The 72,089-nt window shown below is 37.2% G+C and overlaps 4 protein-coding genes across 6 annotated transcripts; all 4 read left to right on the plus strand.

Annotated features, from left to right (window-relative positions):
* Positions 1-15,819: 15,819 nt before the first annotated feature.
* Positions 15,820-19,435, plus strand: LOC113288913 (peptidyl-prolyl cis-trans isomerase CYP21-1-like). Its single transcript, XM_026538066.1, has 7 exons — positions 15,820-16,128; positions 16,631-16,709; positions 17,354-17,401; positions 17,981-18,004; positions 18,259-18,441; positions 18,714-18,789; positions 19,018-19,435. The coding sequence occupies exons 1-7, from the start codon at positions 16,027-16,029 to the stop codon at positions 19,178-19,180; spliced, it is 675 nt and encodes a 224-aa protein (XP_026393851.1). The 5' UTR covers positions 15,820-16,026; the 3' UTR covers positions 19,181-19,435.
* Positions 19,436-19,581: 146 nt separating this feature from the next.
* LOC113288914 (bifunctional protein FolD 4, chloroplastic-like) lies at positions 19,582-23,010 on the plus strand. 2 transcript variants are annotated; one of them, XR_003330767.1, is made up of 7 exons: positions 19,582-20,002; positions 20,127-20,458; positions 20,800-21,036; positions 21,151-21,318; positions 21,943-22,179; positions 22,488-22,566; positions 22,692-23,010. XR_003330767.1 is itself a non-coding variant. In XM_026538067.1 (5 exons), the coding sequence occupies exons 1-5, from the start codon at positions 19,822-19,824 to the stop codon at positions 22,111-22,113; spliced, it is 1,089 nt and encodes a 362-aa protein (XP_026393852.1). In that variant the 5' UTR covers positions 19,582-19,821; the 3' UTR covers positions 22,114-22,371. The 2 variants fall into 2 exon arrangements, 1 of the variants encoding a protein (XP_026393852.1); XM_026538067.1 differs by lacking the exons at positions 22,488-22,566; positions 22,692-23,010 and having other exon boundaries at positions 21,943-22,371.
* A 4,740-nt stretch (positions 23,011-27,750) lies between these two features.
* LOC113288916 (splicing factor 3B subunit 2-like) lies at positions 27,751-33,035 on the plus strand. 2 transcript variants are annotated; one of them, XM_026538068.1, is made up of 18 exons: positions 27,751-28,146; positions 28,299-28,415; positions 28,532-28,660; positions 28,756-28,818; positions 28,939-29,046; positions 29,534-29,611; positions 29,891-29,983; positions 30,139-30,225; positions 30,307-30,408; positions 30,508-30,627; positions 30,726-30,788; positions 30,982-31,127; positions 31,209-31,290; positions 31,372-31,430; positions 31,532-31,580; positions 32,313-32,413; positions 32,514-32,583; positions 32,673-33,035. In XM_026538068.1, the coding sequence occupies exons 1-18, from the start codon at positions 27,955-27,957 to the stop codon at positions 32,742-32,744; spliced, it is 1,731 nt and encodes a 576-aa protein (XP_026393853.1). In that variant the 5' UTR covers positions 27,751-27,954; the 3' UTR covers positions 32,745-33,035. The 2 variants fall into 2 exon arrangements, with proteins under 2 accessions (XP_026393853.1, XP_026393854.1); XM_026538069.1 differs by having other exon boundaries at positions 32,337-32,413.
* Positions 33,036-33,772: 737 nt separating this feature from the next.
* On the plus strand, positions 33,773-35,108 carry LOC113286063 (thiosulfate sulfurtransferase 18-like). The gene is made up of 6 exons (XM_026534780.1): positions 33,773-33,968; positions 34,119-34,205; positions 34,294-34,373; positions 34,470-34,540; positions 34,647-34,700; positions 34,816-35,108. Exons 1-6 carry the CDS (start codon positions 33,952-33,954, stop codon positions 34,900-34,902), a joined length of 396 nt encoding a protein of 131 aa, XP_026390565.1. The 5' UTR covers positions 33,773-33,951; the 3' UTR covers positions 34,903-35,108.
* Positions 35,109-72,089: the final 36,981 nt, after the last annotated feature.

Below are 72,089 nucleotides of genomic sequence, written 5' to 3' on the forward strand. Positions count from 1 at the left end.
GTTGCTCGAGTACCTCTGACATGTGCAGTACACGTTTCCACCTAACACAATCCCGTAAATATCCTCTTAACCTCTGTTTTGTCCAATCCACGTACTGCTTCATATTTTCTCGATTCTAAGGGACTTACCAGTCCTGTTTGATCCTAACAGGTTTATCCCAATGAATTGCGGTACTTGAATCTCACCTAATCTCTTCACAGGTCCAAACAAAGTTTCCCGTAGAAGAATAAACCCGAAACTCATATTTTCTTCAAATCCTGCATTCCAGCCAAACTTCAACGTTTCAGACACCTATACCAACCCTGTAAGGCACATTCGAACAAACCCATTTAGTTTCAGCAATTGAATCTCAGTGGAACACATCCAGTTCTTCAACCCTAATTCCGGCAGGTGACAACAATAATTTTTCCCGATAAACTAGTCAATTGTAGGCGAATCAAAAACCAACATCATCCCTGTTTAGCTTAAATTAATAACCCCAATCGACTTCAGGGCTTTAATCTCATTAAAATTGGTCCAAATCACGAACCCTAATTCTGCCAGAGTGAACCTTGATTTTTCCCGCCAAAAACAGATTTCAAAAGGTATGAGATGAAGGTGCCCCTTAACAGATATGGGGTGCGAATAGCAGTTTCCGCCCTGGGGTGCAAATAGTAAAGAAGGTGACCCTTATAAATTGAGGTGTCCTTTAGTAATTAAGGTGCCCCTTATCCAAAACTGAGAGTACGAATAACACGTGTCCTCCGAGTGCAAATAACATTGTTTGAGCTAATTCTCCACAAGAGCTTGTTCTTCCAAAAACAACTAAAATAAGTTTATTAGTGATTAAATGAGTCCCAGCTAATGTATTTGTGGGCGAAAATGCGCCGCACTTTCGTGCTCATCAAATTCCGCGACACTTACATTTTACTAGTCCTCGAGCAAAACAGAAAATTGACCCGCTACACAGCTGGTCATATAATAAGAGAGAAAGAGACCCGCTACATAACTGGTCATTTTATATATATATTAGACCCGCTACACAGCTGGTCATATAATGCAAAAAAAAAAAGAAAAGACCCGCTACACAGCTGGTCATAACTCTAACAATCAAATTATTATTTATTTATTTATTCATTTTATATTTTTCATATATATATTATTTTTTTAGACCCGCTACACAGCTGGTCATAACATGCAAGAAAAAAGAACAGACTCGCTACACAGCTGGTCATGATTTGCAAGGAATTTACTGAAAAAATAAAGTAAAAAGTTAACCTCTCCCCTACACTTAAACATTACATTGTCCTCAATGTAATTGAGTCATCCAACGCAAATATTAAGATGGGAAATGCAAAAAGTAAACGAAAATATAAAAATAAAAATACATCTACTTGAATGTACAAAAAGGATCCCCATAAACTAACAACCTGAAAATTTGGGGATCAACCCAAAATACAACATTTACAACTGACAGCTTCACACTTATGTTATCACGATGCGGAGAAACTGAAACTATCATAAACAAACACTTACCTCCAAACCAAGTTTTTACAACACAAGGAAGTGTGTAAAGAACATAATATAGGGATATTATTGGGACTGGGAAATTTTCAATTGGCTCATGCACGATATCAGGAATAGGTAAGTCCCCTGGGTACTTAGATGCAAAGTAATCCAACAACACTTTAGAAGCACACAATTCTACCCCTAAATTAGGCAACTTTTGGAAGTATAGGGGTCTAGAAACAACCTCTAAGTTGGGTGAATTATCTTGTGGGATGGATTCATCTATGGAATTAGGCAAATCATCCACACAATCATCCACAGGGTCATCTATATGTTCTGTTTGGAACAGAGAGTCACTACAAGATTCATCATCATCAGCATATAATCTTTGACATTCAAGAACTCTCAATCTTTGTTCCAAACTAGGCGGTGTGTGTTTGTAATACTTCTCATATATTGTTAAAGGTGATTCTTCACTTACCACATGTGGAGTATAAACTCCATATTGTTTCCTACGCTTATATTCAGCAAGCGTCATCTCAGATGAGGTTTCCTGATAATTTGACTTTCTACGCTTATATTCCGCCAGCGTCATCTTAGGTGACATCTCCTAAGAAGAAGTCATCATCCTCAAAAAGTCCCTGAAAACAAATAAAAAAAGAAACGCATAAAAAGGAAAAAATAAAATCTAAAATGAAATGAAAATACTGTACAAAATAAAAATATCCGCATCGGCGGCGCCAAAAATTGATCGGATTTTATATAGTGGTAAATGGAGTTGTCGTTCACTCGGACTTGGATTGATTTTAAGAATTATCAAACTAAAATAAAAGAAAAATATATACAAAATATTGTCACAAGATGAAGTGAGTTACTGGGACTAGGATTTCGTCGAATTCATAACATAGGGTTCGATTTATTTATTCTCAACAATTAAAGCTCAATAAATAAAATTAACATGGACTCTGATTTTTCCAAGGTAGATTCTCAAAAGATTAGTTGTAAATCCTAAGCATGATGTATCAAAACAATTAAGATAAGCATACCTCATCAAATTAAATGACAACCAATTAATTCAAATCATATTTCAATTAAAATGAATGCAAAAGTCTTAAAAGAATTAAATAATTTTACCCATGTATGAAATTCGTCTTCCTCCGTCGTCCCAATATTGGGGATTAGCTCTCATGATGAAAACACACTCAAACTTTATTTTTATTGCTCAAATGGTGTTTACAAAGAAGAGAAAAGGAGAAAAATTAAACGCAACTATTTTGCTCTTCCAAAACTACCGATACCTCTCTAAGACATCCCAGCAGGCTATTTATACCTTGCAGAAAGAAATCTCTCGTGTTAATTACAAAGTATTCTCCATTATTTTTCCACGGTTTTATTTCCTCTTATTTCTTTGATTTTTATTCTCACGAATCTTCTGGTATTGATTTCACGACATATTCTCCTTTCTACATACTCCAAATTGTTGCTCGAGTACCTCTGACATGTGCAGTACACGTTTCCACCTAACACAATACCGTAAATATCCTCTTAACCTCTATTTTGCCCAATCCACGTACTGCTTCATATTTTCTCGATTCTAAGGGACTTACCAGTCCTGTTTGATCCTAACAGGCTTAGCCCAATGAATTGCGGTACTTGAATCTCACCCAATCTCTTCACAGGTCCAAACAAAGTTTCCCGGAGAAGAATAAACCCGAGACTCATATTTTCTTCAAATCCTGCATTCCAGCCAAACTTCAACGATTCGGACACTTATACCAACCCTGTAAGGCACATTCGAACAAACCCATTAAGTTTCAACAATTGAATCTCAGTGGAACACATCCAGTTCTTCAACCCTAATTCCGGCAGGTCACAGCAACAATTTTTCCTGATAAACCAGTCAATTGTAGGCGAATCAAAAACCAATATCATCCCTGTTTAGCTTAAATTAATAACCCCAATCGATTTCAGGGATTTAATCTCATTAAAACTGGTCCAAATCACGAACCCTAATTCTGCCAAAGTGAACCTTGATTTTTCCCGCCAAAAACAGATTTCAAAAGGTAGGAGATGAAGGTGACCCTTAACAGATATGGGGGTGTGAATAGCAGTTGCCGCCCTGGGGTGCAAATAGTAAAGAAGGTGCCCCTTATAAATTGAGGTGTCCCTTAGTAATTGAGGTGCCCCTTATCCAAAACTGAGAGTACGAATAACACGTGTCCTCCGAGTGCAAATATCATTTTTCGAGCTGATTCTCCACAAGAGCTTATTCTTCCAAAAACAACTAAAATAAGTTTATTAGTGATTAAATGAGTCCCAGCTAATGTATTTATGGGTGAAAATGCGCCGCACTTTCGTGTTCATCATTCCCATACGTCTTGTCTTTGAAATTGATTTAACTCTTCATGCATTGCATTCACCCAAAAGGGATCGCTAAGAGCTTCATCAATATTTCTTGGTTCTACTTGTGAAAGATAACAACCAAAATTAAAAATATTTTGAAGTTGTCCTCTTGTCTTAGCTGTAAAATCTCTTCCTCCAATAATATTGTTGGGGATCATGATTCCTTTGAACCCAGAGGTGTCGTGGAGGGACACGTTATTGTTCGACATGAGTAGCCTGATCAATGATCTTCTCCTCGTCACTAGAAATATCAGGATCAGTAACGGTTGGGATAACTTCTACTGAATCTGGGATTTCTTTGACTTTCTCAATTGTCTCAGTTAAAGGCAATTCAGCAGGAGGATTATCACGATGAAAATTACTAATATCATCAATGATAACATTAGCAGATTCCATTATGACCTGGGTTCTAAGACTAAACACTCGAAAACCACGGCTGTCAGAAGCATAGCCAAGAAAGATAACTTCATCACTTTTGGTATCAAATTTCCCTCTCTTTTCTCGATCTTTCATAATGTAGCACTTGCTTCCGAACACTCTAAGATAGTGTAGGTTGGTTTTTCTACCGTACCACAACTCATAAGGAGTGTTTAGGGTTTTAGACCGTAGGTAGACACGGTTGATCAAATAGAAAGATGTGAAGGAAACTTCTCCCCAAAACCTTAAAGGTAAGTTTTTATTATGGAGCATTACCCTGGCCATTTCCTGAATGTTCCTATTTTTTTTTTCAGCAACTCCATTAGCTTGAGGAGTGATGGGTGGTGAATATTGTTGAATGATCCCCAGTTCGTCAAAAAATTCAAACACCTTAGTGTCGTTGAATTCAGTTCCACGGTCGCTTCTAATTTTCTTTATTTTGCGACCTTGTTCGTTCTGGATTATCTTAACAATAATCTTGAATTTATCAAGGGTTTCATTCTTATGAGATAGGAATGCAACCCAAGTGAACCTGGTGTAATCATCTACCATAACGAAAGCGTACTTATTACCAGCAACCGTGGGTGGTTGAATTGGTCCGAAGAGATCCATATGAATTAAATCAAGTGGAGCTTTAGTGAGAATGTCTCGAGATGATTTGTGGTGAACTTTCGTTTGTTTACCCTTTTGACAGGCACCACATACACCATCAATCTTTGCATTGATTTTGGGAATGCCTCTAACAAGTTCTTTGTTAATGATATTAGTTAGAAGACGATAATTGATATGACCAAAATGCTCATTCCAAAGATGTGTAGATTCCACCTTAGTCAAATTGCAATAGTTACTGAACTGAGTATCGAGAAGATAACAGTTGTTTTTACCACGAGTACCCTGAAAAATTAGTTTCCCAGTTTTGTCTACAATGTCACATCCATTTGCATTGAAGACAATTCTGTGTCCTTTGTCGCAAATTTGACTAATATAAAGAAGATTTGCAGTCATACCTTTTACGTATACTACATCATGGATTTCAGGTACGCCGGGTAGTTTGATCGTCCCCTTCTTTCTTATGTAGCAACAACTCCCATCTCCAAATGTCACGGGACCTCCTTCATAGTCACTAGAAGAAACAAACCATGTGAGATCACCTGTCATATGTCTGCTACGCCCACTGTAAAGAAACCATTGAAAGGGTGATGTTGATTTTAAAGCAAAAGCTCCCAGACTATCAGTTTCTTGTTTAGTATTTCTTGTTAGTTTTGTACATCCTTTTATAGAAGCCACCAGTTGTTTAGTTCTCTTATGAAGATTACTTGCAACTTTCAGGCTCTTTTGGAAGGACGTACAAGAATGTTGAAAGTGATTGGAGAAATCACAAAAAAAACATGGGCCAACACCTTTATGCTCGTCTGAGCAGCTTTGAGTCATATCAGTTTTCACAACACACAAACGTTGTTTATCATCTGACATCTGACTCTTTGTCATAGAAGAACAACTAGAGTTATTCAGATCTATCAAAGAAATTTTGACAGACTTCAAATCCTTAAGTACTGCTATTTTTGCAACAAGATCAGTATTGATCCGGATTTGTTCATCCAACTTTTTCTGGAGAATAACCAGTTTATTAGAACTTCTTATACGATTGGTTTTTAATACTGGTGGAGCGTTTCTCGAGACTTTACTGTCCATATAGTCAGATCGCTACAAACACAGACTTATCAGGTCTTTAAACGTGTTTGCCTGCTCTGATACCAATTGAAAAAGTGGGGGTCTAACAACCACACCCAATATTTCGCTTAGCAATCTGTATGGACAAAATCCAATATACTTTTAAGAGAATCAACTAGATAGTCAGACTCAATCATGATAAAAAGTATATCGAGGAGTTAATATCTCAACCTCATGATTTGATACTCAAGAAAATAGAAATCAGCAAGTCTAAATAAAACCAAGAGAGATAAACTTGGATGGTACCAAAGACCAATATCCAAAGATCAATCAATTTCCAATCAACAACCAAAGGTTGGTTTCACAATTGATCGATACAACGCACAACCTGCGATATTTCAATTATATAACAAAATATAATGCGGAATAGAAATAATACAGACACCAGAATTTTGTTAACGAGGAAACCGCAAATGCAGAAAAACCCCGGGACCTAGTCCAGATTGAACACACATTGTATTAAGCCGCTACAGACACTAGCCTGCTACAAACTAACTTCGGTCTAGACTGTAGTTGAATCCCAATAAATCTCACACTGATCCAAGGTACAGTTGCGCTTCTTACGTCTCTGATCCCATCAGGATACTACGCACTTGATTCCCTTAGATGATCTCACCCACAACTAAGAGTTGCTACGACCCAAAGTCGAAGACTTTAATAAACAAATTTGTATCACATAGAAAAGTCTATGGTAATAGATAAATCTGTATCCCACATAAATACCTATGCGTTTTGTTCCGTCTTTTGATAAATCAAGGTGAACAGGAACCAATTGATAACCCAGACTTATATTCCCGAAGAAAATCCTAGTATTATCAATCACCTCACAATAATCTTAATCGACGCGGCGAAAGAAGATATTGTGGAATCACAAACGATGAGACGAAGATGTTTGTGACTACTTTTATATCTTGCCTATCGGTGATATTAATCTCAAGCCAATCGTTATGATTGTACTCAACGCGATAGAATCAGCAAGATCAGATCACACAACTACAAGAAAGTAGTATCGGTCTGGCTTCACAATCCCAATGAAGTCTTCAAGTCGTTAACTTACAGGGTCTCGAGAAGAAACCTAAGGTTAAAGGAGAATCGACTCTAGATATGCAACTAGTATCACACAGGAAGTGTGGGGATTAGGTTTCCCAGTTGCTAGAGTTCTCCCTTATATAGTCTTCCAAATCAAGGTTTGCAATCAATGTTAGCTTAGTAAGAAAGCATTCAATATTCACCGTTAAATGAAAACCTTTTTAGATTCAAGCTAATATCTTTCAACCGTTGGATCGAAAACTTAGCTTGTTACATACAAATGAAATGCACAATTTATGTTTGTGTAACCGTTGCCAAATATGTACATTTGTTGGTTCAACAGTAGTTAACCAAATGGTCAGCCATATGAGCAGTTTCATATCAACCTTATTCTTCTTCACCATAACTAGTTCAAATGAATCAAATGAACTAGTTAGAGAGTTGTTCAATTCTATAAATCCTACAGAAGTATATAAGACACAATCGAAGCAAAAAACGATTTGATTCACTCGAATCGATTCATGAACTTTATAGACATGGTTTGCAAACTTGCATTCCTTAGTTAATATAAATATAATTTCACGAATAATAATTTTTAGATATAACCAACTCAAGTAGGCAGACTTAGTTCGCGGACTTAAGTTCTCGGAAGGAGTTCACAAACTCCAGCAGATTTTCTCGGGATGAGAACCTCTGCCAGTTCGCAGACTGGGTTCGCGGACTGAGCTCACAGCTCTTGTTCTGGTTTTCCTGATCAACAAAGTACGCATACTTTGGTTCAAGCAATAAGGACTTATACATATATGTGTTTCCACACAATGCTTATATCCAACAATGTTTGTATAATCTAAACTCTCATTTCAATCATTGAAACATTCTTAGAGGACGTTATTATATAGTTGTTATTCACAAACTATTTTTCGTCAAAGCCATTTTCAAAGTGATTGAAACATAATCATGACTTTATTTACTAGGTAAATGTGAACTTGGCCAAAGAAAAAGCTTACCAACACATATTTCGAGAAATAGAAATGCGAGATAAACTCGGCTCGAAATAACAAATGTATAAAGTCTATATAGTAAAACGACTTTTGTCTCAAGATAGGAGATAGAGTAGATAGAATTTTGAGTGATAGATAAGTTCAAGTCTCCACATACTTTTTAGTCGATGAAGATCCACCAGTTCCTTGAGTAGTCCTTCGTCTTGTATGATGATTTCCATGGAGTTCTTGAGCTCAACTACACTTTCTATCCTAGTTCGAGACATTATCTAGGGTAGACTAGAAATCAAGACTTATAGTTTTGATCACTAACATTGAAAAACATGCTTGAGATAGCAACGCATGCGAGTTTGACCGAGCAATGCTCTAACACTTGCATATGTGAAATCCAAGTCCGGGAACCATGGTATGCATACCCGTATGCGTACTGATTGGTTTAGTGGAGGACTGGGAACTAAGTACACGTACTGGTGTGAGGTTCAAGTTCTGGGACTTTACTGAGTTTGGTGGTATGCGTACTATTTGTATATTGGCGAACCCAAACTTAGTCCGGACACTAAGGTATGCGTACCCTTTTGCATACTTGAGTGAGTTATGTTCTAAAATCGGTTTGTTCATGAACTAATACATTTACATAATAAGGAATGCAACCTTTTGCAAACCATGGCTATAATATTCATGACTTTATTCGAGTGAATCAAAATCGATTTTGCTTCAATTGTGTCTTGTATACTTATATGAGCATATAAAAAATTGAGCAACTCTAGAACTAGTTTCATTTGAGTCATTTGAACTAGTGATGGTTAAGATGAATACGGTTGATATGAAAGTGTTCATATGGATAACTTCGGTTAACTATTGTTGAGCCAACAAAGGTGTACACGTGTAGGTACGGTTACTCATATCTAAATGAAGTCACTTTTCATTTGTGTGTAACAAGCTAACTTCGATCTAACGTTTGAAAGATATTATCTTGAGTCTAATCAGGTTTTCATCTAACGGTGAATATTGAATGCTTTGTTACCAAGGTAATATTGATTGAAAACCCTGATTTGAATTATATATAAAGGAGAACTCTAGAAACTGGGAAACCTAATCCCCACACCTCTTGTGTGATACTAGTTGTGACTAGAGTCGATTCTCCTTTAACCTTAGGTTTTTTCAAAACCTTGTAGGTTAACGTCTTGAATACTTCATTGGGATTGTGAATCCAGACCCAACTATTTTCTCTGTAGTTGCATATTCTGATCTTGCTGTTTTGTATCGTGATTGAGTATTATCTTCTCTAAGATTTTCTCGAGTTATAATCTCCGATAGGCAAGATAAAAAGTAGTAAACATCTTCGTCTCATCGTTTGTGATTCCACAATATCTTGTTTCACTACCATACGATTAAGATTATCATGAGGTGATTGATATTTCTAGGTTATTCTTCGGGAATATAAGCCCGGTATATCAATTGGTTCATGTTCACCTTGATTTATCAAAATACGGAACAAAACTCATAGGTATATCTGTGGGAGACAGATTTAATCCACTAAGTAAGGTTACCTTAAACTGTTGTGCAGACAAAAACTAGCATCCAACTTAATCTCCTATGTTTATCTGTTAATGCAGTAGGCATGTGTATTTTCCCTTCCCCGGTCGATTAGCAGATTAAATCCATTTGTCAAATACTCACCAATTCTAAGGTGGGTAACTGCAATAGATAGCTATGTAAAAGTTATGTTCAATGTACTGATCATGGCTTTATTTACCAAGGTTTATAAGCGAAAATGTTATTTGACTAGCTAGTTAACAGCTGAATAACAACGTTTGATGATGTGTTTGCCTATGTGTTAAGAAATACACTTATTTACTTTGCCACCTCAGTATGATTTTCTTTTTCTACTTTACATTATCTCTTTACTGAAAGAAAACACCGATGAATATTAGATCCACCGCCCGAGATAGACAAACAAAAAATGTTTTGAGCATCGTCGATTCGTCTACCTTCTTCCTCTATTTCTTACTGTTACAAACTGAAGATCAATGTTTTACATTTAATGTTTAATTTATGAAAAATGAGACTATGGGATTAATATTAGATTATCTATGTTAATTAACATGGTATTAGAAGGAGCAAAAAGCAAGCTATAGTTCTTTCATCTTTCTATCCTCCGTCTAAAATTTTCATTTCCATTATTGTTCATTATGCTATCAATGACAACCAAGATTTTTTTTTTAAGCATGTGTATAGCACAACCAAGTATATAGCACTACAATTTATTCCTCTTTGATTTACAATCATATTAACAAACATATTTAAAAGAAACATAAAAGAAACAATTTTATTAAGTTTTGATAAGAATGAAAACCCTATTGGGATTCAACTGTTGATTTAGAGTTTTTTAATGAAATTGGATATGTTGATTTAGAATTTTAGAAACCATGAAAATGTGATCTCTTTCCACTTTATTAAAAATTGCTTCAAAAAAGAAAAATGCTTGGCGATGACGATAAGAGAAACAAAATACTTAAGAAAGATCTCATATTTTCTTTTATTTATCTCAATAAACATCGATTTTATCGATAGTGAGGTGGCACAGGTGAAAATTAGAACTTGTCACACATCAACGCCATATCATCAAGTTTCATTATTCAGCCGGTCATGTAGCAAGATTGGGTTATAAGATACACGATTGTATTTTAGATGTAAGTTTAACTTATTAAATATAATAGTTTTAGTTATTTTATTTTTGATTTAATAATTATCCTAAGTTGAGTGTGATAGTTTTAGGATTTTAGCTATTTCGAACTTATATTGGGTAATTATTTGAGCTTAAATATAACCGTTAATCTAAATATAATTGTTTGCTTCAAATTAAGCCAAAAATTATTCATCAAATAAAATTTATATTATATTTACAAAACTATAAAGCAAAATAACAATTGAAATGATAGAAGTCAAACTAAACTTCACATAGTTCATGACAAGTGCATTTATATGATTTGAGTGTCCAATTAATATTCATACTTTTTAATTTTATTGTAAATATTTTTTTCTTTTGCTTAGTTATGTTAAATCATCCAAAAGAAGCTACGGAGTGTTATGATGAACGAGGAAGTGAACACGGATCAAAGAACATGTGGAATTCATTCAAATTCACAATTATTTAACTATATTTTGTAAAGAACAAACAGAGAAGATATAACTAAGCACCTTTGGAATATAAAAGGAGCACGAGCCGATACGCAGGGTCGTCAAAACCAGGATCGTCAAAATCGGGGCAAATTGATATTTTTTTCAGTTAAATGTTGTTTATTTTAACTACACGTTGTGAAAAAGCGGGGGTCTAACAACCACACCCAATATTTCGTTTAGGGGATCTGTATGGACTAACTCCAATATACTTCCAAGAGAATCAACTAGACAGTTAGACTCAATCAAGGAAAATACATCCAAGAGTTATATCTTTCTTTCTCAATGTAATCAGCAAATCAAACAGATAGAAATCCGCGAGCCTGATTATTATGAGAAATAACTTGAACGGTACCAAAGACCAATGTTCAAGTACCAATCAATTTATATCAACAACCAAAGGTTGGATTATCTAATTGGTTGAACCACGCACAACCTGTGATATTTCAATTATATAAAATATATAATGCGGAAAAGAAATAACACAGACACTAGAAATTTTGTTAACGAGAAAACCGCAAATGCATAAAAACCCCGGGACCTAGTCCATATTTGAACACCACACTGTATTAAGCCGCTACAGACTCTAGCCTACTATAAGTTAACTTCGGACTGAATGTAGTTGAGCCCTAACCAATCTCACACTGATTAAGATACAGTCGCGTTACTTACGCCTCTGAATCCCAACATGACTCTACGCACTTGATTCCCTTAGATGATCTCACCCACAACTAAGAGTTGCTACGACCCAAAGTCGAAGACTTGATAAACAAATCAGTCTCACACCGAAAAGTCTATTGAATAAATAAATTTGTCTCCCACAGAAATACCTACGAGTTTTTGTTCCTTCTTTTGATAAATCAAGGTAAACGGGAACCAATTGATACACCGAACTTATATTCCCGAAGAACAAACTAGTAATATCAATCACCTCACAATGATCTTAATTGTATGGAAGCGGAACAAGATATTGTGGAATCACAAACGATGAGACGAAGATGTTTGTGACTACTTTTTATCTTACCTATCGTAGATTGAATCTCGAGCAAATATTAGAGAATATAATACTCAATATGATAGAACAAAGTAAGATCAGAACACGCAACTACAGAGAAATTGTTGGGTATGGCTTCAGAATCCCAATGAAGTCTTTAAGTCGTTAACCTATAATGGTTTTAGAAAAACCTAGGTTAAAGGAAAATCGACTCTAGTCGCAACTAGTATCACATAAGAGGTGTGGGGATTAGGTTTCCCAGTTTCTAGAGTTCTCCCTTATATAGTCTTCAAATCATGGTTTGCAATCAATGTTACCTTGGTAACGAAGCATTCAATATTCATCGTTAGATGAAAACTTGATTAGATTCAAGCTAATATCTTTCAACTGTTAGATCGAACTTAGTTTGTTATACACAAATGAAATGTGCTTTTATTTAGACATGGGTAACCGTATTTAAACGTGTCCACTTAGTTGGCTCAAAAATAATAAACCGAAGTTATCCATATGAACACTTTCATATCAACTTTGTTCATATTAATCATAACTTGTTGAAATGACTCAAATGAAACTAGTTATAGAGTTGTTCAATTGTTTATGTTCTCATAGAAGTATACAAGACACAATTGAAGCAAAATCGATTTTGATTCACTCGAATCAATTCATGAACATTACATCCATGGTTTGCAAAAGATTGCTTTCCTTATTATATAAATGTATTTGTTCATGAACAAAATGATTTTAGAACTTAACCCACTCAAGTATGCAAACGAGTATACATACCTAAGTAGCCGGACTTGGTCTGGGTTCGCCGGTATGCAAACGGGTACGCATATTGTCGTTCACGGCCAAACTCAATTGAATTCCCGGACTTGAATTGATAAGCCGGTACGCATACGGGTATGCATACTAAGTTCCCGGACTTCAACTATCAAACCAGTAGGCATACGTGTATGCATACTATGGTTCTAGGACATGGAATAACTTGCAACAGTTAGCATACAAGTATGCATACTGTGCTATATCCAATAAATGGTTAATAGTTCTAAACTCTATGTTAATCATTGAAACATATTCTTAGAAGACGGGAATAACTGTCTCACACAAATGATTAGCTTCAAATCAATTTTCAAGTGATTAATATATCAATACGAAACATTCCGAGTCTACATCAAATGACTGTCTCACACAAATCATGTAAGATGTTACCAGGCGATTTTTACATGATCATCTTTTGACTTTCGTCAAGAATAAAAGATGAAATTGGTTAAAGCGAAAGCTTACCAACACATATTTCGAGAAATATGCAAGCGATTTAAACTCAGCTCGAAATATCAAATGTGTATAATATAAAGTCTATATATCTATACGAATTTTGTCTCAATAGGATATAGAATAGAGATAGACTTATGAGTGATAGATGAGTTCAAGTCTCCACATACCTTTTATTGATGAAATTACACAAGCTCCCCTTATTAGTTCTTCGTCTTCAATCGATGAACGTTGTGAAGTCTAAAGATCAACTACACATTTTATCTTAATCCGAGACATATCTATAAGTAGACTAGAAATCAAGACTTATAGTTTTGACAACTAAACTTGACAAACAAGCTTGAGATAACAAGGGTTGTGAGTTCGGCCGAGCAGTGCTCTAACACGTTGTTCATTTTAATTAGATGTAATGCGGTGATATTATTTAAATTAATTGATAAGTTAAAGAAAATTGCATTAAAAGTAATTTTAACTAAACCATTACATTTAAATTACAAATTGGCTGCATCTAACTAATCAAGGCAGAATCACCTTGTTCTTCTTCCAAGGCATCAAAAGCATCGACATCGTCTTCCTCACTTTCACACTGGCCAGGTTGTGGGTATGGTTATTCATCTAGTTGTTTTTCCGCCTTCTACACTTTACTAATCCATATATAAAGTTGTATTGAATTCATCATTGAAATGTTCATAGAGAGTAGCTTGTTCCTGTTAAAATCCCTATGATGTTGCTCTCGTGAAAGACGACTTTTTCGAAGTGGCCTTATTGCCAAGCGCCGGTCCTGCTTCTATCTTGTTCTACCCGGGTTGTGGGTATTATTGTTCACCAGTTGTTGTTCCGCCTTATCCACTTTCCAATTCCATATAGCAAGTTGTCGTGAATTTATCATTGAATTGTTCATGGAGAGTAGCTTGTTCCTGTTAAAATCCTTGTGATGTTGTTCTCGTGAAAGACGACTTTTTTGAAGTGGCCTTATTGCCGAGCCCCAGACCCTTCTTCTATCTTGTTCTACCTTCTGCTCGATTTCCTTGAATTTATAATAATTAAACTCGCCTGAACCTCCTTCTGCTGCTCTAATTGGATCGCATCTCTCACTGCTTTTCCAGCTTTCTGAACCGCTTTCCTTCTTTTCTTGACGTTGGTGTTAACGTCTAGATTGGATTTGTGTTGTCCCTGACTACTCGGAGAGCCAACATATGGAGATCCATTTGCAGGTGCACCATTCTGAAAATCCTGCGAGATTGGACGACATGGTGACATTGCTGGCATTTGATTACCTTCTAACAAGTATGTATTTTACTTGTTAAGCACTTTCAGAATGTTGTAACAATATTCGTGTTGGGAATCATATTTGTGGGATCTTTGCCACTTTACCCGAAGCCTTCATTCCACACCCACTTCACCTTCACCACTTCTTTTGGGGCGCCACATTTTCATGATCAAAGCTACGCATTTACTATCGTCTCTGCTAATTTGATGAAAACGATGAGACAAACCGTCAGGATCACGACCATTGATGTTACTGTTTTTTTCACGAAATCGTTGAAAAATCTTTCCGTAAAACATATTCTTTTTCTTGCTGGCAACCATTGATTTGATCTACAAATTCGTACATAATTCGTACAAATTGATTCATCTTCATCCATCGTATACTTGACACCACAAACTCTACTTGATCTTTGTTGTGTCTGTTGTTCCGATTGTTGTGTTTGTTGTTGAGATTGCTGTAAGGGGATGTCATATTTGTTAGAGAAAGGGATTATTGGAATTTTTCCTGATAGATTGAGATGGTATAAGTAATTGTGCGTGAAAAACAAAGAAAAATGAGTATTGATATGGTATGAAATTGAGAAATTTAGAGGTAGAGGTGTAGAAGGTGTGGAACTGTGGATTTTAAGTTTGAAATCAGCTGAATTTATAGCGAAAAGAGTAAGAGCCGTTGGATAATTAAATTAAGATATAGCCGTTGGCGGGTTTTGTAAGACCGCTGGCGGATTATCTCCGATTGCGCGATTTTGGTAGACTTGTTAGCGAATTTACTCCGTACACAAATATTAAATTTAAACTCGGGATTTTAATTGGTCCGCAATCAATAAAATTGGCCATATGTTCACTCGTTTTTCATAATTGTTGAGTCAATAGAAGGAGCAAAATGAACAAATCTCTTGTCTCTGTTCACGTCATAGGAATTGCCACCCTAAGGTTAAATCCTATTAGGCTATTAGGGCATATTCCCCCGATGGGCTATGGTCCTCCAAAGTCCAATGTTGTCTTTCAACAGCTAAATAACTCCGGAACCGTGGAACACGAGTCTTTCTCGTCTACAGCGTCTCTCTTTCAGACCCGAGACTCGAGAGAAAAACAGAGGAGAGAGACTGAGAGAGATCTCACCTTCTCAGTAGAAAATTAGAGAGAGAAATAGAGAGAAATGCCATGAATGAATGATGAGAGAAAAGAGTGAATCGGAAATTTAGATAGAACGGAGAAAGAAAAGATAATTAGAGAATAAAAATGATGCGTCGGGATATTTCACATTATTTGCAACCTAGATTTCTTCTTATATTCCTTGTTGCAATCGTTCTTAGTTTTCTCGCATTTCCAAATTTTCGACGGGTAAGTTTACTCTTCTATTATCTTTCTCAGTTTATGCTTAATTTTTTTTTCTCAGTTTCTTGCTTTTAACGTTCCTGAGATTTCTTTAATTCGATTAGTAGATTGCACATTCTTATAGTAAGCAAGCAAGTAAGCAACTATGCACTCTGATCTGTCCTTGATCTATGTTATAACGTAATACTATCTAGTGATATACCCTAACTGCACTCTTAGATACAATTAGTAGTAAAAGAGACCATCTATGGGTTCCAAGTAGAGTGAGAGACGTTTGTGGAATCTTCAATGGATCCAAGTAGGGTTCAATCAATAATGACTAATCTTGAGAACCTATGAAATCGATAATTTTAGGTCAAATTGTTTATCATGTTGTTATTAATGAGAAGCAGGCAATGCCATTAGAATATTCAGTTTGTTTCAATCTTTACTGCTCAAAGAGGAAATGTACATTCTTATTTCATTAATAATTAGCTAATGACACTAGTACTCTCGAATTGGTGTTTAGGAAGAAGATAAGGCAGAAGAGGTGCACGAAATTACTCACAGGGTGTTCTTGGATGTTGATATTGGCGAACAACGTATAGGTAACAGCTTTTCGTATGTGAAAAAGATTACGTTGAAAATGCTGTTTATTTAACTTATTTTGGATTACTTGCGGTTCTTGAAAAACCGACAAATGTGTTGCTTTACAACATGCTCTAAGTTGCTCAGAAGTATATGTGTGGTCCATCTATTGCTCTTTCTACTATAGATTGCCAAGGACAAGTCCGAGTCAGTAATTGTGGTATCTTAAAGTTAACAGTGAATCATGTCTCCATGACATACTAATATACAACAGTTCTAACTTCATAACCGAGCTTTGGTTTCAGTAGAAAATTGTTTTCGCTGTATTATGGATCTTTCGTAGAAAGATAGACAATTATTCTTTCTTTTAAGGGTGAAAAGAGCAATCCGTTTCTTCTGTATGAATCAATATTATTACTTTCCAAGTCCTTCCCAATACCTCTCCCAAGCAGAATCCCTAATTGACGGGTTACCTTTCTAATATTCACATGCTTGCGTTTTGGGTTTTATGTATTTGTTTAGTACCAGTCTCTGATGTCTGTAGTGTTTCGGTAACCCAGTAAACAATATTTGTTACTTAAAAATGAAATATTATGTTTAAGTTTGTAGTGTTATGTAATTAACTTTTATGTGCCTCTGAGAACTGTTTTTACACTGTCTGCAGGTAGATTGGTAATTGGGCTGTATGGTCAGGTTGTCCCTAAAACAGTTGGTATGTCCTTCACCTCTCATCTATTTCTCTTGATCCTAATGTGATCCCTTTCTATGTTGCCTTATAGTTGCACCGGTGAAATCATAGTTTATCAATCTCATTGGTTAAGCTTTTTTAGCAGATTTTGCCGTTTGAAATCAAATATAATAGGAAAGTAAATTTTATGATGTATAAATCTTAATTAAATTTTACGGCTATTCAACAACTACATGTTAGAATGGTCTATATTATGAAATTTGATGACCTTGAATTGTTATATTGGAGTAAAGTTCTCTTTGGCAAATATGTTCGTCTAATTATCTGATCATGAGGCCAAATTTTTCAATGGAGAACCAAATCATTATTTCTTCAATCAATCTGAGTTGTAAAAATTTAAGCAGATTCCCAGAACAAGTTGTTACTTGTTACTCATAATATTTTCTACCAGTGATGTTCTCTAATTTAGATTTCTTTCATGTGTTCCTTGTTTCATTTGCTTGATATATCTATCGGTAAATGGAATGTTCAAACAATGATCTATTCAGCACGTCATACTTTGTACATGATTGCCTGATGCCTAGTTATATCTGTTTTTTGCAGAAAATTTCAGGGCTCTTTGCACAGGTGCGTCGAGCTTCCTGATCTCTTTAGCAATTAACTGATCACTTGTGAGAAGCACATTTTATATTTTCGTCATTTACATCTTATCCCAGCATCATTGGTAATAACGTCAGGTCTGACTTCATATTCAACTCTACATAGAGCTGTGTATCATCTCTCCTGGCATGTGTTTCTGGATATGTTAAACATATAACTGTAGACCCAACACCAAACTTCTGCAAGAGTCTGGTTATGATCAAATTTTATTTCAAGTGCAGGAGAAATGGGCAAGGGTGCTAATGGAAAAGAACTCCACTATAAGGGAGTACCATTTCATCGAATAATTTCTGGGTTCGTAGTACAAGGTGGTGACATAGCTCATGGGGATGGGAAAGGAGCTGAATCAATATATGGTGGTACCTTCCCTGATGAGAATTTCAAGGTCAAACATTCACATGCAGGTAGGTCCTTGGCTTGGCATCTTCAATGAGAACAACCTAAAAAACCAAAACATCCCGAGTTTCTTATCCTTCCTTCGTATTATTAAGTTATGTAGCGCGAGGTTACTTGAGTTTCTATTAAGAAAAATACGCTAAATAATTGTGAGCTAAATTACATGTGTTTGGTTGATTGCATTTTATAATTCTTTTTCTGGTTCCTATGAGAATGCATTCAGTTGAATGTTCCCTGAAGTGATGCAGATTTCTGAATTGTAGGCTGGTGGTGGTTGTAGGTATTGTTTCCATGGTGAACTCTGGACCTGATTCCAATGGCTCGCAATTCTTCATAACGACAGTCAAGGCCAGCTGGTAAGGCGCACCGAAGGCATGAGTCATTTCATTAATAGATTAGCAAGGCCTGTCCAATCAAATCCACTGTATGCACCTGAAAGATTCTGGCGCTTACATGCATATATTGAAATTCAATTGGCGCATCAATAGATGTTTATTTTCATATTCTTCTATTCTCATCTTTGCTTTGGCTACGCTTAACTACTAGATAGCTGAAACATAATGTTTTTGCTTGTATTATTAAAGGCTGGATGGGGAGCATGTTGCATTTGGTAAAGTTATTCAAGGGATGGACACAGTATACGCAATAGAGGGTGGAGCTGGGACTTATAACGGGAAACCCAGGAAGAAGGTTGTTATTGCGGACTCGGGAGAGATACCTATGAGCAAGTGGGATGAAGAAACATGAAGAAGTCCGACTCTTCAACAAGTACTGTGTCACAAATGGATTTGGCTGTTGATGGCATTAGTGTTTATTTCGATCCGGCATGTGTTTCTAGAAGATCCACTCTGCCTTGTTTTTGCCAACTGCTCATTTGGAGCGTTTAATTTGTGCACTAGGACGCTAACAATGTTACAAATACAGATACTCTCACAGTAGTAGTCTTGTAGATGAAAATTTTCATTTTTGCATCTGCCTAATGAAAGTTTACTTATTTGTATAAACTGCAAGAATATAAAAACAAGAGGGTCTGTAATCCAACCTACTCTAGGGTCAACAAAACAACATCCACCTTGCCCACCAGGCCACCGCCATCACCGCCATCCAGAACCAGATAATAATTTGGCCGGAAACTACTCAGTTCTGATGACTTCCGGTGACAGGATATATTTGTAATTGGCGGCCTTCTCATAAAGTTTCCCTAGATTCTCAGAAGCTGTGCAACCTTTATTTGGCGGGATTTAATCGCGTTCACTTTATTACATTCTGCATACACTGCACTATTCTACTCCCTCTAAAACCCTAAAATCGTGCCTTCTTTTTCTCTTTCTCTTTCTCACTTCCAACAACCACCATAAACCCTAACCTAGGACATCTTCAATCGAGCAATGGCCTCAGCAATTTTCTCAGATTGTTCTTCATCCGCAACAGCTCGTGTTTTCACATTCAATAAAATCCGAACTGGTATTTTTCATTTAAGACAATCATCAGCTATTGTTTCTTGCAGACCTCGAAATCCCAGCTTTGGTGTTCTCAGTACGCAGCGGCGAAGTTCTTACTCCACTGCTGGTATGTGTAAAACCTCTAAACTATGCCATTCATAATCTGATTTTTATATTAGGGCATTTTATTTCAATACCTTCTCACCCAAATGCTCAAAGATCGATTGTATTTGGTTAATCTTTTGTTTCAGTGGCTATGTCACTGAATACTGAAACTTCTGTGAAAGTAATTGATGGAAAGGCGGTTGCGAAGCAAATCAAAGATGAAATCAAAATTGAAGTATTGAAGATGAAGGATGCAATTGGTGTTGTACCAGGGTTAGCTGTTATTCTAGTTGGAGATAGGAAAGATTCTGCAACGTATGTGCGAAATAAGAAGAAGGCTTGTGAAGCAGTTGGGATTACATCTTATGAAATTTGCTTGCCTGAGGATTCTACAGAAGAAGATGTTCTTAAGCATATTGCTGATTATAATGAGAATTCCAAAGTTCATGGTATCCTCATTCAGCTGCCTCTACCTCGTGTAAGTATGCTTTCGTAAAAATTATTATAATATACCAAATGAACATATTGTGTTGCTCGTAACTGTATCAGATACAAAAATGTCGTATTACTGCTTGGTTTAGTACTTGCATTTGAATTTTGATGTCCCTTTGTTATGTAGATTCTGAGTCTTAATCTTTACCTTGCAAAGTTTGATTTTGAGAGTTAGATGATAGGAAGTGTTTGTGTTCAAATGTGATGCAACCTTGGACTGTTAAGATACTTGCTGCTAGTTACTCTCTAGTTGTTCTTATGATGAATTTTGGTATTAGTAAGTTATGCGGTAAAGGGATCTTATGAGCTTTACGATCTTTGTGTCAGCATATGGATGAAGCGAGAATCTTGAACGCCGTTAGTATTGATAAAGATGTCGACGGATTTCATCCACTAAACATCGGGCTTCTTGCCAAGCGAGATCGGGAGCCTTTTTTTGTTTCATGTACCCCCAAAGGATGCATAGAGTTGTTGCACAGATATGGCATCACAATCAAGGGGAAGAGAGCAGTTATAATTGGTCGTAGTAACATTGTTGGACTTCCCGTGTCACTACTGCTACAGGTACTTCTTTTGCTTTGTTATTTGGCATACATGTCAAACTATATAACTTGATTTAGTTCGTTAAATTTGATTTTAGTTGGTTATTCTTCGCATACTGATGTCTGATGTTTGTAGAGGGAAGATGCTACCATCACTATTGTGCACTCTAGAACCGAGAACCCTGAGGAGATCGTGAGACAAGCAGATATCATCGTCTCTGCGGCTGGAAAAGCGAATATGGTGAGAGGTAGCTGGATTAAGCCAGGGGCTGTTATCATTGATGTCGGCATCAACCCAATAGATGTAAGTAGGATCTGTCCAATGTTTGTGCTAACTATTTTTACTGCTAACAGACTGGATTTTATATTTTTTGAAGAAAAGGTCATTCTATATTGATTTATTATTTTTGTTTTGTTGGTCCACAATATTGACAATACCAGCAAAAAAAGAAAAAAAAAAGATTAAATTTCAAATACATGTAGGCATACTGTAATCAAGATATGTTAGCTTTTTTTTTTTCGTCTGACCCCAAAAAGCATTTCAAAGAAGATAGTTGGACTAACTTAACTCGGGGTAAATTGATGAGCAAATTGATGCTGTCTAATGCTCGTATCAGGATGAAAATGAGGGTTTTGAAGAATGAATTTTTTTCGTTTTTATTTGAGTACTTTAGGTAGTTTCTTTGGAGTTGATGGTTGAATCTTCTCTGCTTTTTTATCTGTTGGAGGGTTTTGAGTTGCTCCTATGTGATCTCGTTCGTTTTCTTTTTTGTTTTTCTTTCTTTTTTCTTTTGGTGTCACTCTTGATGACATCTTTGTTTTTCTAATTAAATTTGCCCTTTTTGCATCAAAAAAACTTAACTCGGGGGAAGTCATGTTTCGGGTTGAAGCCTACCCAGATTATTGAATTTGCTTTTATGTTTGACAGGACCCAGAAAGTCCTCGAGGCTACCGGTTGGTTGGGGATGTTTGCTATGACGAAGCCTGTAAAGTAGCTTCCGCTATTACTCCAGTACCTGGTGGAGTCGGTCCGATGACCATAGCCATGCTTCTATCAAATACCCTTAGCTCAGCTAAGAGAGCACTCAAGTTTGAATGAGAGCTGGACGATTTTTGCGGCTTATCTGGAAACAATGATGTTACGTGTGCCCCTTCTCAATAGAAGGTTATTCTTAATGATCTTAGTGACTAGCTTTCTTTTCGTTTTTACTGTAAGCTTATTCATATTCTCTTCCTTTATATTTATACAGTTGAGTTCACATCTTTGCCTTTCTCATTCTATTTCATTTTGCTCATTTTAATCGCTACACCTATTATAAATATGTTGTGCTGGTTTGTAATCCAAGTGCAAGTTGTATTTGCCTTTTTGAGTGATAGCTTCTTAATAGAGTTCCGTTAACCTATCAAGCCTATGGCTATAAGGATTTGGAGCCGTTTCAGGATTTGTGACCACCTCCACTTAATAATGTGCAGAATGTAATCAACTCACTTACCAGGTTGTCCTAGAGACTTTGGAGCCAAGTCTCCAGTTACTGCTGCTGTTCTAGCACAGGTAAGCAGATATATCGGTTTCGTTCTTTTCTTTTTCCCATCTTTTATCAAGGTGATTTTTTCCTTCCATGGGGTTCAGTTTGTTTCCATGAAGTGTTGCTGAGCTTTCTTGTTTCCTTTTTTTAGGCTAGGTTGCCTATGGCAGAAACGGCAGCAACTATCAATAAGTTAAGGAGTCGCGCCTCTCTGAGCTTACCGAGGTAATGATAGAATAACATAGGTCGGTTTCTTACTTTTTTTCGTTTGAGGGTGAGGATCTGTACACACCCACCACTCACTTACACCCATTGTAGGACACCCACTGTTTGTATTAAAAATATGTGGATTTGAATTTCATTAGAATGATAATGTAGGTTGTCTTTTGCAAAGCAAAATCCTTCTCGGCATCTGTATACACTGTGATAATGTACATGTAATGAAACAAACTCATCTGATTTAGACTTGATGTATCATGGTTTCCTTGTCGACCAACATTCTAAAAAATCTATGCAGCTATGTGAAGCTAGCAGAAGCTCTGTTATGTATGCTATCTCAAGGGTAGTGTCTAGACCAAAGATTTCATATCTTGGATTCTTCAGAAGATAACAACTTATGCGAAGGAACCCTCGCAGTATAATGTAAATCATCCCGCGATACACAAAGATGATAAGAGAAAAGAGAAACCTAAAGGAATTTTGTTATCCTGGTTCGTTCTTTCACTGGCGTAAAGTTGTACAGGAATGTGTCTCTGAAATTACTTTAAAGCATTTTGTTCTTGGTGTCTTTTTACATTCCAAAGGATAAAAAGATGGATCCAAGAAATATTTAAATTGAATTGATGTTTGAAACAGATCAAATAGAAACACAGTAGTAACTGGTGTGTTTAGCTAGACTAGAGATAGGAAAAGGGTAGTTGGCACTGTAATGGACAGGTTGTTGATCAATTTATGTGTCTTAATGAATAAATTCAGCTATATCATTAAAACTGGAGAATTCTGGTAGTTCTTACATTGTTGTCAACGGTATTGGTTACAGCGGGAGTTTTTAGCCTTCCCCCAGCTTGCACTTATATTCTATTGGCGAATAAATCTTTGGGAGCGACTACTCCCAGTTTTAGTCTAGAAGATCACACTGTTTTGATGAAGCAGTTAAAAGCAAGTATGAATTCGAGTCTGACTACTCCCAACTGTAGTCCAAAAGATTACGCTATCAACAATAAGCCTTCAAGTACGCATTCGTAAGGGCAACTCCTATGGAGAAAAAATAACTCCATATCTTTGTGATAATTCACTTTTTATGGATAAAAAATGCCTATGGGAAGAATTTAGGTTCATATCTTTGTGAAGTCCAGATGGTACTCCACTGATATACATAATAGGCTGTGGAGTAGTCCATCTGATCACTGGATGACCGGATATGTCATCCGGACACTAAGTGTTCGGTTAGTGTCCGGATTTATTTACTTTTTATTTATTTTTTGTCATTTTGTTACTTAGTGACCGGATGAAATAATTTGCTTTTTCAATCCGGTCATGAAGTGACCGGATGAGTATTCCAAAAAAAATTTAAAAAAAACACAGAAAGTCTTGGAAGTTAAAATATGTGCCTGATTCCAAGTGGATGATCATCACTATTCATTCATTTTGAAACGGTGTAGTCAAACTTTAGGAGAAGTAGTGAAAATCTATTATATAAAGGGAACACCCCTTACCGTAGCAAGTGAAGCTGCAAATTTTGAACTTCCGATTTTATCCTTTGTTTCATTTTTTCACTCGACCATGATATAAAATTAATGGGGGTATAAAAATAAATAAAGGGAATGAAAAATCTCCATATAATCAAAATAAAAAATCAATCTAATCTAACACTATTGAAGTTTATAAAATTTCCTCCAAATTCTTCATCAAAAAATGAGTAACAGACACCCATTCCTTCAAACCTCACATATAATTTAAGAAAAATTAAAAACGATTATAATTCCAAAATTAGACGAGATTCCCAAGCATCCATCTCACCGATCTGAACCGTAATAAAGTACCCAATTGTTCAAACACTTCGTTCAACTAATTTGATGATTTTGAGGGTTAATACATCTTGATCAGGCGAGCAAGTTTCTGTTAGGGTTTGTATTAATTGTGGATCAAATCGAAGTTTTGAAATACATAGACTTAGTTGTTTGATTTGGCATGTTTGGTAGGGCTGGCAATGGATAAATATCCGTCGGATATTGGCCATACCGATAAGGTTAAGGTTAAGGGTTATCGGATATCCGATATCCGATAACATCCGAAGGATATCAAAAATCCAATTCGATAAGGTTAAGGTTAACCTATCGGATATCGGATTTTTATCCGTTAATATCCGGTTTTGTTGGACAGAAGTAAAATCTGAAATTTAACGGAATTTTCAAGTGTTTAGCTTAACTGAAAGACAGAAAAACCCACACAAACACTACTCCAGTGTCTCAGTCACATCACACATGAAGAAAAAAACTACAAACACCCAACCAAACAGTCTGCAAACTAAAGTACACAACAGCAAAAGAGAAAAAACCATGTCTTCTTGTACATAGACTTAACAATAATGTCAAACAACTTGCTAGTGATGATCTTCCTTGGATGCCTGGTTATATGTTGCATCATTGCATCAACTTCAGTCGATGACTTCCATATCTGCATTCACAAACGAAACAAAAGAGAAGCAAACATGGTTTATACTAGCAACAGGGTTTAAACGAAACAAAACGAAACAAACGAAACAATATATTCTTTATGATAAAAGCGCATTTGCAGGTGGAGTTATACTAGCAACAGGTTTTATACATGTTTGTCCATACTCATGCTACTCAGTACTCATGGTCATGCTCATGGTTATGCTTTCCTTGGTTGTTGCAGAAAATGAAAGATTCAATTGTTGTTCGATCAGCTAATGGTACATGATGCATCACAAAAAAGCAAAGGAAAAGAACTAAGCAAAGGAAAAGAAGATTTACCTGCATCAAAGGAGCCGGGCAGCCAATCACTTAAGCATAGAAGTGCTTGGACTAATTCTGGACTTAATGAAGCTCTGTGTGTTGTTATAACCCTTCCACCATCGCTAAACATGGACTCTGATGCTACACTGGTCACCGGAACAGCCAACACATCCCTTGCTATCTTTGATAGAATTGAGTACTTAGCGGCACTTAGCTTCCACCAACTCAATATATCAAAATTGTATGAAAGTAGCAGGGGCAAAATCTCACAAATATTTCTTGAAATCAGTTGACATATTAACATAGAAATGACAAAATTAAACTAAAAGGAAGATTCAAATTCGAAACAATCGATTAGGCATTAACTTGCTTTAACAGATAGAAAACTAACAGATAGAAAACCTACTTGATATGTGCCAAGAAGATGATCCTCCAGACGATACAAAAGCTTTAACCCTTGGATCAATCTTGCTTCTTCAAACTATTTCCTGTGGCAACTAGCTATTGCTGAAGGAACAAAGAAAGTAAAGACAAAATAATTGTGATCAGGTGAAAAGCTAAGAAACTTAGTTCAAAAAGGATAAGGAAAACGAAGCGCAGAACTTTACAATTGTAGGGAGAAACAGGTTTCTGCTTGTGTATATATATGCCAGAAATAAGGTTAAACAAGATAGATACGTGGGTTCCAAAATATTTGGTTAGCATCAAATATTTAGAAATCCAAAAAAAGTGTATTGTTAGATATTTACATTTTGCTGTAACTTGTTAACAATCAACAAAATTAGTTCTCAAATACTTTGATTTTTTGATACCATACAACAAAGAATTTCAAATTCATATAAATCCAATAGAAACTCAAACAGTTATTTCCCTTCTAAGTTCTTCTTATAAACCCTAATTTCTAATTTAGGGAAGAACATCACAAACCCTAACTCTCTAAAATCAAAATTAAACATCATACAATTTTATAATTCAAAATATACATCAAACCCACCTACAATCCGCTATTCGCAACAATAATAAACAACAAAAACAATTAAATACGCAATCGATTTGGGGAAAAAAAACCTAAACTTCGAAACAATAATAGAAAACACAAACAATGACTTACTTCTTGATTGAGAGTCTCTAATCATCAATATTCTCGACCAAATCACGATCAAATCGATCGCTCAGTCCCCCTCTCTCGATCAAATCACGAACCAGTGAATCACTGTTAGAGAATGAGAAAAAACAGACTTTTGGTAGAATGAATGAAATGGGTTGTTCTCTCCCGACATGCGACACATATACCTAGGGATAGGAAATTACAAGTACACCCCTAGACTATCAGATATCGGATATTAACCTAACGGAAACAGCCTATTCCGATATCGATATCGTTAAGAGGAAATATCCGATAGAATATCGGATTCCGATATCCGATATTCGATATGTTGGATTAAATCCTATAGGATGTCGGATTTCGGAAATGGATATTGGATATCGGTTATCCATTGCCAGCCCTAATGTTTGGATTCTGTTATTAGTCTCGATCGGGAGATAGAATGACAATTAGAGGAAGAAATAGCAAAAAGCAGAAGATAAGAAGCAGAGCAGGTAGTGGAGAAGAAACCCAAATGATTTTAGGGTTACGACTCTCAATGTAAACCCAAATGATGGCATTACCCTCCCGTTTTAGGAATAATCAAACAGGTGTTGCCGTGTTTGGGTATCCAACAAACACGCGTCTCTCAGAAAATGTATTTTCACACTTATGAAATGCACGTGCAGCCCCAAGTCCCCTACCCCTTGATTTGTAAAATTACAGCACGCGCAAAGCGCGTGCCAACGATCTTGTAAAAGAAAAAAGCATCTCCCACTAGTCCATTTGATGTACCAATTATTCACCGAACATGGATTAGTGGGAGAATTATAATTCTGTTCACTCAAACATGTTGGCCTTTTTGATTAAAAAGGAAATGTCATCCGGTCATCAAGCGACCGGATAAGTTAATTTGGAAAAAAATATGATCCGGACATTAAAGAGCCAGATGGGGTATCCAGAGTCCAGACATTGAGTAATCGGATGGAGAATCATTTTAATATTCCCACACTAGGGTTTGGCTCCACAAATTTCTGAGGGTCCACAAATATTCCGAGAATCATTAAATTATGGATGGTTTTAGCTCCGCACCATAAGAGTTGCCCTAAGCTTGCAGTGTGCTTGGCAAAAAAATAAAAATAAAATTCGTAAGCTCCCAATTTACCAGACCGACCTTACGGTGTAGGAACATAGTTCTACCCTATTAATGTAGCGGTGTAGCTCTGTAATCTCGTCCATTGCACCCACGCCCACCATCACTCGCTTTGGTAGAGCGATAGATCACGAAACAAATTCTCTCTAAATATATACTCCCTTCGTTTTCGCTCAATTTCTTCTTCAGATTTGGCGGAATGACAGTCGAGATTGAAAACCCTAATTCCGTCTCTAATGGAGATTTAAAGCAAAACAGCACCAACAAGAAATCTAAAGAGAGCGAGAAGCGTAGACGCAGGAGAAAGCAAAAGAAAAATAATAAGAAACAAAATAACATCACTGAAACTGATAGTGATGACAACGTTAAAGAAAACTCCGGTCCGCACCAGGTAATTATTTCTTCTTTTTTGTTTGTTTTACTCTCTTCATTGGGGTTTTAGGGTTTTTGTTATATCTATGTTATACTTCGCATTAGGGTTTCATGTTGTGTATAACGTTGTAATTGGGTTTACTAATGTGTTGATTATTCGAGAATCAACAGCCTCTTGAAAAAGTTGAAATTGAGTATGTCACCGAGAACCTTGAATTTGGGGATGCTTACGCCGAGTTGAAGAGCGTCTTTGAGAAGTTTAATGTTAAGGAAGCTGCTGATGCAGAGGTAATAAATTCATAGATTTTGAATTGAGGTTTTATTCTTTTTGTCTGTGTTTTCCGTTTATAGTTTTTGATTTGTTTTGGGTTCTGGATTTGGGGTTTGTGGTGTCATTTATATAGGATAATGATAAGAAGGATGAAGAGGAGAAAAAGGTAACGAAGAAGAAAGATGACTCTGATTCAGATCAAGAAGAAGAGCAAGATGCCAACCAGAACGAGAAAGGAGGGGTTTCAAATAAAAAGAAGAAGGTACTTAGTTATTATTTATGGTATAGTCTGATTTATTTTATGTTTTTTTTTTTTTTAGTTCTTCTAATGATTTGCTTATGTCATACCTGTTTCAGTTACAACGGAGGATGAAGATTGCTGAACTGAAACAATTATGCGCAAGGCCTGATGTGGTTGAGGTATGCCATATTGTATATATATATATATGATATTATGATATCTTCTTCTTTTTTTTTTGGTGTATTCAGTTGTATTTTTTTTGTTTGACAAATCTTTTTGGATGTTTCATATATTTTTAGGTGTGGGATGCAACAGCAGCAGACCCAAAGTTGCTAGTGTTTCTCAAATCGTACCGAAATACTGTTCCTGTGCCAAGGCATTGGTGTCAAAAGAGGAAATTCTTACAGGTGAGTGGTCGACTGGACATAGATAATAGTTTACTTAGTATGTACATGCATGATAAATGGACTTACGTTGTAAAAGGGGTTCATGTAAGAGGGTGAGCGAAAATAATAGAATCAATAAGGTTTCACTCCTCTTATATGGATGTGTGGTTCTTGCAGGGGACTGGCTGTAACAATCATGGAGACAGAAGTAGGTGGTATTTTTTGAAAAGAATCTTTGATATGTTTATTTGTTAACATATTTGCTAGGGGTTATGTGGTTTTTTTTGTTCTATATCAAATTAAGGTGCCTAGACAAGTTTGAGTGAGAGATGAGTCGTCGGGTTATGTTTGATGTTGCAATGCAGCTTGTGTGGCTTACTTTGCGCAATACATGGACTGGATGTATTTTTTTATTGCGGCAGTATAGTCCACTGGAATAATTATGCCCATTGGCTGCTTTGATACGGAGAATCTAAAATCACTAATCCATCTTTTATGTGTTTTTTAGGGAAAACGTGGTATTGAGAAACAGCCTTTTCAACTCCCTGACTTCATTGCGGCAACCGGAATCGAGAAAATTAGACAGGTATAACTGGATGCTTAGGTCTGCAATGATTAAGTGTTATCCAATTTTGAGACATTTATTCTTTTTGCGCCACTGGCCATTGTGCTATCAGTTGTTTTCTAAAAACTTCAGTATATTTGAAGAATGTTTTGAGCTGTTAGAATCCTCTCACCTTCTTTTGGAAGATGGTTACATAACTCTGTTGCTTTCCTCTTTGTGTAGCCAGATAATGATACTTTCAATTCATGTTCTCTCGGTTTATATTCTATTAATTAATGGTTTCAATGATGTCATATGTAGGCGTACATTGAGAAAGAGGACAGTAAAAAGTTGAAACAGAAGCAACGTGAGCGAATGCAACCAAAGATGGGAAAGATGGATATTGATTATCAGGTTTGAGCTACTTTTTATGATATTATGAATTATCACGCGTCTCTCTCCTTCGTTGTTTTACTTCTATACAGAAAGTCCAGTCTTGTGTATTACACATTATGTTCTCTGGCTAATTATAATGGTTCTAACCACCTGATTTCTGTACCCATATACAGGTTCTCCATGATGCCTTCTTTAAATATCAGACCAAGCCTAAGCTTACTAGTCATGGGGAGCTCTATCACGAAGGGAAAGAGTTTGAGGTATAGGTTCTGTGGTTAATCTACTTGAATTCAGAGAAACCAATCTAGTAGTTGTATTTACAGTTATTTTGGTGTATACAGGTGAAATTACGAGAGATGAAGCCAGGTATGCTGTCACAGGATTTAAAAGAAGCCCTTGGTATGCCAGAGGGTGCGCCTCCCCCATGGCTTATTAATATGCAGGTCAATTTTAGCTAATATATTACTGATTTCATTAATTGGTATTACAAGCTTCTTGATTCATTAATTGAGACAGTCTCTCTTTTTTTTGTTATTAAACAGAGATATGGCCCCCCTCCGTCTTATCCACATCTTAAAATTCCTGGTCTGAATGCTCCTATTCCTCCCGGTGCTAGCTTCGGTTATCATCCTGGAGGTTGGGGTAAACCGCCTGTTGACGAAGTGAGTTCACTTTTTTTCTTCAGTTTTTTGTTAGATTCTGTTTCGCTAATTTGAGGAATGCTTGTTAACATTGGGAATTCTTCTCAATATTTGTATAGTATGGGCGTCCATTATACGGAGATGTCTTTGGAGTGCAGCAACAGGAACAACTTAACTACGAGGTAGTATGTCATAACTTCGCTTGTATTTAAAATAATCTTAGCATTCTGAGTCTGGTTATTTGGAAAAACGTTAGACATGTTTAAAGGTAGTGTGTGCAAGGAAACTGCTCATTGAGATACAATTGTTTTCAGTATGAAGTACATGAAATAGATGCCTTATTCGCTCACTATTTGAGGGTGATGTAATTTTCAGGAAGAGCCTGTTGATAGGAGCAAGCATTGGGGAGATTTGGAGGATGAGGTAGAAAGCGACGATGATGATGATGTGGATGAAGATATTCCAGAAGAGGAATTAGATGATGGAACTAAATCCGAGGGTGGAGAGAGTATACTGTCAAGGTAATTTCTGCCTTCTGCATAATATGTTTAGTGGTAGCGTGTGCTAGATAATGTGTACTAATGAGCTTTTTCTTTTTTCAGCACTCCTGGTGGTGTGGAGACACCAGATGTCATTGAACTACGGAAGCAGCAGAGAAAAGAACCTGAGAGACAACTGTACCAAGTGAGTAAATATTCTGCAGTCCTTACATCGTAAGTCATTGTTTGTATTCTTGCTTACCTTCTTGTGGTCCTTCTTATATAGGTGCTTGAAGAAAAAGAAGAAAAGATCGCTCCTGGAACCTTGCTTGGGACAACACACACGTATGTACATGGCAATGATAGTCACGTAGTTTTGTCGAATTGACTATACTATATTTGGTAATGATTTAGAAAAAGTCTTTAACATTTGTTTATGGATTCAGGTATGTGGTTGGTGCTGGAGCACAGGAAAAGGCTGCAGCTTCCAAAAGGGTATTGATTTGTTATCTTCCTTTCTTCCATCCTTATTTTAATAGGGAGTTCATTGCTCTAGTAAATCTTGAATGTTAACTAGGGGAAAGCTAACTATATACGTAGCAGAGACTTTAAACAAAACCAATGTTATGTAACTAATTATTCTAATCGACTGCTACAAGCATGTTGGGTTTTTGGTACGCACTGGATAGTAGGTTAGCTCATTGTAATATGGATTGCACCAAGTATCTGAAAGTTCTCTGCACTACTATGTTTTGCAATGTCTATCAAGCTGGGCTACATGTAGTGAGATGGAACCAAATATATAATATTGCCATTTGATACTTGGGTAATCCTTTTTGTCCGTTCTCACGTGCAATTGGTTGGTAATGTTCTCTGCACTCCTTGTCAACTGTAGTTGCGGTATATTTCTTTAGATCAAAAATTTTGTTCTGAAAACATCTTTTTGTCTTTCATACGGGTGCACAGTCACTTTAGGGGTCTGAGAGTTACATTCTACTTGTGTTTGCTTGTTGCATCATGATATATATACATACGCACACACACAAACATATATCTGTGGCTTAGCTAGTCATAATTACTTGAATTAATGTCGAAATTTCCTAGGAGATGAAAAAGTAATTTCGAGTTAAGTTGTTTCCACTCTGCAGTATGCGGTCTCCTGGTTTGATCACTCATAGTTTTTTAAGATAAGTCCTAGTCATTCATCTTACTAGTTTTCTTCCGCAGGTTGATCTACTTCGAGGTCAAAAGGCAGATAAAGTTGATGTCTCTTTCAAACCAGAGGAATTGGAAGGGTTGGAGAACCTGGATGGTGTTCTGGCTGCCAAGTAAGAGAGAAACTGTAAAAGAGATTGTTGTCAAAAGGCTGAATTAATATTTTGCTTTGTGAGGAATATATTGCTAATGTTTGATCTCACTCTGTTGCAGGTACGAGGAAGCAAGGGAAGAAGAGAAACAGCGTAGCCAGCGTGAGGATTTCAGCGATATGGTTGCGGAGGTATGTTTGATGTCTCTGCAGTTTGCCATTTTCATGGTAGTTTTATATATTCACCTGTTTCACTCATAAATTTGATGGGACTTGTGCAGAATGAGAAGAAGAGGAAGAGAAAGATGTACGAGAAGGATGGGAAATCAAAAAAGAAAGATTTCAAGTTTTAGATATTGTAATATTTGTACCTGTGTTAGAATAGTAACAGAGCCTGGGGAAAGTATGCGGAAAGCACTGGATCCGTATATTTTGGTTTTCTTAGCATTTTCTAACTGGCAGAAGTTTCTGTTTCTCTCATGTCCTGCACTGGTTTAAATGTTTTGAGCTGAGTTTATAATTTACTCTCATCTGTAGTCTTAAGGAATTTTGTAAGCCTGGTTCTTGCTTTCACTGGCGTAAAGTTGTACAGGAATGTGTTTCTGAAATTACTTAAAAGCATTTTGTTGTTGGTGTCTTTTTACATTCCAAAGGATAAACAGATTCATCCAGGAAATATTTAAATTGAATCGACGTCTTCTGCAGGTATGTTTGAAACAGGTCAAACAGAAACACAGTAATGGTAACTGGTCTGTTTAGCTAGGCTAGGATAGAAAAAGAGCAGTTGGCACTGTAATGGATAGCTGTGTTGATCAATTTCTGTGTCCTAATGAATAATATCAGTATTGGATTACAGCCGGGAGTATTTAGCCTTCCCCCAGCTTGTGCTTATGTTCTATTGGGAGCGACTACTCCCAGTTTTAGTCTATAAGATCACACTGTTTTCATGAAACAGTGAAAAGCATGTATTCGAGTTACTCCCAGTTGTAGTCCACAAGATTACGCTATCAACAATAAGCCTTCACTGTAAGTACGCATTCGTAAGCTTGCAGAGTGCTTGGCAAAAAATACTAAAAGAAGACGGATAAAGTGCTTTAAGAGTTGGACCTTATGGGGTTCTGAACAGGGAGATGGTGACAGCATTTGTGTGTTGGTGTATATATATGTATTGTATCAATTGGGTGATACTTGCCCATAGTTCGCTGAGAGCTTTGAGATCTGCAAGACTGCTATTGAATACAAAGTTGAATACACGTGGAGTCATTATCCAATGTTATCATGTAAAATTGGACATACCATCATCATAAACTGTCACCTTACCTCGAGTAAAATAAAATGGTGCCACACTAATGTGATGTAACAGAAACCAACTCTCTGATGGTTTTTTATAGTTTTAACACATATCAAAGTTCTTAAAAAAGTTTGTAGTCCTCTTTGATAGTTTTCTCTTCTTTTCTCCTAACAACTCTTCTTAAAACCAAGGAACAAAATCAGTGTGCTGCTGAAAGTCGCAAACGATCAACTCTCATTTCTCTATAAAAACACTCCATTTAGTAACACATGGGATCTAACTCTAGGTGAATTGCTTCTCATTTCATTTGTCATCTTATCAGATTTTACTATTTAAATTTATGACTACTCATTTGTTTTGTAATCGTGTATATTTTTCTTCTCTGTTTCTCGTGGTCTTGTGTTCTTTTTTGTCTTTCATGTCTACTATCCCGTAGCTCGACTACAGATACAGTTGTGACTATTGATGTTCATAAAACTAAGGAGCTTGTTTCCCATTCTGGTCACCGTTACCTTGATGTCCGGTAAGTCTTTATTTTAAATGTTTTTGGGTTTGTAGTTCTAATTTGATGCAAGACTTAATTTTTAATGATTTCTGGTTTGCATGAACAGAACAACAGAAGAATTTAACAAAGGTCATGTTGATGTAGAAAATCCTCTTAACATTCCTTACATGTTCAACACACCCCAAGGTCTGTTCCTTGTGCACAAACTCTGTTTTCACTTTCTTTTTTGGCATTGAAGAAATAATGGGTTTAAATTGATTGAGGTTCATGTCAAAATTTTAGGTAGAGTTAAAAATCCTGAGTTCCTAGAACAAGTTACATCCGCCTGCAACAAGGATGATCATCTAATAGTGGTAATCTTTTATGAGAACAATGAACATTTTCTAATACTTTATTTAACAAAAGATTGATCAGCTAAATTGGCAGTATATCTGAATTGTGTTTATATGATTTTTGAAGGGTTGTCAAAGTGGGGTTAGGTCACTTGATGCATCTGCTGATCTTCTCAAGGCTGTAAGATCTTCTTCTTTATCATCCCTTATTAATTACTGGTTCTTGCATCCGGCTCTCATCTTATTGATGTTTCTTAGCCGAGTGATTATCTGATTATCTTAGTTTTTGTATGTAGGAATTCAAGCATGTAAGTAACATGGGAGGAGGATATGCCGCATGGATGCAGAATGGCTTAGCTGTGAAGAAGCCTGATCAAGCTTGAATTTGCGATGTTCTGTTTCCTAGTGCCAACTCTCAATGCTTTGTTCTGGGTTGGCCCAACCTACCAGTCTACTACTCACCTAACACTGTATAATGTGGGTGTCGTTGTAATTTCGACATATGTCCATTCCATTGTACTCCCTCCGTTTCTAAAAAATAGGCTTGTTTGATTTTCACAAAAATTAAAAAAACTAATTATTGGAGCCACTTTTCCATGTTTTTTCCTAATCTATCATTTGGTTCCCACTCATTTGTTATTAGAGAAAGAGGAGAGAGAAGTGGGTCCCCTTTTTATAGTAGGAGAGAGAATGGAGAGAGAGAAGTGGTCCCTCAATGGGTATAGTAGTAAAATCATAACATTTGACTTTCCACATATGGAAACAAGCCTATTTTTTTTGACATACCCGAAAAAGGAAATCTGCCTATTTTTTTTAAAACGGAGGGAATAGTTTTCTCTACTATCATAATAGAAATTACGCAAATCAACTACTCAAGTGCTAGTCCACTGCATCTATGGTCGCAATTTTATACATTTTTTTTAGATAACTGGAGAGCATTTTATTAAATAGTGGCAGGCTCAATACGCATGCCTATAAATGTTTGTAAACAACTTGAAACATTATGAAGGACTTCGATAGAAGACTTCTCTCTTCTAACTCTCTTGGCAATTGCATCTGCCAAGTTATTACCATCTCTCTTAACATGAGTCACTCGACAACTATTAAAAAAACTCAAAAGAAGTTTGATATCTCTAACTATTTTCATATTCCCCCATCGAACAAAGGAATTATCAGACAAAATGGAGTTTACGACAGTCTCTGCATCAGCTATCACTTTAATTTTGGTAATTCCTGAAGCTTTAACCCAACTCTGCGCTTCCATGATGGTCATGCATTCTCCAGCTTCCGAGTCTGTCATTCTAACTGCATATGAGCCTTTGAATCCTGAGAGTTCACCTGCATCTGAGTAGAGCACCATCCCGGTGCCACAATTATTAGTATGCAGATCAAAAGAAGCATCTATATAAACTGTAAACATTAGATTCTCAGCATGCAAGCAGTTTAAGAATGGAGTGTTAACCAAGTGATCATCCCTACATGCCATCTGACTATGTTTCATGATACTAAAACTAACTAAGTAGTAATTAATTCTAGAGACAGTAGAGTCCGGTTTAGGATTTTATTTTGAAAGATACCGTCGCATCTTTCTTTCCAGATTATCCAACAAGCAGTCATAGGAGTTGTTCTCCATGTCTCCAATTCTTCCATGTTTGTATTGGTGACTTGAGAGAACCATGAGATAATCCATTCTCTGACAGAGCCGTAGTTTTCTAACACCAGATCAATGTTGATATTAGGCATTCTCTAGACGACTCTCGCATGGTGAAAGGAAATGAGCAAATGAAACTGAGATTCATTCTGGTGCTGGCAGATGTTGCACACATTATCAATAGTGTGATTGAATTGGGATAGCCTTTCTCTTGTTGGAACCGTATCCTTGAGACATTTCCAAATGAATAATTTGACTCTGTGAGGTAATTTCATCTTCCACAGAGCTTTCATACTTCTTTAGGAACATTATTGATTGCCACTTGATTCTGAACTTTTCTTTCAATGAGTTTGTTGCATGCGCTTTTAACTGAGAAGTAACCATCTCTGGAAGGTAACCACCTAATGACATCTTCTTCTGAAGTAGATAACTGCATGATTTTGATTTTCTCTACCAGTTCTGGAGAAAACAAAGTGGTAAGAAGAGGAATATTCCGATCATTGGTGTTAGTGATGACAAGTTCACTGACAAAAACAAATTGGAGATGGGAAGAATCAAGAGGCTTCAATTTCTTATTCAGACCTATAATCCATTTGTCCATCCAAATTCTAGTAATTTTACCATTGTTGACTTCAAAACAGTAATGTTGTTGACGAATAAAAAGACCTTGCTCAATTCCTTTCCATAACCAAGAGGTATTATTCTTCTCAGCACTAATATGCATAAAGTCTTCATTTTTGTAGTATTTAGCCTTAACTAAATTACCTAAGAGCTTGTCTTGCTAATGATGAATTCTCCAGGATAGCTTAGTGAGTAATGCATGATTAAGTATTTCCAGATCCCTGAATGCGAAGCCTCCAAGATCTTTTGATAAACACATATTTTGCCAAGCTATTAAATTTGTACCTATGTTGGATTTGTACCCCCACCAAAATATTCTTTGAATAGAATCTAACTTCTTCAAAAGTTTTTTTGGTATTTTGAAAGTACTCATTTGATAAGTAGGGATGGAATTTAGGACAACTTTCACCATGGTGGTTCTACCAAGTCTTCTTTCAAAAGCTAAATGAATATCTTCAAAGGCCTTGACTTTAGAGTTGCCAATAATAAGAGGAGAACCTAAATACTTCTCATTTTTATCCATAGGTTTAACACCTAATATTAGACTTAGAGTATTACATATGCTAGGATCCAAATTATTGCTAAAATGGATAACTGATTTGTCAAAGTTGATAACTTGACCAGATTGAGAACCAAAATCATGTAACACTTGAAGGAGATTGTTCACACCGGTTCAAGTGGCATGAGTAAAAATGAGACAATCATCTGCAAAAAGAAGATGATTAATTGGTGGAGCACCTCTAGCATCTTAAATACCTTTAATGTTCTTAGAATCATGAGCAACAACCATAGTTCTAGAGAACCATTCCATGGCCAAGATAAATAAATAAGGTGAAAGTGGATCACCTTGTCTTATTCCTCTAATTAGATGGAATTCAGCACATGGAAAGCCATTGAGTAGCACAAAAAGAGAAGTAGTACCGATACATTGATTGATTAGCTGACACCACTCTTCTGAAAAACCAAAACTATTGAGGATCTTCATTAAAAAGGCCATTCTAACCTGTCAAAAGCTTTTGACATGTCTAACTTAAGTGCTAACCAGCCTCCTTCACCTTCTTTTCTTTTCATTAAGTGAATAAGCTCATGGGCTATAATGATGTTGTCATTGATTAACCTTCCAGACACATAAGCAGCTTGATATGGGGAAATGATTCTATCCATGAAAGGCTTTATTCTACTTACCAATATTTTGGATATAATCTTGTAAGAAGTATTACATAGACCTATAAGTCTAAATTCAGAAGGAGTGCTTGGTTTGATCTTCTTGGGAATTAGAGAAATATATGTCTTGTTGAGATGTTTAGGCATTTGTTTTGATATGAAGAAAGTTTTGTTCACAGATATCACCTCCAACTATATTCCACTGTGATTTATAAAACCCTTCTCGAAAGCCTTCAGGACCAGGTGCAAACCAATTCTCCATTCCTTTGAGAGTTTTGAAAATTTCTTCATCAGTTGGTATTGTAAGAAGCAACATGTTTTCCTCAGCTGTGGTTAAATTGGAATATGAGAATAATACTGTTCTTTAATGACAGGGGAGGAAGAAGTACTGATATCTTTAAAGTGATTGGTAAGAAGTGCAGATATGTCATCTCTAATATGAAACCAATTACCTTCAGTATCCTTAAGAGAATCAATGTTATTTCTGTCTCTTTTCCTTTTTTTTAAGGTATGAAAATACTTGGTGTTATAGTCCATTTCCTTAACAAAGTTATCTCTGGATTTTTGTTTGTTGAAGATCATTTTGAATTTGGTGTCATTTATCCAATTCCTTGGATATCTCCTCAGCTTTTAGAATATTTTCACTGGAAAAAGGTAAGGCTTGAATCACATCCAGCTAATTTTGTAGATTATCCACATTCTGGTTAATATCTCCAAAGTGTTCTTTATTCAACTTTGAAAGTGCAATTCTGATATATTGAAGCCTTTTTATGAACTTATGAGTTGGTGAACCATGAAATGATTTATCCCAAGCTTTTGATATTTCATCTTGACAAGTTCTATCCTGCAGCCAAGTGTAGAAGAATTTGAAAGGCTTCCAAAGTTTAGGTTGGGAATAATCAGTGACAAGTATAATGGGACAATGATCACTACCATTCTGACTTAAATTAAGAAGCTTATAATCTTGAAATTGAGAATTCCAGTCTGCATTAACTAAAGCCATATCAATTCTTGATCTCATCCTTCCTGTTCCTTTGTTATTGCTGGACCAAGTATGTTCTCTTCCAATGAACCCCATATATTATAGACCAACTTCTTGAATAATAAAATTAACTAACCCATCTGCCGAAGAAGAAGCTGAAGTACCATTATCTAACAAATGAAAATTCAAGTCTCCTAATAGAACCCAAGGCTGAGAAATATTTATTCCAATCTCTTTAATGAATTCCCAATGTTCTTTCTTTTTAGAGTAGTTGCAAAATCCATACATACAAGAAATATAACCATTCTTGTTTACTTGGATCTGTTTGAACAACTGCATGAATCATGTTATTTTCACAATTAACAATATCACAAATGAAACCATCTTTCCACATGAGAACTAAACCTCCAGATAGGCCTATTGGTTGCAGATATCTTGCATTAGGAAATCTAAGAGGAGCTAAGAAAGTTTTCATTTTATTTTCAGTTAACTTAATTTCACGAAAGAAAATCAGATCTTGGTTTTGTATTCTAATCAAATCTTTAAGATGATCTCTGGTGGCAGGGGTATTAAGGCCTTGAGCATTCCAAGCAGTGACTCTTATGTTTATAGAGCAGTAACTAGCTAGAGAAAAATATTCTAGGTTAATGTAATTTGCATGAAAACAGAATCGTGCCTTGCAAGAAAGTTGATTTAATAAAGCATGCAGGAAATTCGTAACATTAAATACACAACATTGAAAAGCAGTTGGGTTAATTAATGTATTACTGAGACTGAAAACCCTAGAGCAAATAGAAGTTTCAAAAAAATTGATTTTCTGATAAATAAGATGATTAAAATTTAAAGAAGAGAGAGATACCTGACTCCCCTTATTTGCGAGAGCTGAATGGTTATCTTTCGTTGTGACTCCAAGAGTTGTCTGGATGACTATGTTGGAATCAGAATTGGCAGAGGGTGTAGAGGTGTTGATGGTGGATATTTGGAAAAGGCAAAAATCGTAACCTTACATATTCCTGATCCAGTAGTCAGATGAATATTAAGACTTATGTCTCTCATTGAAGCATGAAAAATCATGCCACAAGAACCTCTGACTGAGTATATTGTCTCTCAGAGCATACATGAATATGCAGTCTCTCAATTGAGGCAATGACACATTTCATGAATATTGAGCAATTTCAGTAATCACTTTTATATAGAATCAAACGATTGGACGACTCCTAGACAGCTTGCCTGCTAAAATAGAGCGATAACGTCTTCAGGATGTAACAATGTTTTCCCTGACTATATAAAAGACATGTGTATAGAATATTAATGATTGGACGGCTCCTAGACAGCTTGCCTGTTAGTATAGAGCAATAACGTCTTCAGGATGCAACAACGTTTTCCCTGACTATACGTAATAAATATGACGCTTCAACTAGCTCATATCGCTCAATTATCGAATAATTAACGCTCCTAGACAAGGTGCTAGTATAGAGCCATCAATTAATTATTTCCAGTCACTCGATTTATTAACTGAATTCCTAGAAAATATTCTACGTTCTTCATAATATTTCATTACTTCAATTCATGGCTCTTCCCAGCAGAACTCAATGGGTTATTAATAAATATTCAACGTACGGGAATCTGAGCCACTATCGAATAAGCCCCGACAAAAATGGTGCAAGTGTACTCAGCAATAATGCATTAAGAGCACCTGAATGCACGAACGAGCATTCAAAATACGAAGGAACGATGAACCTATGCAAAATAAGAAAAAAAATAAAAAAAATAAAAAATTAATTGAGGCGCTAAGGAACCAGGCTCACCGGCCGGTCAAGCATGCCATCGTGGACGGTCCCACCCTCTTCCCTTATTTTATCTTATTTTATTATTATTCTTGATCTCATGAAAAACTCCTTCATTTGAACAAACTCCTTCGTTTGAGGAAACCCCTCAGTTTCATGGTGTTTCCTTCACACCAAGGAAATAATATAAAATTAGGAAAGGTGTCATGGGACCGGGTCTACTATCCGGACGTCTATGCCCTTGTTGTGGCTGGTCCTACACCTTGTAATTCCTTATTGTTTTATTATTATTATTTCCTTAATCTTATGAAATTGCTTAGTTTCATGATATTTCCTTCACACTAAGGAATTAATATAAAATTAGGAAATGTGTCACGGACCAGACCACTAGCCGGCCGACCATGCCCTAGCCATGGCCGGTCCCACACCTTACGACCCCTTATTTATTATTATTATTATTATTATTATAAAAGAAAGCCACGGGGGATTTTATTAGACAAGCAAAAGCGGTATTACATAGAATCAGATGGACGGGTTGGAAGGCGAGAAACAAGTTGTGCCCCCACACCTTTCTGAATAATAATTCAAAGGAAACTCCTTCGTTTCAACAAACTTCTTAATTTCATGATATTTCCTTCACATCATGAAAATAATATAAAATTAGGAAAGGTGTCATGGGACCGGACTCATTGGCCGGACGACCATGCCCTAGCGTGGCCGGTCCCGCACCTTGTAATTCCTTATTTATTTCCTTCATCTTATGAAGTTCCTCAGTTTCGACAAAACCCTGATTTCCTCATATTTTCTCAAATGTTGCTCAAATGCACATCAGAAAATATCAAAATTCTCAGAATTGAGACACAGACACTTTGGTGACACGGGAAAATTACCTTGACCGACCAAGGTTGGCCCTTTGGCTTGCAAGAATCCGGTCCCACACATTTTCACCATTTTGACCTAATTTGTTCAGATTAGGCTTAAACTCTTCCAAACAACTTGGAATTTCATCAAATGATCGTCGATCGGTCCCATGACCAACCAGGTCCGGTTCCATGACCCCTTGGTTGGTCCCTCATTTTTTCACAATAAGGTTTTATTACCTAACGCTCAGACGAGCATCATTTTAATAAATGATTGAACCAACATTTAATCATCCTTTCACCAACTGGTCTTCAAGAGACTTTGGTATTTGCTCACTCGAGTATCTGGGCGCTACATGACCGGTCCGTCATCCCATGTAGTCGGTCCCTCCTTCACTCCGTGGTTGATTTTCAATAAATCATCAATTAATCAGCAATTGATCAAAATTAGGGTTTTGAATCCGAAGTTCATAATTCTGAGCAGGTTCAAACACTAATAATTTACGTTGATCCCGTGATCAACATTTTAATTATCATACTCGGACCAGTCTCCAGTATCTTAAATTAATATTTCATTTGGTCCCGCTACCAATAATTCATCAAACGAGCAACATTTGCTCAGACGAGCAATATTTTCTCAGACTAAGGAATATTGGTTCAACTATCAATATTCAACAATTCATCAAATGAGCAACATTTGCTCACCTTAACTATCAACACTCATTCGACAATTACATCTCTGTCTCAATAGACACGTTCAATTCATGAGTCCTACAACATTTGCAAATCGCGTTCGACTCAGCAATACAAAGACTCATAGTCTCATAAAGTCAACAACTGACTAACTGAATACACGTCTATCATGCAGTCTCCACAATCACGAGACATCAATCGTGTCACATGGGGGATATCAACTAGTGTTTTGGTCTGGCGGCCTACGGCACGTGTGTTCATCCAAGACGAGAATGTGACTAAGTCGTGCAAGCAGTTTAAGGAGTTAACTAAGTAGTGGGTGGACAATCAACCAAGTCGTCGCACGATGAGTAACCGGTTTTTACACGATTTCCACTTCCCATTCCTTGACTTCAGCAACCGTCACACTTACTATGATCAATGTGTCTACTACTTCTAGCAATATAAATAAGTCTATGGACCCATGATTAGAGAAGAATTCTATCCGAGCATTCATTCTCAAGAATTCGATCAATCAACCAGAAGTTATTCGAACTCAACAGTTCGTCAAACTTGCAGAAACCTTAAACATTTTCACAATCCTTGATCACCGTTTATCTCACACATTTCTCAGCTTCCCTTCTACAGATCGACCCATCCTCTCTTGTAACCAAATTGACTCTGGAACGGCTATTGTCATGGTTTAGGCCGGAGTCTTACAGACTGATCTCTCGAATTCAAGAACTCCCTTTGCAGTGCATCTGTGTGAGGTTAAGAAGTTTTCCCAGTTCGAGGAGTCTCCTCCGCACGGTCGTCTCCTCAATTCCTTAAAAACCAGCAAATCGTTTTTTTCCATCTACAGATTGGTGACCACAGTGGGAGATCAATCTCTCGGTTGCAATATCAATTCGTCAATATGGTCGGTCTTAGGTCTGGTTCAGTTACCAATCTGGGTTCAACACCCAACTCTAACATTGCAAGTTCTAGTGGTACTGCCATTGCAAGTACTACTCTTCTGAACGTTGCAGGCTCTAGTGGTACCGCTAACACCACTGCTCCGGCCAGCAATATCACGCCACATGTTACTACTACTCCTCCGAGTGCTGGTGCTCCAATAATCATTCCTGTCAATGCTGCAAGCAATGCTACTGGTACTATCAAGAATCCACCTCCTAGATGATCTCCTGAAGGAACCAGAAGAAATCAACCTACCATAGTTGATCTCACGAAGGTTCATACCAACATGGCTTCAACGCATAAGGAGTTGTGTGCTTATCTCAAAACTCTCAAGGACAAGCTTGCGTTTGAACAAACTCAGCCTCCGCTTGAGAAAGGAAAAGCTAAAGAAACATCTTCAACTGCTGATCCCGAAATCTCTCCAATCAATGTTGTAGATGATGAAGAAGTCCGTAAATCTGTAGATGACTCGCCAACAAAAGAACCTGCAAGTTTCATCACTCGAGAGGACCTGTAGCTATTTTTAGAAGATCGAGGAAAAGACAAGACATCATCTGTCCACCATCACCAACCTCCATATCCCGCTACTACGCAAAGGATTCCTCTCCCGAAGGGTTACACCTCTCCAACGTTCACACTGTACAACGGAACGGGGAATGCTCGAGAACATGTTTCTTGATTCTTAGAAGCATTAGGAGAACATGAACACAATCATGTTGTACGTTTGAAGGAGTTCTCAAAGTCTCTGACAGGCCGAGCATATACTTGGTACAACAACATTGCACCAGGGAACATCACTGGCTGGGGAGAAATGGTTAATGCCTTCTACCGAAAATACTTCTTCGTCTCGGAGCAGATCACTCTCTCTGATTTAGGAAGAATGTCTCAGAAGAACAATGAACATCCGAACGATTATGTGAAGAGGTTCAGATTCCAAGCTTTGGATTTTCATGACCCGAATGTCACTGGACAACAACTGGTGGACTTGTGCATCAACGTAATGATCCCGGTCTACAGAGCCTTGATGGAAAAAATCTCCGGTTCCAGACTTTCTCATAGCTTCATGAAGCATCCATATGATTAGCGATTACTGCACCTGCTTTATTGGAAAGAGCAAAGTCTGCAAGGTCAAGGAACCTCGAAGCAGCCGACGCCTAGTCAACAATCAGTACAATCTCCATCCTTCAACAAATGTTGTTGCTGAAAGGAATGAAAGAAAAGCCGAGACACAACATCAGATTGCTTCTCCAACATCTCAGTATCCGCTGAAAGCGCAAAGAAAAGATAACCAATCCTGAAATGCACAAACCTCGACCCGCCATTAACGAACGGGGAAATGATCAGACATACTAAAACTTCTCTCTTATCATGAAGGAGTGATCGAGTTACTGGAATTCTGGGTTCAAGATGGTGCAATCAAATTGTCGTTCATCAGGAGAGAGCCAACTGAAAAAGAAATGGAGAATCCCAGGTATTGTCGCCATCATAGGTTCATCGATCATCCAACAAGTAACTGCAATATTTTGAAGCACATCTTCAAAGAGAAGGTTGATCCATAATAGCTTCAATTGGGGACTGAAAGACACACAAGAATCCTCTCCCAGTCAGAACCTTTACACTCTCTGAACAACCAGTCAAAGAAGCAGTTCAATTGTTGATCGATCATATCTGTGAATTGATCTATCTGTCTAAGGCACAAAGGAAAGACATGTTCACAGCACTGAATTATATTATGTCAGACGTCTGTCCATCCCGGAAATACTCCTTGAACCTTCATCCACAGACAAGGAGATGCACGACTGGGGACTGCTTACCATAGTCCATCTCAGAGGAAATGAATTAGGAATAATGTTGATCGACACTGACACCGCCATCAACATCATTCCACTGAAAACCCTCAGAGCCGCAGGATAAAAAGCTACTCGTGATCCCATTTCAATCAGATACCTTGAAGGAACGCTCGGAAATACTTATGGCTACATCACTCTCAAAGTGAACATAACTTCAACCTGGACAGAAACCAAGTTTCACATAATCAGGAAGATCCAGGATACGACATGTTCTTCAGACGAGCGTGGATCCACGCTGAAAAGATGGCTACTACGCCTTTGGTTACACATCTCTCCAATGAAGAAAGTTCTGATCCAGAATATTTAGCGGACATTCCATCATCAGAGAACTTGGGGGAATTTCGAACTTTGACGAGGTTGAAGCAAGAACCTGCAAAAGATGCATAGACATTCATCAAGAGGTTCCGCACTCAGGCAAGTCTCATTCCTTCCATGTCTATGTCGTTTATTTCCTCACATATTATCCTAGCACGGGGACTCAATTCTAGCAACTCTGCAAGACGTTATGAGTGGGTAGCTTCACCACATTAATATTTTGTACCAAGTGGTTAAATCTGACACCTCTCTGAATCGAGCATCTTACGGAGGCGTTCATTACTGAGATGATGTCCAAGCATGGAAAATAACACTTTGGGCGGTTCTCGATAGCCTTGAAGGAGTGTCCATGTGTGCCACAAAATCAAAAAGCTCTGATGTATGTACAAGTGTTGAATCCCACAACCTCAACGAAAGAAATGCTGAATCAACAGAAGATACTTAGGGCCAAGACGACCAAACCTAAGACATTCGATGCTTAAGTGATATGACGCTTCAACGCTCAAGCATCTAAGAAGCTTTCGAATTGTACTCCCAATCAAAGAGTACACCTTCTAGAATGGCGCCTCTAGCATCAGCACAAATATCTTGAAGATGACACGCTGATTCAATACCAAGATGTTAAAAGTTTAGTTGAACTACAATCGTTAAGTCTTCCCTATCTCCATGACCAGACTTCTGAAGCAGATGCAACATCCTTCTTCCATGGATGGCACAAACTCCTTCAACATATATGTGTTGCTGAATAGACGAACACCTCCGGGATGCACTTGAGGACTTGATGTTATTGGAAATATCAATTCAGTATGTTTCAATAAATTTATCCACATAACAAGTCATTGCAACTGATGTGATTCCATGAAACGTCATTAACGGAACCTCTCCACATCACAAACCTTGCACAACCAATGAAACTTTTTCTCCTCACATCTAGAATGGAGACTGTCGCTGCTATCTGCCACAACAACATCAATTACCTGACGAAGCCACTTCACAGTAAAGTCATATTCAGGAGAATTTGGGTTGAAATACTAGTACACCTTCATCTTAGGAATGCTCAACTCAGTTCATGCATGTAAAGGATCACATGATGGATGAGCAGAGACTAGGTCGATAATCTAGCCTTTTCGGTCTCTGGAGCAACTCCAACCACAATATCAGCATCAACAAGGATACGTGGAGGAACCCCCTTCATGGTCTTAACATCAAAAAGAATTTCTAGAGAAAATTCAATCGTGACCTCAGCATCAACAACGGTCTCACGAGCAACATCCTCATGACAGGGCTTCATCAACGAATCATTCTGAAGTGTTACTCGATGAAGCAGACTTCTTTAAGCACTAATGATTCATATGAAGTTGTGTAAACATGAAAACATGTTCACATGAAAGTCTTCCCAAAGCTTGCACGACGTGCGGACACAAGCCAGAGTCTTCTACAAGATGTTCTCATCACCTCTACAAATGAGATACAACACACTTCGGGCCATGGTTTTACAAAAAAGTACCAATGATTGAGGAATGGGACAATACTTCCTTAAAAAAATATGTTCGTTTATGTCTCTACTACAATATACCAAAAGGGCGCATCAATCATACACACGAGCAGAAAGATATGGCTTCCACACCCAGGTTTATGAAAGTTGAATACTTGCACATGATTACAAGTTATAAATGTGCCCGCGTCATTGAATTCCCTATACATCTCCAAACTGAAGGATTCTTTTTTCATATGGTTCCTCAGTCTCTTAGCTTCGAAAGTTGGGGTCAATCATCAAATTACGACATCGTATGAAGTTTCAGCAACTTCCAGAGCGGATGACATGCAAGCAGAAATTTATAGACGGGATAACACTCACAGACGAGCGACATCCCCCTAGGTATTTCCACAAAGGCTTTAAACCTCGACATCTCTACCTTTCTATAAATAAGAAAAAATAAAGAGAATGAACGAAGAGAATATCCCACCAATACTGGGGACTAACAGTCTGCCACTGTAATTTTGCACGTCCCTCCATGATGGCTCCATAAGTTTCAAAGACGCAAGCAAATGGATGTTTTTGCAGCAAGCTCGTCAATTGAAATTTATATTGTCTTGCGCAAAACAGCAGATTGGAGAAATTGATGAAGAATCTAAAGGCAGGTCATTCTCTCCATACGGATGTCCATTACAACATATCCAAAATTCACAGTAATTGGATGAACCGGCTAAAATATTCTGAAGAAGAATCGTGATGTTCCACGCATATGGACGTTCGTTCACTTCATTCAATCAGAGTCAAAGAGACAAGAAAGGTTTCTGATATTCATGAAGCAAAAATAAGGGTGCACACGGTATGGTTCGGCTCGGTTCTTGACGAGACCGAGTACCTGTACTTCCCTAGCCTCGGTTCCTATTTTTTGGACCGGTACCTGTACCCTGTACCTCGGTTCCGGTACTATTCGGGACCAGGTACGGTTCCGGTACTAATCTCGGTTCCATACAAATTATCTCTCCAGATCACAAACATCTCTCCGTTGTTGTCCAGCGTTACCTCACCTTAATCATGTCTGAACGTTACAATCCAATCATCGCACCCGCAGTTAACATCATAGCCTTACCAGCTTTAGAGATCCTAACTGTAAGTGTAACTGATCTCAATATCCCGTTACAACACGGTGTAGATGAATCATACAGCTTAACCATCCCCACCATAGGCTCGGCATATCTAACAACAGCTACCGTATGGGGTACGATGAGAGGATTAGAAACATTTTCGCAACTTGTTTGGGCTTACCCGTTACTAGTTGGAACTGGTATGTACATTTCTGATTGGACGATTTTTGGTCATAGAGGTGTTATGCTTGATACATCCAGAAACGAAACTACTATGGAGTTGTTGATATTATACGGACGATTGGAGCTACGAGTGCCAACAAGCTCAATGTGTTTCATTGGCATATAACTGATTCCCATTCTTTTCCTTCGGTTTTGCCTTCCGAACCAGAACTAGCTCGAAAAGGATCTTATGGACCTGAAATGCAGTATTCTTCAGCTAACATACAAAAGATAGTTGAGATTGGATTTCAACATGGAGAAGAGAAGAAAACTTCCCTACAACTCTACTGGGCAGAAAAAAAGAGAGAAGAAAACCCTAGCCAAGTTTTTCTATATATACCACCCCTAAATCTAATGGCTATCATTAGTATACTACCCATAAATCCAATGGTTATAATTCTTCGGTACATTCAGTCCGGGACGGTACGGGACTAGGGCATGACCGTGTACCTGTACCTGCTTAGCCTCGGTTCCTATTTTTTGAACCGGTACCTGTACCCCCTTCCTCGGTTCGGTACAAAAACAGGTACGGTTCCACCGGTTCCGGGACGGTCCGCCGGTCCGACTCGGTTCATGTGCACCCTTAAGCAAAAATTCTGAAATAATCAAGGGAACATCTACACCTACAAAATCAAAAGGATGTGCAACTACTACAGTAATTGATCGTCAGATTCGTCATCATCCTTACGATCAGAATTTTCTTCAAGCTCATCATATTCAGAGTTTTCCTCAGAAATCTATTCGAGATGAAATTCAGGATCATCATAGACTGCATCCAAATAGTCATTTTCCTTACATTCTGGAAATCGATCTTGACTAAACGTTTAACCTCCATATCGGGTGGATACGACTCAACTCTACGACTAATGGGTTCCTAGGCAGGTTCGACTTCATCTGAATAGGATCTACACCATCGACGAATGATCATGGCGCATCCTCAGCCGCTAGTCTTGCTCCCTGAATCAGACGTTGTTTCTGTCGATAAGCATCCAACTTTTCATCTTCGGCTCTCTTCTTCCTCAGCTGATCCAGAGGCGTACCATGAATTAACTCCCTCGTATCAGGACGATTCACCTCAGAATGAACATATACAAAAGCGCCATCTTTGGTTTTGTGTTTCCAAATTGTTTCCCGGAAGAAGCAGAGACACATCTATAATTAGGGGCTACCATTATCTGTTACGAAAAGTGTGGAGTCAAACACACGGTAACAATACACGCTAAAATGGTAACTTTTCAACTCTTACCTGTTTACGATTTCACTAACAGTAGTGATTGTGATACAAGAGTTAACACTTCAAAACTCGCTCGTTTCTTTAAACCTACAAAATGAGCAGAATTTTAGTTTTCAAAAATCGAAACTTGATTTTTCATAAAATCATGAACACAATTTCCACCGTGTGAACATTCATCATTGAGTTATGAAAAAACTTACACCAAAACAATATTTTATCACAAATAATTGTCTACTTTTAAAGATTACTCTAAATCAATTTTTGGTTCTAACAAAATAATAAAACATGAATTACTCACGTAAAATTTTCAAAAAAAATTTAAACGTAAGCAAACTCACGTAAATAAAAAATATATATATATACATATTTTTCGTGAATATTCACGTATTAAAAAAAAACTCCCTCGTACCATCGTACGTCTTTGAAACGAGGGTTTATTTCAATTTTGTGAAAACTCACACTTTTTAAGATAAAATTTTTGTTTTCAACAAATCTCATAAACAAAACTTTATCATTAGACACATGTCTATAACAAAAAAATCTCACCTAAGTTAGAGATTATTGCTCGTTTCTTAAACTAACGAACGAACTTCTTTCCTAAAAACAAGGGTTTTCTACAAAACTCACGCCTATATATGCATATGTATGTATAATTTTAGCATGAACAACTCATGAACAAGTTATAAACTTATGGGAAAAAAAGAAGGTATTCATCCCTTTTATATCAAATTTTGTTTCCAAAACCTAATTCCACAAGGATTTCCTTTCTTGGGCCCGGGACCGTGAATCCTAAATCGACCAAGGTTCCATCACCAGATCAGCGGTGCTTCACCAATTTACGCTCGTCATACGATTCTCTATCAGGATACTGGGATCTTCGTTCAAGCCATGGCTCGCTCGTACAATCTAAAATCCGATAACATTCTATCTTACAACTAAGTTCAATTACTTATTTCGACGGTAACTAAAAATCACCATCCAGTTCTGACTGAGGAACATGACTGTCCCTCACTGATCAGGGGACCTAACGTTGATGGTGTATTTTTGGAAAAGGCTAAAATCGTAACCTTACATATTCCTGATCCAGTAGTCAGATGAATATTAAGACTTATGTCTCTCATTGAAGCATGAAAACTCATGTCACAAGAACCTATGACTGAGTATATTGTCTCTCAGAGCATACATGAATATGCAGTCTCAATTGAGGCAACGACACATTTCATGAATACTGAGCAATTTCAGTAATCACTTTTATATAAAATCGAACGATTGGACGGCTCCTAGAGAGCTTTCTAGCTAGTATAGAGCGATAACGTCTTCAGGATGTAACAATGTTTTCCCTGACTATATAAAAGACATATGTATAGAATCTTAATGATTGGACGGCTCCTAGAAATATTTCCTGCTAGTATAGAGCAATAACTTCTTCAGCATGCAACAACGTTTTCCCTGACTATACGTAATAAATATGACGCTTCAACTAGCTCATATCGCTCAATTCTCGAATAATTAACGCTCCTAGACAACGTGCTAGTATAAAGCCATCAATTAATTATTTTTAGTCACTAGATTCATTAACTGAAGGCCTAGAAAATATTCTACGTTCTTCATAATATTTCATTACTTCAATTCATGGCTCTTCCCAGCATAATTCCATGGGTTAGTAATAAATATTCAACGTACGGGCATCTGAGCAACTATCGAATAATCCCCGACAAAAATGGTGCAAGTGTACTCAGCAATAATGCACTAACGAGCACCTGAATGCACGAACGAGCATTCAAAACTACGAAGGAACGATGAACCTATGCAAAATAGGAAAGAAAATAATAATAATAAAATATTAATTGAGGCGCTAAGGGACCAGGCTCACCGGCCGGTCAAGCATGTCGTCGTGGCCAGTCCCACCCTCTTTCCTTATTTTATCTTATTTTATTATTTTCCTTGATCTCATGAAAAACTCCTTCATTTGAGCAAACTCCTTCGTTTGAGGAAACTCCTCAGTTTCATGGTGTTTCCTTCCCACCAAGGAAATAATATAAAATTAGAAAAGGTGTCATGGGACCGGGTATACTATCCGGACGGCTATGCCCGAGTTATGGCCGGTCCCACACCTTGTAATTCCTTATTGTTTTATTATTATTATTTCCTTAATATTATGAAATTCCTCGGTTTCATGATATTTTCTTCACACTAAGGAATTAATATAAAATTAGGAAAGGTGTCACGGACCGGGGCACTAGATGGCCAACCATGCCCTATCCATGGCCGGTCCCTCACCTTACGACCCTTTGTTTTATTATCATTATAAAAAAAAATTAATAAATCAATATAATGGATAAGGATTATTACATGAAACTAGTTGGAAGCTTAACCTACCAGCGAGCCTCATGGGTAACCTAGCCAGGGGAGCCGAAGCGGGAGGGGGGCTGAGATTGTGTCACAAGGGGGGCAAGCTAACACTACCTTCCATGTTAATTCCTGCAATATTACGTCACCGGGGACTTGAACCTGGGACCTCCTGGAACGCATGAAACTTTGAGAAACGGGGATGACCAGCTGAGCTCGGTGCCCGTTTATTATTATTATTATTATTATTATTATTGTTTCCTTCATCTCATGGAAACTCCTTCGTTTTAAGAAAACTCCTTCGTTTTAAGGAAACTCCTTCGTTTCAACAAACTCCTTAATTTCATGATATTTCTTTCACATCATGAAAATAATATAAAATTAGGAAAGGTGTCATGGGACCGAGCTCATTGGCCGGCCGGCCATGCCCTATCCGTGGCCGGTCCCGTACCTTGTAATTTCTTATTTTATTTCCTTCATCTTATGAAGTTCCTCAGTTTCAGCAAAACCCTGATTTCTTCATATTTTCTCAAATGTTTCTCAAATGCACATCAGAAAATATCAAAATTCTCAGGACTGAGACATGGACACTTTTGTGACATGGGCATATTACCTTGACCAACCAAGGTTGGCCCTTTGGCTTGCAATAAGCCGTTCCCACACATTTTCACCATTTTGACCTAATTTGTTCAGATTAGGTTTAAACTCTTCCAAAAAACTTGGAATTTCATCAAGCTATCGTTGGTCGGTCCCATGACCAACCAGTGCCGGTTCCGTGACCCCTTGGTCGGTCCCTCATTTTTTCATAATAAGGTTTTATTACCTAACGCTCAGACGAGCATCATTTTAATAAATGATTGAACCAATATTTAATCATCCTTTAACCAACTGGTCTTCAAGAGACTTTGGTATTTGCTCACTCGAGCATCTGGGCGCTACATGGCCGGTCCGTGATAAGCATGAAAGTGTGACGCATTTTAACCCATAAATACATTAGCGAGGACTCATTATTTCTCTAATAAATTTGTTTTAGTTGTTTTTGGAAGAATGAATACTTTTGGAAAAATCAGCTCGAAAAGTTGTTAAAGGCACTCCCAGAGGACATTTGCTAGTCGGATCCCCTCCTTTTTGGATAAGGGGCACCTCAATTACTAAGGGGCTCCCTCTTTACTATTTGCACCCCATGGCACCAAGTGATATTCGCACCCCAGCTGTTGTTAAGAGGAAACCATCTTCTTCACCATTTGAATCAATTTTTGGCGGGAAAGTATGTGTAAAGACCTGAGAATTAGAGTGAAGATTTTGGGCGTGTTTGAAGGAGATTAAATAGCTGTGATCGACTCAGAATATCCTGTTTTGACTAAACAGGGTTGGTAATGTTGTCAGAATCGTCTAACTTGGGATACAGTCACGCATGGAAGAAAATAGGGGTGTACGTACGACAAGATATTCTCCATTAATCTCGAGAACATTTTGGTGAGATTTTCTCGTTCAAATCAATTCGTACCATCCTGTTACACTGAATCAAGATGGTAAGTGTTCTGGATTCGAAAAAATAGGAGTCTTTGATCGGTTTGAAGTCAAACAGGAAAGCAAGGAAAGAAAGCAGAGTTATTCACGAACTTTCCCGTGTTTCTCTGTGTTTGGCGTGAGTTGGAAAACACTATGACTGAATCTGAGACATGTTGGAGTGTGATAGCTTGGGTAAAACAGCGTGAGAAGAAATAAAAAAAGAAAGTAAATTAGGTGACGTGAAGAGAAAATAAAGAAAATATTCTCGAATAATATTGAGTTACTGTGAAGATTTTTGGACAGTTAATGAGGAGATATGAGTTGTTGTTGGGTATAAAAAGGGTTGTAGGAGTTCAGAGAAAGGGTATCGAGAGTTGTGGAGAAGAACAAAGGGTCGCATAGAAGATTTCTATGCTGCTGTAGAGAAGAAGAAGAATATTTGACGCCTGCTAACTGTCGCAGAGAACTGTCGTTTATTAACAGTACTCGCAACAGCCAGTTTGGCCCACTTGTATTGAATTTGCAACAATTTCTTGTAACGGTGACTTCTGTAACGCCAGTACACCGTTGCAGATTCATTGTATTATTAGTTTTCTTCAATAAAAACACTATTTGAGCTATGAATTATATTTTTGAGTGTGTTTTTATCATGAGAATCTAAACCCCAACACTGGGTCGACGGAGGAAGCCTAACTTCATACATGGGTGAATTTATTTTATTTTCTATATGACTTTTGCACTAAGTAAAAAACAATTATGGTTTGAATTAATTAGTTATTATTTTATTTGATGGGTCATTATTTCTTACATGTTTGATGTCCCATGCTTACGATTTATAACTAATATTTTGAGAATCTACCTTGGCAAAACCAGGGTTGATGCTGTTTTATTTGTTGAGCGATAATTGTTAAGAATAAATAATTGAGCCTGATGATATGAATTCGGTGGAATCCTAGACCCAGTAACTCTCCCTTTATTATTAAATCTTTAAATTTAATCTTAAAAGGTCTTAGAGTTCGAATCTTTTATTACTACAACGACAATAAAAAACCCTACAATTTTGGCGCCGCCGACGCGGATTTGTTTTTAGATTAAGTTTTAGGTTTCTTTTGTACAATATTTTCATTTTTTTTAGATTTTTTTTTCTTTTTATGCGTTTATTTTTGTATTTATTTTCAGGGACATTTTGAGGATGATGACTTCTTCTAGGGATATGTCATCTAAGATGACGCTGGCGGAATATAAGCGTAGGAAGTCAAATTATCAGGAAATCTCATCTGATATGACGCTTGCTGAATATAAGCGTGGGAAACGGTATGGAGTTTCTACTCCACATGTGGTAAATGAAGAATCACCTTTAACAATATATGAGAAGTATTACAAACACACACCGCATAGTTTGGAACAAAGATTGAGAGTTCTTGAATGTCAAAGATTATATGCTGATGATGATGAATCTTGTAGTGACTCTCTGTTCCAAATAGAACATATAGATGACCCTGTGGATGATTGTGTGGATGATTTGCCTAATTCCATAGATGAATCCATCCCACAAGATAATTCACTCAACTTAGAGGTTGTTTCTAGACCCCTAAACTTCCTAAAGTTGCCTAATTTAGGGTTAGAATTGCGTGCTTCTAAAGTGTTGTTGGATTACTTTGCATCTAAATACCCAGAGGATTTGCCTATTCCTGATATCGTGCATGAACCAATTGATATTTCCCCAGTCCTAATAGTATCCCCATATTTTGTTCTATACTCACTTCCATGTGAAGTAAAAATTAGGTTTGGGGGTAATCCTCTATTTCAGACAGTTTCAACGTCACCATATTTTCATAGCATAATTGTGAAGCTGTCGTTTGTAAATACTGTATTTTGGGTTGATCCCCAAATTTTCAGGCTGTTAATTTTTGGGGATCTATTTCTGTACATTCCAGTAGGTATATTTATTTTATTTTATTTTCATTTTGGTTTACTTTTTGAATTTTCCATCCTAATTTTATGTTGGATGACTCAATTACATTGAGGACAATGTAATGTTTAAGTGTGGGGGAGTGGTTAACTTTTTAATTTAATGTTTCAGGAATTTTCTTGCAAATCACGACCAGTTGCTTAGCGGGTCTTTTTCTTTGTTCTTGCATATTATGACCAGCTGTGTAACGGGTCTTTTGTTTTTTATTGCATATTATGACCAGCTGTGTAGCGGGTAAATAAATAAATAAAATTGATATGACCAGCTGTGTAGCGGGTCCCCCCTTTCTCTCTCTCTCTATCTTATTATATGACCAGCTGTGTAGCGGGTAAAAAAAAATTTTATGACCAGTGTTATAGTTTTGAAAGTGGTAGTAAAGGTTTGTTGCTCGGACTTGTAAAGATTTAAAAATAAAAATATATACAAAAATATTAACAATATGGGCAAGAGTACTGGGACTAAATATTCGGCCATTTTCATTTTCAAGTGGTTCAGAATTTAATTCTAGGCGATTATAGTTCAAAACAAAACAAATATTAACTCTAGTTTATTGCCAAGATAGATTTTATAAAATATTACTTGTATTTCTTAAGCATGGCATATCAAAAATCCCTAGGACTAAGCATACTCCATCAAATGAAATCACAAGTAATTAATTTAAAATCTTAATTCAATTAAAATTAGTGCAAAAAGTAAATAAAAGAATTAATGAAATTACCACATGGATGAAACTCGACCTCCTCCGTCGTCCCAGTGTTGGGTTTAGCTCATCATGATAAAAACACGCTCAAAGTATTTATTTATTGCTCAAAGGGTTTTTACAAGGATGAAAATGGAGATGAAATAATAAAACAGTGGATGTGCGACCCACAGAAAGCGTCCAAAATTAACGACACAGAAGAAGTGCTGTTGTTGCTGTATCTCTAAGACCCACACCTACGACCCACATTCGCGAGTCGTTTCACTGTTTATAAACGACTGCTACTGCTGGTCCGTTCTTCATGTTCTTCATCTTCATCACGAACAGCAGCAGCAGCAGAGAGAATTCGTGATTCTTCCTCTGCAGCTTCCTCTCTTCTCCTCCCAACTCTCGACACCCCTGGTAGTCGACCCAAGGAGCCTTTATATACTCACATGCACGCTGAAATCCCTCACAATAACTCCAAATAATTCTTCTTTACTCGGGCAGTGAAGAGAGAATATTTTGAGATATTTTCTTTCTCCAAGCGTTTCCAGCTCTGATTCTTCCCTTTTTTAGACTTTATACGCATCAAACAATAGTTATAACTCTCCCAGATCATCTCAGCCATACGCAAACACAAGAAATCCCGTGAATAATTCTTCTCTGCACGTTCTCCCCTGTTTCCAGTTCGTGGCTTCCCTAGCCAATTCTAGCCAAATTTAATCGACCACAACACTCGCAATAGATTTCTAAATGTCCCAGGAACAATACCACAAATTTCAGCGATTTATCTCGATTTAATCTCCCTATAACACCTTCACTTTGTTGATTGAAAATATTCCAGAGAGTAAAAATATTTTCCCGCCAAAAAGTTTATTTGAATTTGAGAAGAAGGAAGGGTGTCCCCCTATCCTGAACTGGGGTGCGAATAGCAGGTGTCCAACTGAGGTGCCCCTTAACCAATAGTGAGAGTCCGAATAACAATTGTCCTTCAAGGTTGCCCCGGGCAACTTTTCGAGCTGATTTTTCCAAAATTGTTTATTTCCAAAAATACCTAAAAACACACAAAACACCATAATAAGGACAAAAACAAGTACTAATAATACGGACATTGAGGACAAATTAGACACAAAAATGTGTCTATCAAATACCCCCAAACTTATTATTTGCTAGTCCTCGAGCAAAACTAAAAAATAAAACCGAGTTAATCTCGGGTGGGTTTAACAGAGGTGTACCCACAAAAACCATGACTTCTAATTGGTCACAAGTATCCAAAGAGCTATGAGGACATACATATTCTCAACCTATCTCCAGTAACTAGAATGCCAGAGAAATTAAAGGTGTCAGCTCTAAAGCTGACTGAAGAAAAGGGGAGACACATCCGCACGACTGCTAGATAAAGAGATATCCGCTACACAGCTAGATAAACATTGTAAGATGCGTCCGCTGCTTTACAGCTGGATAAGATTAGGAGAGAGATAAAGATGAGAGGGACATCTGCTACACAGCTGGACTAATTACGTGTGATGAGTTAAACCAGTGCTAGAAAGATCTTGTGCCAGATTGAAAGCAGACTAACAAAGCAACCAAAATGCTCTTTCACTCTCTCGACTCTCACATGCTCAGTAGAAATAACGTCTTCTTCGGTCTTCAACTGTTGATGATAAACTCTCGAACCTCATAGAACCTTGACAATTAACTCTTCTCTTCGATTTCTTGCTTGACTTATAAATTTCTTCTTCCCTATGGCCTTATTGAACAAAAAGAACGTAATGATGTTTTTTTTTTTCATTTTTTTTACAAGACAAAAATTTACATGGCCATGAGAGAAGGACTTTAGAACTTGGATCTTCACAACTTGTGATGTCTTGATATCATGAACTTCAACAACTTATCATTTGCTCTTGTACTTCTTGTAACTAAGTCTTCAACTTTGATTTTTGAATTATTCTTTTCTATTGTTGCTTCTAAACCTTAAACGTCTTCAACTTTTTCATAAATTTTGATGTCACTCCGCTTGTTGATGATGATAAGTTTCTACTGAGAGAGAGTCGTAATCCAGTAACTATGATTACATTGTGAGGTTGCTTTGTCTTTCTGGCATTTCCTGACCTACTTGCCTTTCCATCATGGATGGTTAGGTCCATCACGGTTACCCTCTAAAAGGAACAAGTTCTCTCCTGAATTTCAAGATCTCAATGTCTTTTTCTCTAATGTCTCAATAAGTTGTTATCCCTAGCATTCCAATTTCTATCTTTTCGGTGAGAAACAGTATGTAAACTTAGCTAACCGGATACCATGTGACGCTAGAAGTTTCAAAAGTGCAACTAAAAAGTTCTTCCCCACCCCAAACTTAAATCTAACATTGTCCTCGATGTTCTAAAGATAAAATTAAAAGCATGAACAATGAGAAACTGTTACCACTTGAAGAAAAAGAGTTAAGGAAAGATATTACCATGTTGCATGAGATTGGGTTACCTCCCAAGAAGTGCTAAGTTTAAAGTCTTCAGCCAGACTTAGGAAAGGATTAGTCAACTCGAACCATAAAGTAACAGTCGAAATAACTGTGGGTCTTCAAAACGAAATAGAGCTGACCAAAGGAAACTACAATAACCCAAGAAAGTGAACAAGGATAGCATGCCCTTACTAGTTTCCTGATTAAGATATTTATATCTAATTGTGGTTCAGGTTCAGGTTCTATGAAAGGGTCTAAATAAAATATTTTCCTCGGATGCATTTCCTCATAGGTTGGATCCAAATTATTAGGTCCTAGAGTCTGGAAAAACTCAAATAAGAACTTAGAATCACAAAATAATAATAACCTAAATAACTGAGGATCCTCTAAGTCAATCAGGTTTGACTTACATAATTGACCACAGTGAGAGTAGTGGTCATTCTTAAGCAAATGTGTCGATTCTAATTTCCTAAGGCATTTAGGTCTAGTCTCACAACTTAATATTCGACACATTTGGAATATAAACGTTCCCACAGTTGGAAGAAAACTATTTGGTGGGAAAACAAAGTCAATCTGGGGATCATAGCCTGGGCAAACCACATCAACCAGAGGATGGGTTTCTAACGACTGAACTCCTTCATGGACATCATTAGGCTCGGGAAAACGAGTATGAAGGTAATCTTGTAAAATGGTCGAGGCACAGATATCAAGTCCTAAGTGTAGGGACTTTCTGAGAGTTAAAGGTAAGGCACTAGGGAAGTGATAATCACCCCCAAACTTAGAGTTTTCAGTGTCTCTAGATAGACCTCTAATTATTTCTTGAATTTCCGTATCTTCAGAGTCCTTAAAATATTCAAGAGATTCTTCTAAGTTATTATCAGGTAGTGCATCTTTACTCATCTCTACGGGTCTATCTTCTTCTTCCAAGACTATTGTTTCTAAGTCGTTAGACTCTAAAACAGTATTTTCGAAATGAACCCGTTCCTCTAAACCACTATCGGCTTCGTAATCAAAAGGAAAATCTACATCGTCTAAAACGGTGGTATCCCTAATCAAATCCTCGTCCTTTTGAATAGGTGAATAATCATAAAAATTATTTGGATTTGAACTAGAAATAATATAATCACTATACAGCTCAATTGGATTACTAGACTCCTGATCACTATGCCTACATATTTCAGATTCTTCATTACTGCTATCCTCATCATAGTACGAAGATGATTGAACCTTATCTAAATAAGTAGTGTCTTTTATTCTAACCTCGTCCTCTAAATTAGGCAAATATTCACTATTTACATCAAGGGTAAAATTGGAAACACTATTTTGGAAATTTAGATCTTTTAGAGAAGTTCTATTCTGGGTCTCTAACAAAATTTTGGGCCGACTCACATGAATTCCTTATGGTATCGTGTATAGAAGGTTCACTCATGGGTGCATTTTGTTTATTCATTTCTAACACAAACCTATTTGTATTCTCAGTTAATTGTTTGAGAGACTCTTCTAGAGGAAGAACAGGTTCAGAAGGATCATAATAGGGACTAGTTTTCAATAGTTTGATTGTATCCTCTAGAGACGAAGAACTAGTACTATAATCTTCTTGCTCGTAAGACTGATGCATGTGTGGATAGTAATTGAGCTCACCAGGGTATGACCCATATCCTTCCAAAGGATGGCGTTCCCAACCACTATTCCCAACATGGTCATAAAAAGGATGATGTCCATATTCAAATTCAGGTCGATATCATTGTATTGGCTTCTATCATACCAGTTCGACATTCTTAATTGCAAGGGAATTCTACACAACCACAAACAAGGCCGACTCGACTCCACCAAAACAAACCTAAAGATTCTAGCAAACAAAAAGCATGATGGCTCCACTTAGATTGTTTCTAGACCAGCTTTATCTTTCGAAAGGGAATTCGTTGCAATTTGAGCAAACCCCTCTGGAATCAATCCGAGTCAAAGTAAGTTGAACGAGGCGAGGAAGCTCAGGGAGCTTTGATACCCAAGGCCTCACCGCTATCACAAGGCGGCGCAGTCACGCATTCAACTCACAGAAACCATCATGAACTTTGGAGTGTGCTTAAAGAGCAACCAATATTTTTCGAACGAGTTTCCTATTAAGCTCGTTACCCTATCGGTCTCGTTCTATTCCAAATTTTAAGCTTGGGTTCGCGTTAGGTTTCGTTTTCCTAAGGCGGGCAAGAAGGGAGCGGTAATGAAATCCGAACCCTTATCTTGTATTGGCCAGGCCTTGCCCTTTACTAGGAATTTAAAAACTGTCCAAATTCATCCTCAATTAATGAATCACCTGAAGGAATACAGTAACTCGCTTACAGGAGATTCGCGAGTGTTTCAATGGACTTACCTCCCGTACCAGACGGGGGATGAATCGTTGAAGTCGAATCGGGCCACGACTCCTATGTCATGTACGAACCCGAGGGGCCGAGACGATATAGTAATCGTCGTCCTTCCCTGCACACAGTTTATATAATTTTTTTTTCTTTTTAATAATACCCTTCCGTAGGGTTAAAAAAAATAAAGTCCAATTGTTTAAGTCCAAAGTCCAAAATAAATAAATAAAAAAATTAAAATTACAGTTTTCCTCACACACTCTAAAAAAATTAAAAATTAAAAATTAAAAATTAAATCCTAAAATTGTCATTTTTTCTTCTCTTTTCGCTTTAAGCTTTTTCCTCTCCAAGTCCTTAGTGCTCCACTTCGAACCTGTAAATCAAAGAAAAAAAAGACAAAGTAAAAAGGAACAAATAGTAAAAAAAAATAAACCTAAAAAATAAAAAAAATCTATATACAAGTCGCGCGTCGGTGGCGCCATTTTGTTATAGTTTTGAAGTGGTAGTAAAGGTTCGTTGCTCGGACTTGTAAAGATTTAAAAATAAAAAATATACAAAAATATTAACAATATGGGCAAGAGTATGGGACTAAATATTCGGCCATTTTTCATTTTCAAGTGGTTCAGAATTTAATTCTAGGCGATTATAGTTCAAAACAAAACAAATATTAACTCTAGTTTATTGCCAAGATAGATTTTATAAAATATTACTTGTATTTCTTAAGCATGGCATATCAAAAATCCCTAGGACTAAGCATACTCCATCAAATGAAATCACAAGTAATTAATTTAAAATCTTAATTCAATTAAAATTAGTGCAAAAAGTAAATAAAAGAATTAATGAAATTACCACATGGATGAAACTCGACCTCCTCCGTCGTCCCAGTGTTGGGTTTAGCTCATCATGATAAAAACACGCTCAAATTTATTTATTGCTCAAAGGGTTTTTACAAGGATGAAAATGGAGATGAAATAATAAAACAGTGGATGTGCGACCCACAGAAAGCGTCCAAAATGAACGACACAGAAGAAGTGCTATTGTTGCTGTATCTCTAAGACCCACACCTACGACCCACGTTCGCGAGTCGTTTCACTGTTTATAAACGACTGCTACTGCTGGTCCGTTCTTCATGTTCTTCATCTTCATCAACAGCAGCACAGCAGAGAGAATTCGTGATTCTTCCTCTGCAGCTTCCTCTCTTCTCCTCCCAACTCTCGACACCCCTGGTAGTCGACCCAAGGAGCCTTTATATACTCACATGCACGCTGAAATCCCTCACAATAACTCCAAATAATTCTTCTTTACTCGGGCAGTGAAGAGAGAATATTTTGAGATATTTTCTTTCTCCACGCGTTTCCAGCTCTGATTCTTCCCTTTTTTAGACTTTATACGCATCAAACAATAGTTATAACTCTCCCAGATCATCTCAGCCATACGCAAACACAAGAAATCCCGTGAATAATTCTTCTCTGCACGTTCTCCCCTGTTTCCAGTTCGTGGCTTCCCTAGCCAATTCTAGCCAAATTTAATCGACCACAACACTCGCAATAGATTTCTAAATGTCCCAGGAACAATACCACAAATTTTCAGCGATTTAATCTCCCTATAACACCTTCATTTTGTTGATTGAAAATCTTCCAGAGAGTAAAAATATTTTCCCGCCAAAAAGTTTATTTGAATTTGAGAAGAAGGAAGGGTGTCCCCCTATCCTGAACTGGGGTGCGAATAGCAGGTGTCCAACTGAGGTGCCCCTTAACCAATAGTGAGAGTCCGAATAACAATTGTCCTTCAAGGTTGCCCGGGCAACTTTTCGAGCTGATTTTTCCAAAATTGTTTATTTCCAAAAAATACCTAAAAACACACAAAACACCATAATAAGGACAAAAACAAGTACTAATAATACGGACATTGAGGACAAATTAGACACAAAAATGTGTCTATCAAATACCCCCAAACTTATTATTTGCTAGTCCTCGAGCAAAACTAAAAAATAAAACCGAGTTAATCTCGGGTGGGTTTAACAGAGGTGTACCCACAAAAACCATGACTTCTAATTGGTCACAAGTACCCAAAGAGCTATGATGACATACCTATTCTCAACCTATCTCCCAGTAACTAGAATGCCAGAGAAATTAAAGGTGTCATCTCTAAAGCTGACTGAAGAAAAGGGGAGACACATCTGCACGACTGCTAGATAAAGAGATATCCGCTACACAGCTAGATAAACATTGTAAGATGCGTCCGCTGCTTTACAGCTGGATAAGATTAGAAGAGAGATAAAGATGAGAGGGACATCTTCTACACAGCTGGACTAATCACGTGTGATGAGTTAAACCAGTGCTAGAAAGATCTTGTGCCAGATTGAAAGCAGACTAACAATACAACCAAAATGCATCTTTCTTCGACTCTCTCACAATGCTCAGTAGAAATAACGTCTTCTTCGGTCTTCAACTGTTGATGATAAACTCTCGAACCTCATAGAACCTTGACAATTAACTCTTCTCTTCGATTTCTTGCTTGACTTATAAATTTCTTCTTCCCTATGGCCTTATTGAACAAAAAGAACGTAATGATGTTTTTTTTTTTTTCATTTCATTTTTTCATTTTTTTTTTTTTACAAGACAAAAATTTACATGGCCATGAGAGAAGGACTTTAGAACTTGGATCTTCACAACTTGTGATGTCTTGATATCATGAACTTCAACAACTTATATCATTTGCTCTTGTACTTCTTGTAACTAAGTCTTCAACTTTGATTTTTGAATTATTCTTTTCTATTGTTGCTTCTAAACCTTAAACGTCTTCAACTTTTTCATAAATTTTGATGTCACTCCGCTTTTTGATGATGATAAGTTTCTACTGAGAGAGAGTCGTAATCCAGTAACTATGATTACATTGTGAGGTTGCTTTGTCTTTCTGGCATTTCCTGACCTACTTGCCTTTCCATCATGGATGGTTAGGTCCATCACGGTTACCCTCTAAAAGGAACAAGTTCTCTCCTGAATTTCAAAGATCTCAATGTCTTTTTCTCTAATGTCTCAATAAGTTGTTATCCCTAGCATTCCAATTTCTATCTTTTCGGTGAGAAACAGTATGTAAACTTAGCTAACCGGATACCATGTGACGCTAGAAGTTTCAAAAGTGCAACTAAAAAGTTCTTCCCCACCCTCAAACTTAAATCTAACATTGTCTTCGATGTTCTAAAGATAAAATTAAAAGCATGAACAATGAGAAACTGTTACCACTTGAAGAAAAAGAGTTAAGGAAAGATATTACCATGTTGCATGAGATTGGGTTACCTCCCAAGAAGTGCTAAGTTTAAAGTCTTCAGCCAGACTTAGGAAAGGATTAGTCAACTCGAACCATAAAGTAACAGTCGAAATAACTGTGGGTCTTCAAAACGAAATAGAGCTGACCAAAGGAAACTACAATAACCCAAGAAAGTGAACAAGGATATCATGCCCTTACCTAGTTTCCTGATTAAGATATTTATATCTAATTATGGTTCAGGTTCAGGTTCTATGAAAGGGTCTAAATAAAATATTTTCCTCGGATGCATTTCCTCATAGGTTGGATCCAAATTATTAGGTTCTAGAGTCTGGAAAAACTCAAATAAGAACTTAGAATCACAAAATAATAATAACCTAAATAACTGAGGATCCTCTAAGTCAATCAGGTTTGACTTACATAATTGACCACAGTGAGAGTAGTGGTCATTCTTAAGCAAATGTGTCGATTCTAATTTCCTAAGGCATTTAGGTCTAGTCTCACAACTTAATATTCGACACATTTGGAATATAAACGTTCCCACAGTTGGAAGAAAACTATTTGGTGGGAAAACAAAGTCAATCTGGGGATCATAGCCTGGGCAAACCACATCAACCAGAGGATGGATTTCTAACGACTGAACTCCTTCATGGACATCATTAGGCTCGGGAAAACGAGTATGAAGGTAATCTTGTAAAATGGTCGAGGCACAGATATCAAGTCCTAAGTGTAGGGACTTTCTGAGAGTTAAAGGTAAGGCACTAGGGAAGTGATAATCACCCCCAAACTTAGAGTTTTCAGTGTCTCTAGATAGACCTCTAATTATTTCTTGAATTTCCGTATCTTCAGAGTCCTTAGAATATTCAAGAGATTCTTCTAAGTTATTATCAGGTAGTGCATCTTTACTCATCTCTACGGGTCTATCTTCTTCTTCCAAGACTATTGTTTCTAAGTCGTTAGACTCTAAAACAGTATTTTCGAAATGAACCCGTTCCTCTGAACCACTATCGGCTTCGTAATCAAAAGGAAAATCTACATCGTCTAAAATGGTGGTATCCCTAATCAAATCCTCGTCCTTTTGAATAGGTGAATAATCATAAAAATTATTTGGATTTGAACTAGAAATAATATAATCACTATACAGCTCAATTGGATTACTAGACTCCTGATCACTATGCCTACATATTTCAGATTCTTCATTACTGCTATCCTCATCATCATAGTACGAAGATGATTGAACCTTATCTAAATAAGTAGTGTCTTTTATTCTAACCTCGTCCTCTAAATTAGGCAAATATTCACTATTTACATCAAGGGTAAAATTGGAAACACTATTTTGGAAATTTAGATCTTTTAGAGAAGTTCTATTCTGGGTCTCTAACAAAAGATTTTGGGCCGACTCATGAATTCCTTATGGTATCGTGTATAGAAGGTTCACTCATGGGTGCATTTTGTTTATTCATTTCTAACACAAACCTATTTGTATTCTCAGTTAATTGTTTGAGAGACTCTTCTAGAGGAAGAACAGGTTCAGAAGGATCATAATAGGGACTAGTTTTCAATAGTTTGATTGTATCCTCTAGAGACGAAGAACTAGTACTATAATCTTTTGCTCGTAAGACTGATGCATGTGTGGATAGTAATTGAGCTCACCAGGGTATGACCCATATCCTTCCAAAGGATGGCGTTCCCAACCACTATTCCCAACATGGTCATAAAAAGGATGATGTCCATATTCAAATTCAGGTCGATATCATTGTATTGGCTTCTATCATACCAGTTCGACATTCTTAATTGCAAGGGAATTCTACACAACCACAAACAAGGCCGACTCGACTCCACCAAAACAAACCTAAAGATTTCTAGCAAACAAAAAGCATGATGGCTCCACTTAGATTGTTTCTAGACCAGCTTCTATCTTTCGAAAGGGAATTCGTTGCAATTTGAGCAAACCCCTCTGAATCAATCCGAGTCAAAGTAAGTTGAACTGAGGCGAGGGAAGCTCAGTGGAGCTTTGATACCCAAGGCCTCACCGCTATCACAAGGCGGCGCAGTCACGCATTCAACTCACAGAAACCATCATGAACTTTGGAGTGTGCTTAAAGAGCAACCAATATTTTTCGAACGAGTTTCCTATTAAGCTCGTTACCCTATCGGTCTCGTTCTATTCCAAATTTTAAGCTTGGGTTCGCGTTAGGTTTCGTTTTCCTAAGGCGGGCAAGAAGGGAGCGGTGATGAAATCCGAACCCTTATCTTGTATTGGCCAGGCCTTGCCCTTTACTAGGAATTTAAAAAAGTCCAAATTCGTCCTCAATCAATGAATCACCTTAAGGAATACAGTAACTCGCTTACAGGAGATTCGCGAGTGTTTCGATGGACTTACCTCCCGTACCAGACGGGGGATGAACGTTGAAGTCGACTCGGGCCACGACTCCTATGTCATGTACGAACCCGAGGGGCCGAGACGATATAGTAATCGTCGTCCTTCCCTGCACACAGTTTATATAATTTTTTTTTTTTTTAATAATACCCTTCCGTAGGGTTAAAAAAAAAAAGTCCAATTGTTTAAAGTCCAAAGTCCAAAAAAATAAATAAAAAAATTAAAATTACAGTTTTCCTCACACACTCTAAAAAATTAAAAATTAAAAATTAAAAATTAAATCCTAAAATTGTCCTTTTTTCTTTCTGCTTTTCGCTTTAAGCTTTTTCCTCTCCAAGTCCTTAGTGCTCCACTTCGAACCTGTAAATCAAAGAAAAAAAAGACAAAGTAAAAAGGAACAAATAATAAAAAAAATAAACCTAAAAAAAATAAAAAATAATACAAGTCCGCGTCGGCGCCATTTTGTTATAGTTTTGAAAGTGGTAGTAAAGGTTCGTTGCTCGGACTTGTAAAGATTTAAAAATAAAATATATACAAAAAATATTAACAATATGGGCAAGAGTACTGGGACTAAAGATTCGGCCATTTTTCATTTTCAAGTGGTTCAGAATTTAATTCTAGGCGATTATAGTTCAAAACAAAACAAATATTAACTCTAGTTTATTGCCAAGATAGATTTTATAAAATATTACTTGTATTTCTTAAGCATGGCATATCAAAAATCCCTAGGACTAAGCATACTCCATCAAATGAAATCACAAGTAATTAATTTAAAATCTTAATTCAATTAAAATTAGTGCAAAAAGTAAATAAAAGAATTAATGAAATTACCACATGGATGAAACTCGACCTCCTCCGTCGTCCCAGTGTTGGGTTTAGCTCATCATGATAAAAACACGCTCAAAGTATTTATTTATTGCTCAAAGGGTTTTTACAAGGATGAAAATGGAGATGAAATAATAAAACAGTGGATGTGCGACCCACAGAAAGCGTCCAAAATTAACGACACAGAAGAAGTGCTATTGTTGCTGTATCTCTAAGACCCACACCTACGACCCACGTTCGCGAGTCGTTTCACTGTTTATAAACGACTGCTACTGCTGGTCCGTTCTTCATGTTCTTCATCTTCATCACGAACAGCAGCAGCAGCAGAGAGAATTCGTGATTCTTCCTCTGCAGCTTCCTCTCTTCTCCTCCCAACTCTCGACACCCCTGGTAGTCGACCCAAGGAGCCTTTATATACTCACATGCACGCTGAAATCCCTCACAATAACTCCAAATAATTCTTCTTTACTCGGGCAGTGAAGAGAGAATATTTTGAGATATTTTCTTTCTCCAAGCGTTTCCAGCTCTGATTCTTCCCTTTTTTAGACTTTATACGCATCAAACAATAGTTATAACTCTCCCAGATCATCTCAGCCATACGAAAACACAAGAAATCCCGTGAATAATTCTTCTCTGCACGTTCTCCCCTGTTTCCAGTTCGTGGCTTCCCTAGCCAATTCTAGCCAAATTTAATCGACCACAACACTCGCAATAGATTTCTAAATGTCCCAGGAACAATACCACAAATTTTCAGCGATTTAATCTCCATATAACACCTTCACTTTGTTGATTGAAAATATTCCAGAGAGTAAAAATATTTTCCCGCCAAAAAGTTTATTTGAATTTGAGAAGAAGGAAGGGTGTCCCCCTATCCTGAACTGGGGTGCGAATAGCAGGTGTCCAACTGAGGTGCCCCTTAACCAATAGTGAGAGTCCGAATAACAATTGTCCTTCAAGGTTGCCCCGGGCAACTTTTCGAGCTGATTTTTCCAAAATTGTTTATTTCCAAAAAATACCTAAAAACACACAAAACACCATAATAAGGACAAAAACAAGTACTAATAATACGGACATTGAGGACAAATTAGACACAAAAATGTGTCTATCAAATACCCCCAAACTTATTATTTGCTAGTCCTCGAGCAAAACTAAAAAATAAAACCGAGTTAATCTCGGGTGGGTTTAACAGAGGTGTACCCACAAAAACCATGACTTCTAATTGGTCACAAGTACCCAAAGAGCTATGATGACATACATATTCTCAACCTATCTCCCAGTAACTAGAATGCCAGAGAAATTAAAGGTGTCAGCTCTAAAGCTGACTGAAGAAAAGGGGAGACACATCTGCACGACTGCTAGATAAAGAGATATCCGCTACACAGCTAGATAAACATTGTAAGATGCGTCCGCTGCTTTACAGCTGGATAAGATTAGGAGAGAGATAAAGATGAGAGGGACATCTTCTACACAGCTGGACTAATCACGTGTGATGAGTTAAACCAGTGCTAGAAAGATCTTGTGCCAGATTGAAAGCAGACTAACAAAGCAACCAAAATGCATCTTTCTTCGACTCTCTCACAATGCTCAGTAGAAATAACGTCTTCTTCGGTCTTCAACTGTTGATGATAAACTCTCGAACCTCATAGAACCTTGACAATTAACTCTTCTCTTCGATTTCTTGCTTGACTTATTACCTTGACCAACCAAGGTTGGCCCTTTGGCTTGCAATAAGCCGTTCCCACACATTTTCACCATTTTGACCTAATTTGTTCAGATTAGGTTTAAACTCTTCCAAAAAACTTGGAATTTCATCAAACTATCGTTGGTCGGTCCCATGACCAACCAGTGTCGGTTCCGTGACCCCTTGGTCGGTCCCTCATTTTTTCATAATAAGGTTTTATTACCTAACGCTCAGACGAGCATCATTTTAATAAATGATTGAACCAATATTTAATCATCCTTTAACCAACTGGTCTTCAAGATACTTTGGTATTTGCTCACTCGAGCATCTGGGCGCTACATGGCCGGTCCGTGATAAGCATGAAAGTGTGACGCATTTTAACCCATAAATACATTAGCGAGGACTCATTATTTCTCTAATAAATTTGTTTTAGTTGTTTTTGGAAGAATGAATACTTTTGGAAAAATCAGCTCGAAAAGTTGTTAAAGGCACTCCCAGATGACATTTGCTAGTCGGACCTCCTTTTTTGATAAGGGGTACCTCAATTACTAAGGGGCTCCCTCTTTACTTTTTGCACCCCAGGGAACCAAGTGATATTCGCACCCCAGCTGTTGTTAAGGGGAAACCATCTTCTTCACCATTTGAATCAATTTTTGGCGGGAAAGTATGTGTAAAGACCTGAGAATTAGAGTGAAGATTTTGGGCGTGTTTGAAGGAGATTAAACAGCTGTGATCGACTCAGAATATCCTGTTTTGACTAAACAGGGTTGGTAATGTTGTTAGAATCGTCTAACTTGGGCTACAGTCACGCATGGAAGAAAACAGGGGTGTAAGTACGACATGATATTCTCCATTAATCTCGAGAACATTTTGGTGAGATTTTCTCGTTCAAATCAATTCGTACCATCATGTTACACAGAATCAAAGATGGTAAGTGTTTTGGATTCGAAAAAATAGGAGTCTTTGATCTGTCTGAAGTCAAACAGGAAAGCAGCTAACCGGAGACGTATGGAAAGAAAACAAAGTTATTCACGGACTTTCCCGTGTTTCTCTGTGTTTGGCGTTAGTGGAAAACACTATGACTGGATCTGAGACATGTTGGAGTGTGATAGCTTGGATAAAACAATGTGAGAAGAAATAAAAAAACCAAGTAAATTAGGTGACTTGAAGAGAAAATAAAGAAAATATTCTCGAATAATATTGAGTTACTGTGAAGATTTTTGGGCAGTTAATGAGGAGATATGAGTTTCTTTTTGGTATAAAAAGGGTTGTAGGAGTTCAGAGAAGGGGTATCAAGAGTTGGGGAGAAGAACAAGGGTCGCAGAGCAGATTTCTCTGCTGCTGCAAAGAAGAAGAAGAACATTTGACGCCTGCTGAATGTCGCAGAGAACTGTCGTTTATTAACAGTACTCGCAACAGTCAGTTTGGCACACTTGTATTGAATTTGCAACAATTTCTTGTAACGATGACTTCTGTAACGCCAATACACCGTTGCAGATTCATTGTATTATTAGTTCTCTTCAATAAAAACACTATTTGACCTATGGATTATATTTTTGAGTGTGTTTTTATCATGAGAAGCTAAACCCCAACGCTGGATCAACGGAGGAAGCCGAACTTCATACATGGGTGAATTTATTTTATTTTCTATATGACTTTTGCACTAAGTAAAAAAGAATTATGGTTTGAATTAATTAGTTAATATTTTATTTGATGGGTCATTCTTGCTTACATGTTTAATGTCCCATGCTTACGATTTATAACTAATATTTTGAGAATCTACCTTGGCAAAACCAGAGTTGATGTTGTTTTATTTGTTGAGCGATAATTGTTGAGAATAAATAATTGAGCCTGATGATATGAATTCGGTGGAATCCTAGACCCAGTAAATCTCCCTTTATTATTAAATATTTGAATTTAATCTTAACAAGTCTTAGAGTTCGAATCTTTTATTACTACAACGACAATCAAAAACCCTATCAGTCCGTCATCCCGTGTAGCTTGTCCCTCCTTCACTCCATGGTTGATTTTCAATAAATCATCAATTAATTAATCAGCAATTGATCAAAATTAGGGTTTTTAATCCAAAGCTCATAATTATGAGAAGGTTCAAACACTAATACTGTTACGTTGATCCTGTGATCAACATTTTAATTATTATACTCGGTCTAGATGCCAGTATCTTAAATTAATATTTTTTTGGTCCCGCTACCAATAATTCATCAAACGAGCAACATTTGCTCAGATGAGCAATATTTTCCCAGACTAAGGAATATTGTTTCAACTATCAATATTCAACAATTCATCAAATGAGCAACATTTTCTCACCTTAACTATCAACACTCATTCGACAATTACATCTCTGTCTCAACAAACACGTTCAATTCATGAGTCCTAGAACATTTGCAGATCGCGTTGACTCAGCAATACAAAGACTCGTCGTCTCATTAAGTCAGCAACTGACTAACTGAATACACGTCTGCCTTGCAGACTCCACAATCACGAGACATCAATCGTGTCACATGGGGGATATCAACTAGGGTTTTGGTCTGGCGGCCTACGGCACGTGTGTTCATCCACGACGAGAATGTGACTAAGTCGTGCAAGAAGTTGAAGGATTTAAAGAAGTAGTGGGTGGACAATCATCCAAGTCTTTGCATGATGTGTGACTGGTTTTTACACGATTTCCACTTTCTCACTCCTTGACTTCAGCAACCGTCACACTTACTGGGATCAATGTGTCTACTACTTCTTGCAATATAAATAAGTCTATGTACCCATGATTAAAACGACATAAGAATTCTATCCGAGCATTCATTCTCAAGAATTCGATCAATCAACCAGAACTTATTCGAACTCAAAAGTTCGTCAAACTTGCAGAAACCTTAAACACATTCACAATCCTTGATTACCATTGATCTCACACATTTCTCAGCTTCCCTCCTACAGATCGAACCATCCTCTCTTGTGACCAAATTGAATCTGGAACGGCCATTGTCTTGGTTTAGGCCGGAGCCTTACATATTGATCTCTCGAATTCAAGCACTCCCTTTGCAGTGCATTTGTGTGAGGTTAAGCAGTTTGCTCGGTTCGAGGAGTCTCCTCCGCACGGTCGTCTCCTCAATTCCTTAAAATACAGCAAATCGTTTTTCCCCGTCTACAAGAGATCTCAGCATTAACAGG

Source organism: Papaver somniferum, chromosome 6 (assembly GCF_003573695.1).
Source record: "Papaver somniferum cultivar HN1 chromosome 6, ASM357369v1, whole genome shotgun sequence".
NCBI lineage: Eukaryota > Viridiplantae > Streptophyta > Magnoliopsida > Ranunculales > Papaveraceae > Papaver > Papaver somniferum.

Excerpts from the sequence above, each read along its gene's own strand:
- LOC113288913 (XM_026538066.1), top strand. The coding sequence starts at position 16,027 with ATGATGCGTCGGGATATTTCACATTATTTGCAACCTAGATTTCTTCTT. Across the intron at positions 16,129-16,630 it reads CATTTCCAAATTTTCGACGG|GAAGAAGATAAGGCAGAAGA; the intron begins GTAAGTTTACTC and ends ATTGGTGTTTAG. Across the intron at positions 18,005-18,258 it reads TTTCAGGGCTCTTTGCACAG|GAGAAATGGGCAAGGGTGCT; the intron begins GTGCGTCGAGCT and ends TTTCAAGTGCAG.
- LOC113288914 (XM_026538067.1), top strand. The coding sequence starts at position 19,822 with ATGGCCTCAGCAATTTTCTCAGATTGTTCTTCATCCGCAACAGCTCGT. Across the intron at positions 21,037-21,150 it reads CCGTGTCACTACTGCTACAG|AGGGAAGATGCTACCATCAC; the intron begins GTACTTCTTTTG and ends TGATGTTTGTAG. Across the intron at positions 21,319-21,942 it reads TCGGCATCAACCCAATAGAT|GACCCAGAAAGTCCTCGAGG; the intron begins GTAAGTAGGATC and ends TATGTTTGACAG.
- LOC113288916 (XM_026538068.1), top strand. The coding sequence starts at position 27,955 with ATGACAGTCGAGATTGAAAACCCTAATTCCGTCTCTAATGGAGATTTA. Across the intron at positions 28,661-28,755 it reads TTTCAAATAAAAAGAAGAAG|TTACAACGGAGGATGAAGAT; the intron begins GTACTTAGTTAT and ends TACCTGTTTCAG. Across the intron at positions 31,431-31,531 it reads TTGCTTGGGACAACACACAC|GTATGTGGTTGGTGCTGGAG; the intron begins GTATGTACATGG and ends TTATGGATTCAG.
- LOC113286063 (XM_026534780.1), top strand. Across the intron at positions 34,206-34,293 it reads CACCGTTACCTTGATGTCCG|AACAACAGAAGAATTTAACA; the intron begins GTAAGTCTTTAT and ends TTGCATGAACAG. Across the intron at positions 34,374-34,469 it reads CATGTTCAACACACCCCAAG|GTAGAGTTAAAAATCCTGAG; the intron begins GTCTGTTCCTTG and ends TCAAAATTTTAG.